The sequence below is a fragment of the Lycium barbarum genome, chromosome 4 (genome assembly GCF_019175385.1).
Source record: "Lycium barbarum isolate Lr01 chromosome 4, ASM1917538v2, whole genome shotgun sequence".
In the NCBI taxonomy this organism is placed as follows: domain Eukaryota; kingdom Viridiplantae; phylum Streptophyta; class Magnoliopsida; order Solanales; family Solanaceae; genus Lycium; species Lycium barbarum.
In genome coordinates, this window is record NC_083340.1 from 188,523 (window position 1) to 259,876 (window position 71,354).

The 71,354-nt window shown below is 35.9% G+C and overlaps 5 protein-coding genes across 9 annotated transcripts; 2 read left to right on the forward strand and 3 right to left on the reverse strand.

Moving 5' to 3' along the window:
* The first annotated feature begins 11,670 nt into the window (after positions 1–11,670).
* LOC132634694 (granule-bound starch synthase 1, chloroplastic/amyloplastic) lies at positions 11,671–16,491 on the forward strand. 4 transcript variants are annotated; one of them, XM_060350700.1, is made up of 15 exons: positions 11,746–11,823; positions 12,989–13,065; positions 13,159–13,524; positions 13,597–13,677; positions 13,760–13,858; positions 13,971–14,060; positions 14,152–14,215; positions 14,302–14,402; positions 14,483–14,592; positions 14,676–14,919; positions 15,015–15,191; positions 15,281–15,472; positions 15,575–15,661; positions 15,756–15,884; positions 15,969–16,491. In XM_060350700.1, exons 3-15 carry the CDS (start codon positions 13,174–13,176, stop codon positions 16,083–16,085), a joined length of 1,842 nt encoding a protein of 613 aa, XP_060206683.1. In that variant the 5' UTR covers positions 11,746–11,823; positions 12,989–13,065; positions 13,159–13,173; the 3' UTR covers positions 16,086–16,491. The 4 variants fall into 4 exon arrangements, with proteins under 4 accessions (XP_060206685.1, XP_060206683.1, XP_060206686.1 ...); XM_060350701.1 differs by having other exon boundaries at positions 11,758–11,882; XM_060350702.1 differs by lacking the exon at positions 12,989–13,065 and having other exon boundaries at positions 11,671–11,823.
* A 1,130-nt stretch (positions 16,492–17,621) lies between these two features.
* On the forward strand, positions 17,622–20,113 carry LOC132634696 (glucan endo-1,3-beta-glucosidase 11). Its single transcript, XM_060350706.1, has 3 exons — positions 17,622–18,717; positions 18,793–19,283; positions 19,700–20,113. The coding sequence occupies exons 1-3, from the start codon at positions 18,060–18,062 to the stop codon at positions 19,778–19,780; spliced, it is 1,230 nt and encodes a 409-aa protein (XP_060206689.1). The 5' UTR covers positions 17,622–18,059; the 3' UTR covers positions 19,781–20,113.
* A 94-nt stretch (positions 20,114–20,207) lies between these two features.
* LOC132634695 (ubiquitin carboxyl-terminal hydrolase 9-like) lies at positions 20,208–29,437 on the reverse strand. 2 transcript variants are annotated; one of them, XM_060350705.1, is made up of 13 exons: positions 29,076–29,437; positions 28,225–28,473; positions 27,232–27,373; positions 26,483–26,542; positions 26,267–26,362; positions 24,485–24,883; positions 24,257–24,397; positions 23,537–23,707; positions 22,773–23,030; positions 22,505–22,641; positions 21,529–22,092; positions 20,970–21,243; positions 20,208–20,754 (listed from the first exon to the last, which is right to left on the reverse strand). In XM_060350705.1, exons 1-13 carry the CDS (start codon positions 29,216–29,218, stop codon positions 20,590–20,592), a joined length of 2,799 nt encoding a protein of 932 aa, XP_060206688.1. In that variant the 5' UTR covers positions 29,219–29,437; the 3' UTR covers positions 20,208–20,589. The 2 variants fall into 2 exon arrangements, with proteins under 2 accessions (XP_060206688.1, XP_060206687.1); XM_060350704.1 differs by having other exon boundaries at positions 22,493–22,641; positions 29,076–29,435.
* A 2,656-nt stretch (positions 29,438–32,093) lies between these two features.
* LOC132634697 (uncharacterized) lies at positions 32,094–40,162 on the reverse strand. Its single transcript, XM_060350708.1, has 9 exons — positions 40,000–40,162; positions 38,874–39,743; positions 38,235–38,566; positions 35,212–36,351; positions 34,981–35,136; positions 34,560–34,896; positions 34,360–34,430; positions 34,145–34,267; positions 32,094–32,909 (listed from the first exon to the last, which is right to left on the reverse strand). Exons 2-9 carry the CDS (start codon positions 39,730–39,732, stop codon positions 32,541–32,543), a joined length of 3,387 nt encoding a protein of 1,128 aa, XP_060206691.1. The 5' UTR covers positions 39,733–39,743; positions 40,000–40,162; the 3' UTR covers positions 32,094–32,540.
* Positions 40,163–44,947: 4,785 nt separating this feature from the next.
* LOC132634698 (alcohol dehydrogenase-like 4) lies at positions 44,948–49,301 on the reverse strand. Its single transcript, XM_060350709.1, has 10 exons — positions 49,007–49,301; positions 48,771–48,907; positions 48,616–48,665; positions 48,204–48,535; positions 47,591–47,673; positions 46,125–46,200; positions 45,843–45,904; positions 45,632–45,727; positions 45,390–45,551; positions 44,948–45,287 (listed from the first exon to the last, which is right to left on the reverse strand). Exons 1-10 carry the CDS (start codon positions 49,065–49,067, stop codon positions 45,177–45,179), a joined length of 1,170 nt encoding a protein of 389 aa, XP_060206692.1. The 5' UTR covers positions 49,068–49,301; the 3' UTR covers positions 44,948–45,176.
* Between the last annotated feature and the right edge of the window lie 22,053 nt (positions 49,302–71,354).

The window sequence follows — 71,354 nt, forward strand, 5'->3', positions numbered from 1 at the left end:
CATAGCAGGCAAGAGAAAATCTCAGCTCAATTAAACAATAACCCAAATAATTTTCAATACTCAATTTATTTACAGCAACTCCCAATACGAACTATAAAAGTTTATCGGCCGCAACTTCGAATATCAAGATCCAACATATTCTTTTCCAACTTCTCCACCCAATGTGCATTCTAATTTTAGCTCAGCAATCCAAGCCAAATTGAATTTCAAGCACCACATCAAATTGAACTTTCAAAAATTCAGAATTGAACTCGGACAATAACCACAACGAGAACACAGTGAACTATTTTTTGAAATTTTGCGATCTTTTCAATTTTTTGTATTTTTGATATGCAAACAAAATGGGAAACAGTAATTTATAAAAATGAGTGTTTCCATATATTGCGTGAAGCTAATCATTTGTCTTGACAAACAATTCGTTTTGTTTTTGTTTGACTCAATGGGTTTGGGCAAGAAAGTATTTAAGGTGGGGCAAATGGGTTCAGATGGGATACAAGAATGAAGAAGATCTGAACTGAATGGCTTGAAAGATGATTGTCTAATGATATTTAAATTAATGTCTAATGTTTTAAGCCGTAATTTTAGTGAAGTTGCTGAGATATTTGAAGTGTAGTGTGTTTTTAGATATTGAGAATCACCAACTATGAATTCCACTGTATTTGAAGCCGCCAAAACTGATTTGAAGAAAGATAACATTACTCCATTGTTGATATTTGAAGCTTCATTTGGGTCGGGTTATGGGTTATTTTGGGGGTTATCTGGGACAAAAATGATCTGGTCCTTTAAATTAATCTCAACCCTTCGTCTGTCTATTTTAAAGTTGGGACTCAGACATTTAACGGACAGGGATATATTTAAGCCCAAAGTATAACGATAAGGGTATTTATGTTCTAATAGTATAACGGAGGATATAGATGAACCTTATTTGAAAGCGGGGGATATATATATGACCCTTTTCCCTTTTTTTTTAATATGTAGAGGGAATATCTTCTTTTATTCGAGCATTCTCTGAATGAGATATATCATGTATGGTGAGAAGAGTGAGCTCAGAACTGAAAAAGCCTTTCCATTTTATTATTTGACCTCCTTAACAATAGCCCATTTGATACAGTTCGCGTAATACCGTGTAACAAGTGCCCATATGATCGACGTAACTCATCTATGTTTGTATCAGCTCAACTGCAATATCACTGCATCAACTGATTGAAAACAAATGGTATTCTTCTTCTTCTGGGTATCAGTCTCACACAAATACCTGTCCTGTTTTTTTCTCTAGGCCTTTCTGTCTACTTTCTTAAAGTGGAAATTCTAATAAATTTTGAAGTGCGATAAAAAAATTGTTATGAGAATCCCTTATGCTTTTGTCAATGAAATTTTCTTTTCTAATTCTGTAACTAATAGAAAAGGTAGAAGGTTTTCAAATATGAGAATAAGCTAAATACGATAGTCGCCACCTGTATCCGTTTCCTTGTGAACTGCGTGGAAAAAGAAAAAAGAAAAAAAAAACTTTTCTTTAGAAAATTCAAAATGAGCTCTATGAAATATCATTACTTCTAATGGACGACATGAGAAATTAAAATTCAGGGGAATAAAAGATACAACATACTCAGTATAATCCCACAAGTGGGTAGGGGATAAAATAAACCAAAAGAGAAAGAAGAAGGTAACAGAGGAAAAGGAAAGATTAACATTTGATTGTCTCGTACAAAGTTAAATAAGACGAAGAGTAGATAAACATTTACATACGACAAAGAGACACATGAATTACGGAAAGAGAAGAGGGACTAGATCAATTCATGAGCAAAGCTAACAGATGCTGCTGCAACCTTGGTGTTATTGGGTTGTTCAGTATTTGGCTGAGCAACAGCCTTGGATATTTGTGTTGGCGAAGAACAATTCATCATGTGCTCTTCTTCTTGTGGTTGTGGGGAGAGGGGAGCACTACAGGGCATGGAGACCTTATGCCCCAAGAATTCAGCACAGACTGCGTCAAATGAACTGAACAATGACGAATTCATGATTCCTCAGAATGTATTGAAGAGCTATATATATGGAATTAATAGTAACCCCTCAAATTAAATAGGTGGTACGTAGAGAAGGGCGTGATAGACCGAGCCTATATGAATATATATAGGAGCAAAGGAAGGAAAGCAGGATGGTGGTAGGCGCTGCGGTTGATCTTGATCAGGCTGACTAGCAACAGCTTAGTAGGACAAATATTGCCTCTGCTGGTTGCCCCCACAATTCACGTGATAGGATTAACGATAGCCATCAACAAGCTTCATATCTATCTATAGCACTAGTTAAGCCGCATTTTACAGCTATTTTATGTTTGGCACTGTGCATCCTTAAAAGATTGCAACACCCAAATCAAAAACTTTAAATCCTTTTTCCTAAAATAAGGTGTGGGGAGTTGGGATTCAAGGGGGAATTAAAGCTACAGGAAAGAATACTCCTTAAATTCTGCATACCAAGGACCTAATGGGGCGCGAAAGTATGAACAAAATAAGCTTTTATAATCACCTCACTTCTTCACATTAATCCTAGATTATATCGAAATTGGCATACCAAATAAGGCACGTGGAGTTTTAATTTGTTCTTCTGGCTGGGACTAATATCATCTAGTGCCACCTCCATAGATTTAAGAGTAAATTTCTCGAATAGTCACTCGACTTAGTTAAATTAATTAGTAAAGTCATTTATTTTATATTTATATCAATAAAGTCATTCAATTTACCCTATTTTCTAAAACGGAAAGAGGTCAAATATACCCCTATAATATCATGAAAGAGTCAAATATACCCTCTGTTGTACTATTGGTATAAAAATACCTCTGACGTTATACAACAGGTTCAAATATACCCCTTCTCCGTTAAGTTGCTCAAAGTGGACATTTTTGATGAGGTGAACGTCACGTGACATGCCACCTCACACCTCAATACATTTTACTTCCCTCACCGTCTTCTTCCACCACCAGTGCATTGGGAATGACTTTATCGAAATTGGCATACTCGAAATTTACTAATCAATTTCACTAAATTTAATGATCATTTAAGAAATTTACTCCACATTTAGCTACTAGGTTTGTGCACGTAAAGGCCACTTGAGCGTGACTTGTGGTAGTGGCAGGGCATGAATACTCTACTCGCTGAAGGGTTACCCACTTGTAAGCCTGTTAACCGGTTGGGACCGGCAACCGATTAGAAAACCGGTTGGTTTTCGGTTAAAAAATTGGAACCGGCCACCGGTTAACCGATTCCAAAGTTGGAAATCGAAAACGGCCGGTTTTAAATGTAAAAAAAAATTAAAAAAAAATTGTTTTTTGTATAGTATATGTATATTATAGTATTTATTAGTATATTGTACGTATATTTATATATGTTATATAAGTTTATAACTAAAGTTTATATATTTACTAACTAATAACATATATGTATATATATATTAAGTTATATGCTTAAGTTATAACTTTCTATTTATAACTTAAGTATATTTATATTAGATATACTTAAAATATACTAAGAATATACTTATAATATAAATATATTTAAAAAAAAAAAAATTGGTAAGTAAAGATTTTTATTTATCAAGAGGGAATTACAAGCTCAGAGTAAAAGAAACGTAGGAGTGGACAACAAGCCCCAGCCTTACGAACCAACTAGCCACCAAAACCAAAAACCAGTAATATTCTAATATTCCTTACTACATAGTAGGGTAATAGTCTAGCTCTTCTAGTCTTCTAGCTAACCTTGTTTGCTGTGATCCTCGACAGTGTACCTCCTGAACAATTTGGCGAGTCAGTGTTGTGACAGCTCTTCGTTTTCCTTGGAAGACTCTATTATTCCTCTCTTGCCATATATAATATATGCTTCCAGCCAGTGTCATCCTGCAAACCTCAGCATTCACATTAAAGCTATAAAATAGAAATTTATGAACTTAGAAAAAACTTAATTTATATGCTTAGCTACTTAATATATATATTAGTTATGTGAGATTCGTGCTAAATTTGAACTCAAACTTAAAATATAAAAGTAGATATTTTAATTAAAGAAATATAATTTGTGTTAGTACAAGTGTACAATAACCATATACCCATTGTAGTCCCATAAGTGGGTAATTACGTTAGTAATAATTAAATTTCATATAAGTATATTTTCAATATATGAAAGCAAAATTTTCATTCCACTCCTTTAATATTTTAACTTCCATTTTGATGAAATTATTTACTTCAAATCAAATGTGGAGCCAGAATTTGACATTTATAAGTTATGTATCCTAATTTTTTGAAGTTATTTAGTTCTAAATAAATAATCTATACATAGTTAATGAACTTTTAAGATAAATACATAATTTAACTTGTGCATCGGATGGAGTTGTTCCTCCCTTAATTAGGGATTAGGGGTTCGAACATAGATATGGAAAAATCTTTGGAGGGAGTGCTTCCCCCGAATGGGCGCGATACAGTGCGAATTATCTGGATTAATTGGGCTTAAATGCGGATATCGAGCACCAAACAGAAAACCAAAGAACATGAAAAATGAGGTAGGAGGTTCGATAGCTTTTGAAAAGTAGACCTTAAAAACAAAAAAAATAAAAATTGACTTAAATAAATAAAATTAGGACCTAAAAGTAATTAATTAAAAAGTTTTTAAAAAATTTGAAAATTCTTGTGAGGAATGCAAAAGTCCCTAAGTTTTCCCTTATATACAGTAGTAATAAAGTTATAAACTTAGAAAAAACTTATCTTATAAATAACTTAAGTATATTTATACTAGATATACCTAAAATATATTAAGAATATACTTATAATATAAATATACTTAAGTTATAAAATAGAAATTTATAAACTTAGACTAAACTTAATTTGTATGCTTAGCTATATATATATATATATATATATATATGTGTGTGTGTGTGTGTTTAATTGCTGTTTTTCTACGCCATATGATAAATTTAACATGACATGTTTCGTTTTTGTCTTGGGACAAGCATGTGCCGTGTATACTTGTTTGTACTAATATTAAAACAGAAAACGATTGCAATGAGATTTGTTAATCCTCGGCTTTGAGGAATAGTTTAAGTTAAAATGCGTATTCAGCTAACGTCGAGAGGAAGTATATGGGACAGCAGGATTAGACTTTCCAAAATATAAAAGTGAAAGGCAGTTGAAAGCTCCGCGTACCTTTCGTGATTCCCAATGCAACCAGTCACGGGCACATCACTTTTGAATGAAGCTACTCTTAAATGGCGTACTGACTATTTATTCTCCCAATAAATATTGCTCCTTCTGCGTGTCTTCCTGCTTGTAGCAACACGAATTAAATGCATTGCATGGTCCACACACTTTGAGTATTTTAATTTTGCCTTCTTTTTTTTCCACAAATTATATAAGCAACGAAACCAGACTTTAAACTGGCGTTTGGATGGAAAAGACAGGCTTGCTCTGTTTCGCTTTTGGTTTAGTTGTCAAAAAATGTGTATTGGAATTTGGTCCCCAGACTGTATATTTTAGAAGTAAATCGAATAGCTTCGTATCTTTTTTTACAAATATAGTATAGTTGTTATTACACCTCTATTTTAGAAATAAATAATATGGTCCCTGCAATCATTTATATGAATTCTCATCTCTTTTGAGTTTCACATCATATCATTATCACACTAAATGAATTTAAATTTAAATTAGAAATTATACAATAATATAATTATTGTTATAATAATAGAAATTCTTTGACGAGTCTAAAACCATCTTTCACATTGCCTTCTTTGATAAGGGAATTGTTACATTTCGAATTTTCACACGTTAAAGTCGCATCATGAGTTAGTCGACGTAAGTTCAAAAAGAAATTATGTTGAGGATAAAAGGAATTATTTTATTAATAAAAATGGTTACAAGAGTCTATAATAATATTAGTAAGTGGCGGGAGATTTGGAGGGTGAATGAATCAAAGAAGCTTGAGTTTCGTCAAAAGTTGGCAAGTTGGGAATACGATAACTTGTACTTTTGAGTGAGATTAGGAGTGCTTCACATGCTAAGCAAGTAATGATATAAGATATTTGAATTGTATAATGGTCTCTTGGTAAGTTTGGAAGTCAAACGAGTTGTAATACGAAAGTTGACAAAGAGCGTCGCAAGTTAAGTTTATAAATTTCACTGAAATTTGGATCAGATGTCTCGGAGCTTTTCTCTTTGTGGCATGACTAGATTTCAAATGACCTTTCATTGAAAAGTTATTCCGCTAGCTTGGATCGATCGTGTTCCATGATAATTGAGCTGACACATACTCATCTATGACTTGTACCAAATTATGGTCCACATCTCCTTTTGGCTATCGATTAAACGACTTTCCGTTCAACTTGTGTCGATTACGTCCCAAAATGGTTAAGCTTACCCTTTTCTCATGAATAGCTTGTATTGAAGTACCTTTCACACTTCGTATCCCTCTTGTTATCGAATGAAGAACGATATTAGTTATGGTACTCTTCACATCAAAGTTGAGTTGATTGTACTTCCTTTAATTGAGTTAATCCTTATCTTCTTGTCTATTGCTCCAAGGCGACGAACCACTCGTTGGCACACTCTTTCCGATAAAAGTTGTGTCGATCATATTTCATAAGAGTTTGGCTATCTTTGGCTTCGTGAATAATTCATAACAAGATGTTTCCTTGTACTTTTACTTCTTTGTCCTAATAATCAAATAATGATAAACGTAACGACAATAATGATAGTCGGAGGATAACGACGATAGGTCACTCCGACTCTTTCGATGATATTTCTTCCGAGGTCAGTTTTTCATTGCACTTATATATATGTATTTATTTTCATTATCGAGCCGCGCTATAGTCGGCCGAGTAGACACTTATATGTGCACCTAGACATGTTTCTTTCTTTACCGAGTCGTATTGTAGGCGGCCGGGTAGGCACGTAGCTGTGCATCTAGATGTATTTTTTTCTTTATAGAGCCGTGTTGTAGGCGACCGAGTAGGCACGTAGCTGTGCATTGCCACTGATCAGTTGGGCAGAGATGATGTTATGATGATGAGCTCACCCCACAGAGGGATTTATTATTGTTATATGATATGATATATGCCTCCACAGCGAGGAATGATTTTACGGGCATTCATTTACATTTTTTCAGCCCATCTATGAAAAGATCCATATCACTCATTTATGGATATACACAGCCCTTACTATCCGACCATGAATATATCTAGCCCATCAATGATTCTGTCTGAGGCTCCATATAACTCGTCTAATATGATCACTGATCCACCAGCAACATCACAAGGTTTCGCCGCATTTAGCGATTTCCAACAACCTTGGAGCCAAGAGGTTTGGCGAACCTCTTTTTTCACATTCCTATGACTAGCACCTCATCCTGGCCTCTTCATTCAGATCTGGATGTGAAGGGTGTCGGACATTATAAAATATATGAAATGGATAAAAAACATTGAAAGATGAAGGATATAGTATAGGCAAAGATAGTCTGTATTTATTGACCGAACAAAAGTAAAATAGTTTGCAAATTGGGTCACGAACTACAAAAAAAAGTTATTTTGATGTGACCAATCAACGCTCGTCTTAAATTTGAATTTGCAACTTTATTTCTTTAAGTCACGAGAGTCACAAAATAAACGAAATGTAAAAAAAAAAAAAAAAACATTTTGCTGGTTTAGTTGCCAAATGCTAAAAATTAAATTAAAAAAATAATTTAAAACCACATTTCGCTGGACACCAAACGAAATGCTAAAAAATAATAAGAAAAAAAATTAAAACATTTCACTGGTAGCCCAACGAAATGTTTTTATTTTATTTTAAACAAAATGATGTAGATGTTAATGTTATTTAACATTTCGTTGGTTGACCAACGAAAAACTCAATTGGGTATAGAAAAAAAAAAGGACATGCCATTTTTTTCTTTAGGCTACAAGAATGTGCCAATTTGGCGGCGGACTCGGTATATATACACCATTTTTGTAACGAGAGATATATCTGCTCTAAATCACAAAATTGATGGGTATATTTGCACCTTTTCTCGATAATTTAATTACTACTCCTTTCTTCTAATTTAAGTATCTTACTTTTTTTTTTTTTGGTTATTTAGTCTGTTCCAAAAAGATTGACTCTTTTTATATTTAGTAAGTTAATAATTGAAACATCCTACATGATAAGTTTATAATCACAAGATACAAAAAAACACTTTAGTACATAATATATGTCTTTAATTTAAAATTACAAGATTAAAAAAATTCACTTTTTTTTTTCAAATTTAGTACTTAATCAAACTAACGGCCCATTTGTCCATAGATACCAAAATAAATTTCACTTTTTTTGGAATTTTGCAGTTAGAGTTGGAGAGTTGTGTTTGACCATAATTTTTAAAATTATAGTTTTTGTTGAAATATAGTTGTAAAAAAGTGGAATTTTTTTTTTTTTTTTTTTTTTATATTTTTGGAATTCTAGAATACAACTTTAAGTTATATTCGAAATTCTTATGATCAAACGCTGAAAAGTGAAAAAAAAATTCAGAATAAAATGAATAATTTTTATGGCCAAACGCCCACTAAGACACTTATAGCCTGTTTGGTCAAGTTTATTTTTCCCCAAAAGTACTTATTTTTTCAATAAGTGCTTATTTTAAAAAAAGTGAGGTGTTTGGTCAAGCTTTTAGGAGAAAATAAATGTTTTTGGGAAGTAGCCGAAACAGTTTTTCAGAAGTTAAAAAAAATAGCTTTTGTCCAAAAACACTTTTTTGAAAAGTACTTTTGAGAAAAATATATATAGAAACACTTTTTAAAAGCTTAACCAAACACTAATTACTGCTCAAAAGTACTTTTTAAATTAATTGATCAAATATAAATTATTTTTAATCAAAAATACTTTTGATAAAAGTATTTTTTAAAATAAGTTATTTTTAGAAATTTGGTCAAACAGGCTATTAAAATGAGAGTAGAAGGAGGCACATGTGGGGAAGTTGCTCCGTCCACGGAATTAGAAGAGGGTATTAAGTTGGGTTGATAAATAAGAAGCGTCCAAGACTTATAACACAAGTGAAAAGAGAGATAACAGCCCAGAGGTCGAGATCCGGCGACGTTCGTCGGATTTCGTCCTAACAAACTGCATCTCCGGCGTACGTCTTCTGTTTAAAAATGAAGGGGTCGTGCACTCTGGTTGCTTCCATGCTTGCCGCTTCTACTGTGGCTATTAGCTCCACATCCTATTCCTCCCCACATGTCACCTTTCCCTCCCCTTCTACCCACGTAAATCTCCTCTCTACTTTTCTTCTTCTTATTAACAATGCTGCTAGTTATTGCCCTATGATAAATTAAGAAACATTATTTTGTATATCAGGGGAGGGAGAAGCTCAGATCTGACAAGTCAAGGAAATTGGCATTGACGTCGTCAGAGGAGGATAAATTCGCACCTAGGTTTGACGGCCTGAGGTTCATCGAGACTCTGGTTACGGCTCATAGGTGAAATTGCAGGCTCGTTTTATAGGATTTGAGGAACCGATGTAGCATTAGCCCCATTTGTTTATCGATTGAAATGGAAATGAACATGGCATTGTTTGTGCAATGTGATTGATTGAGGAGTTTTATTTTTCTTTAAACCCTTATTATTGCAAGTATCTCATTTCTCTCTTATCAATTTTAAATTGTCTCCAGTTTTCTATTACTAATTAGAAATGCTTGGTTAATCATCTTTATTCAGCGGCCTGGATGTATAGCTGTTGCTGTTAAACAGTTTTATTGCTTTGTTTTTTTGGGAGGAGAGTCTTGGAGTAACTGGTAAAGTTGTCTGCATTTGACCAGGAGGTCACGAGTTGAAATTGTGAAAATAGCCTCTTGCAGAAATGCAGGTAAGGCTGCGTACAATAGACTCTTGTGGTCCGGCCCTTTTCAGATCCTGCGCATAGCGAAAGCTTAGTGCACCGGACTGTCTTTTTTTGAGCTTGATTTGGTCGCTTATGGCAACAATACATTAGAATTGCCTCTGTTATGGTTCGGAGCTGAAATTCTAAAGAAATGAGGCAAGATAAAAGAGGGGAAAAATAAGAGCTATGGAAAAGAGATGCCACAAATTGTAACATTGAAATCAGGTAGAAGCGGTAAATCTTTTTCTTTACCATAATGTATAGTTCAACTACTTTGTTGTTGACAAAAGAGGAGATGCAAGATAAGGTAAACAAAAGAGGGCCCCTGAAATCATGCGTGAGGATGATGATCTCTTTCCATCCATCCTACACTCCAGCACTTTTTGAGTTCCAACTATTTCCTTGTTCACTATTTATCAATTGGTCCGAGAACGTTGTCAATCGCTGAACAAATCTATGTCGCCCTTGGTGTGGCGAACATGAATTCCATTGTGCCATGTTCATAACATCAACAAATGCAACAGTCTGTCTAGATTCTGGTAGTTATTTTTTTAACCAAAACATTTCAATCGGGGTGGCTATATTTGAATCTCCTTGATTTTATTTTGAAACTTGGCTATTTGAGTCTTGAGAAAAGCTCGCCGTAGCTTTGGCCGATGACAGAGTAATCAGCTCATAGTCAGACTGAGATACGATTGGCCATGACGCCAGGATTTATCTTTACAAAGCACAAGTATTATTTGTGATTATTGTCTGATCCCCCAGATAAATTATACTCCACAAATAGAGAGAGGCCCCTCCCTCCCTTCTTAAACTACAGAGAATCCCATCGCTACGGGCCATTATCTGCAAAAGCTTATGATGTATGGCATTCACAATTTCTTCCTACTTGGCCCCGTCCTTTGGTTATTTTCTGCCAAGTGGAAGAGCATACAATACCTTAACATTATGGGTAATGTGTTACTGGGTCACGTGCAGCTCGTGTGTGTGTTAATTGTCAGACACCTTAGTTTCATTTTTTAACGATCCCTCCTGTGAGCACTGTACGTATCAATTTTGTAATAAATTCATTGGTGGTGAATACATTACTATGTCAATCATCATAATAATAGTATTAACTATGATTTGCCTTTTATTTTGATCATACATTTTTCTTCCTAGAACGGCTCAAATTAGTGCAAGTTATATTACGCTATACTAATTCAATCATTACAAACACATATTTTACCAAACCAAGCAAACTGATCTATCAACATGTCACTCCCAAGAATTGTGCATTCGTAATTAGATCTTCTTTACCACAATAAAGGAAATATCGATAATTGTGTTAATATGTTGGTTTGCATAACTTGTCTTCAACTGCCTATAAAGCTAATAGGAGGGAGTTGTGAATTTGCGGTAGCATGTTAGCCGCTCAAAATGAACGTGTGGGAAGTGTGCAAGAAAATCGTGGATATAAAAATCTAGTTGATTATAGCAAGTACATAACATGACATACATACAATTGCGATAGGAGATCCAAATTGGTCCATCAAATTGACACAAAATCTAGTGGGAGAAATGGATTTCTAGTGGTAATGGTACGAGCGGTTTAGCTAATCACATGTGGAGGTACTAGGAGACAGAAGACCATATCACATCAACAAGAGGGGGGGGCCCATTGCATAGCCCAAGTTGAATTGTAGCCGTGCATTAAGAGAGGCCCTAACGGCGTCGTTAGCTCAACTTGAGAAAAGATGTTGATAGCTAAAGCCAACCCAGCATATTCGCAGGAGCGTTTGGTGAAAAGTCCCTATAATACAGTGGGTCCACAACCACAGGGATAGCCACCCACTATTCTTATGACACGTGTCAACGTACCTCTGAATCTGCCAGCCACTACAAATAAGGAAGAATCAGCCATTGTTCCTCCTCACTCATTCACATTCCACAAGCCAGTTCCTGTGAAGTGGTAAATTTTACTCTTCTCATCTTCACTTCTCTGCCCACTCTTTTCCTAGCTATCTCCAAGTACGTGATCAGTATGTTTCTTTGTGTGGGATTTCTGATGTTGATTTGTTTTTTTTTTTCCCATAATAAATAATGCATGTTTAGATTCTATTTAAGTATAACAATTAGAGTAATATGAAGCACAATTTCATATAGTCAAAGAAAATCAATAAAATCTTGTAAAAGATCAGATCATAACATAAGCATATGTCCCCATAACGCTGTCATTCGTTTAGTGAAGAACATATATAGTTTTGTTTTAAAACAGTGATAGACCTTCAGTCTTATTTTGTACTTATAATCAGAGGCGGATCCAGGATTTAAATTTTATGAGTTCAATCTATAGAATTTTAGCATTGAACCCATTATATTTTTAAAATTAGGGGTTCATATCTACTATTTATTGCAATTTTAATAATTTTTTACACATAAATTTAGGCTCCGCGTTCAAAGTTTGGGGTTCAGTTGAACCCCAACCTTATAGGCTACATACGCCTCTGCAGTTATAATCTTTGACTCACGGAGCAATTCTTCATTAAAGCTTTTATTTTTATGTTTTGTTTCATTTCTTTACTATTTCACTGGTAAAGGCCTAGGCACAGCTCGATCTTGATTTCCCTTTCTTTCGTTCTTTTTTTCTTTTTTATGTTGAGCAGTGGTAACGTGATCAGAGCTGATTTATTCTAATTTTGCTTTTGTCTGCTCATTTACTAAAGTCCTCGGGAAAAAGCAAATCTTTTATGCATCCACCTTTTTGTGGTTGATTCTTTAGCCCAAAAAGTGCAAGTTCTCTGCTTTGCATTCTGCATCTTTATACGAAGCACAAAGTCCAGGTAATGGTTCACTTTTAGAGTGAACAATGACTGAAAAATGATGACTTTAATGCTCCCCTTGCATGAACCTGTGCATCATGGATTTAAATCAAGCCATCATATGCTGGCCTAGTATTTAATTTGGCTCTCATTCTCATATGCCCCATGATTGCTTTAATTTCGTCTTGCTCTATCTCTTGTAATAGGTTTATATTAGGAACATGTCGAGAAACTTTGATTTATTTATTGCACGAAGAATTGGTAATAAATGTGAAGGCTCTTATGTGCTTTTTTTTTTTTTTTTTTTTGGGTCAGAAATCAAATCCTGGAGGGTAAAACATACAACAAAGTTTTGCAATTCTATATCTGTTTTTAAGTTGGTCAGATACCGGGTATGTTGTCGTTGTTTAAGTTGGTCTGACACTGTAGCTTAGTATCTCATAGATTCTTATTCTAAACGCCATTAAATCCACCCCTTTTTGTAGACTGAAGTACCGCAGATGGCAAGCATCACAGCTTCACACTTTGTGTCAAGATCAAATGTCCGAAGTGGAGCAACTTCAGTAGACGCCAAAGCAAACTTGTCAAAGATAGGGCTGAGGAACCATAGTGTGACGCACAATGGGTTGAGGGCTGTTAACAAGGTTGATATGCTGCAATCAAGAACTAAAACTAAGGTAACAGCCAAGAAATTCAGCAAACAGGGATCCAGAACAGAGACGGAGAGGCCATCAGGTACCATTGTTTGTGGAAAGGGGATGAACTTGATCTTTGTGGGAGCTGAGGTGGGTCCCTGGAGCAAGACTGGTGGACTAGGTGATGTTCTTGGTGGACTACCACCAGCCCTGGCAGTAAGTATAAGCCTTTGGTTTGGTTATTATTACATTTGTCTTAACTTGTCTCAACACATGATTATCATTTAGGCCCGTGGACATCGGGTAATGACAGTATCTCCCCGTTATGACCAATACAAAGATGCTTGGGATACTAGTGTTGCAGTTGAGGTACTCCTGTCTTAACTGCGTATTATACAATATATCTCTTCCATTCCCCGATTCAAGCATGTGACCCCTACTTCGTCTGCAGATCAAAGTTGGAGACAGCATTGAAACTGTTCGTTTCTTTCACTGCTATAAACGTGGGGTTGATCGTGTTTTTGTTGACCATCCAATGTTCTTGGAGAAAGTAAGCATATTTTGAACCCTTAAAGAGGTCCTGAGGAATACGTCAATGTGAATACACAAAACACGTCATTTTGAATTTCATTTGACTCTGCTGGTGCTTTTACCCTTTTAAGGTTTGGGGCAAAACTGCTTCAAAAATCTATGGCCCCAAAGTTGGACAAGATTATGTGGACAATGAACTTAGGTTCAGCTTCTTGTGTCAAGTAAGTTACCTATTGTACTGTTGTCTTGACTTTATGTGGCATTTTACTTTTCTATTTAATCATTTTTTAACCTTGTTTTTTTGTCACTTAGGCAGCACTAGAGGCACCTAGAGTTCTGAATTTGAACTGCAGCAAATACTTCTCAGGACCATATGGTAACACCTCCCAGTTTCAGAAAGCACCTTAGCAGTCACAGTTATATCCTTGTATGTAATCATCTTTAATTTGCCTATTTCTGCAGGAGAGGATGTTCTCTTCATTGCCAATGATTGGCACACAGCTCTCATTCCCTGCTACCTGAAGTCGATGTACCAGTCAAAAGGAATCTATCTGAATGCAAAGGTAAAATCTGTTTGTATTCACTTTACCCTGCGAATCAAGGAGGTTGTATTAATATATGATAAATCTCACATTGCCTCCAGGTCGCTTTCTGCATCCATAACATTGCCTACCAAGGCCGGTTTCCTTTCTCAGACTTCTCTCTTCTCAATCTGCCTGATGAGTACAGGAGTTCTTTTGATTTCATTGATGGGTATGAATTTTATGCTTGGCACTAAACGATCAACTTTAGAAGCTCTTTTGATGCTAGTAAATTGAGTTTTTAAAATTTTGCAGATATGAAAAGCCTATTATGGGTAGGAAAATTAACTGGATGAAGGCTGGAATATTAGAATCACATAGGGTGGTTACTGTGAGCCCATACTATGCCCAAGAACTTGTTTCCGGTGTTGACAAGGGTGTTGAATTGGATAATGTCCTTCGTAAGTCTTGCATAACTGGGATTGTGAATGGCATGGATACACAAGAGTGGAACCCAGCAACTGACAAATACACCGATGTCAAATATGATATAACCACTGTAAGATAGGATCTTTCTGACTTCAGTATTTGCTAAAATATATTCTATATTTTTTCAAAATGAAGGAGTTCTCGCTAATCAAAATATCTATACAGGTCATAGATGCAAAGCCTTTACTGAAGGAGGCTCTTCAAGCAGCAGTTGGCTTGCCTGTTGACAAGAAGATCCCTTTGATTGGCTTCATAGGCAGACTTGAAGAGCAGAAAGGTTCAGACATTCTTGTCGCTGCAATTCACAAGTTCATCGGATTGGATGTTCAAATAATAGTCCTTGTAAGTACCGAATAGTCTCGTGGTGTCTGCCTTGTTGTGTTTACTTGTGGCCAAATTGAAATTGACCTGCAACTTGTACTATGCGTCAGGGAACTGGCAAAAAGAAGTTCGAGCAGGAGATTGAAAAACTCGAAGTGTTGTATCCTGACAAAGCTAAAGGAGTGGCAAAATTCAATGTCCCTTTGGCTCACACAATCACCGCCGGTGCTGATTTTATGTTGGTTCCAAGCAGATTTGAACCTTGTGGTCTCATTCAGTTACATGCTATGCGATATGGAACAGTAAGAACCATAAGACCTTGTTTAGCGTCTAAGTAAAATACCCCAAGCTTTTTATTGCTGAAAATTGGTTATCTGGTTTTAACATAATCATCTATGAGTCAGGTGCCAATCTGTGCGTCGACTGGTGGACTTGTTGACACTGTGAAAGAAGGCTATACTGGATTCCATATGGGAGCCTTCAACGTCGACGTATGTTATTTTACATCAATTTTGCACTTGTAGATGGTCCATATATACCCCATATTGCACAAACATTAATTTATTGCTTTTTGAATTTGGTCAGTGCGATGTTGTTGACCCAGCTGATGTGCTAAAGATAGTAACAACAGTTTCTAGAGCTCTTGCAGTCTATGGCACCCCCGCGTTTGCTGAGATGATCAAAAACTGCATGTCAGAGGAGCTCTCCTGGAAGGTAGGCATCAATTTGATAATTTGTGTAGGCCCTGCAGTTTGTTGTTCTCGTCAATCACTGATACCAACTGATGTGTTCATGCAGGAACCTGCCAAGAAATGGGAGACATTGCTATTGGGCTTAGGAGCTGCTGGCAGTGAACCCGGTGTTGAAGGGGATGAAATCGCCCCACTTGCTAAGGAAAATGTGGCCGCTCCCTAGATGAGCTCTTGGTTTTCCTTCCTTATTTCAATAATAAGGTCATTAAGCTAAACTATGTAGAACCCTACGGGATCGATCATCTACCATTTTATTGGTTTTTGCTGGCAAGCAGCATATCAGACTGTAAAATCCTGGTTAACGTTTTCGTAGGGAATTGAAGGGCTATTTAAGGTGGAGTTGAGGTGGTGTGGATCAAAGACAATAGGAAATAGTTACTACTAAGCAGTACAACTAATAGTAATGTAGCATAAATAAGCAGCAGCTAATATGTGTGAATCCGTTGTACCTCTTCTTGCATAATTACTTGCAGTACATAATGAGAAATTACGGAAGGAATCATGTTTCCTTACCACTCATGCCCCGTTCCTCTTTTCTCCTTTAATTAATGAATGAGGCTTTCATTTAATGCTCCTCCGGAAGTTGATATCTACATTTTCCGCTTCATAGTATGATCCTCCACGTTCTCATTATTCTGCAGAATCTTTATAGCACATATTTGGAGTGTTGGTAGACACATGTATAGCCAATGGAAAGAAGAATATAGTTATAGCCTTTGGGCCACATGGGGACGGACCATTATCACGTTCTTATAAACGAGAATGGAAAAGGGAGAATTCTGCCTAAAATTTGTTGAAAAGAGAATGGAAAGAACTCAAATCAATCAAACAAGGTCACAATCTCAAATTAGTTGGTTGGTCACATGAAAGAAGAGCTTAAACATGTGGAAAATTTCTTCCAAACAGAATAGTGGTTAAAAGATAGGGCGAACTTTGAGCAGATATCTATGACTATTGAATGTTACTAAATCATATTTGCGGCGTAGAAAGGAAAGCCGAAGTGAAATGGGAAAGGAAAAGATATGTCTTGGAAAAGGATTTTTTGAAAACATTGCAAGATGGCATCATGGCAACATAAAAAAAATGAAATTCTTCATTTCACATTAGCAATTGTCAACAAAAACTGTATTAGACGTACTATATTTCGCTAGTTAGCTTAGAAGAATAAAGTAATGCAGCCGCTTTGTCATTTGCTGATTGATCCATTTATTCAGAGGTAAAATGAGCAGTTGATTAGAGGCTATGATTGATATAATTACCTCAATAAGTTGGAGGTAACAAATCATACACCTGTATTAGGTGTTAACACCATATGAAATATATTAATGCTAATGCTAATAATTAAACATTAGAGTAAAAATACATTATATAAATATAATCATAATTAAGCGGTGAAAATGTACACATACCTTACGGTTTGGCCTAAACACGCAAGTTTTTACGGGTAACAAGCATCTCAATGTTAGTCCATTTCGAATCAAAACTTAATAATTGCAATTAGGTATCACCGAAACTTTTTTTGACATTTTACAACCCCCCCATCTTTTTTTGTCTGCTACATATTCATAAAGTAGTATGATTGAGGAGCGGAATGGACTACAGCTCAATCAAGGCATCTGCTTTACATAAATCATATAACGGCACCTGTCTACTACTCTATTATTATTTGTCCACACATCACAATTCACAAGGAGATCAGAGTTGTCTCCACAAGGGCCAAGGCATGTGACTAATGCTTTCAATTATATCAATTTGAATCAGGATGCTCTGTATCTATATTTTATTCGGCTCCAATCAATTTTATATTTGTATATACAAGCTTTCTAATGCCACTAAACTAGTGTATTTAAAGTGTTTTTAGTTTTATTCTTTCGTCAGTGTAAAGCAACAAATTTTAATTACGTTAAACTAAAATGCTTTTAGGACAAAGATCTTTATTTCCCAAACACAAGTTGATTGTTTTTTCCTAGATACTGAATTTTAAAGAAGCATCCGCCGTCAATAATCAATCTTTAACGACGTTACTTATAACACACTCTCCACTCACCACTCTCTCTTTCATACCTTTTTCTCTAAGCTTTCACCATTGCTTTCAGTCTTTCTTTCACCCTTAGCTCCTTCTCCATTTGCTCCTTCCATGATGGAATCCCTCACATTGCTACTTGCATGCATTTTTCTAAGCCCTGTTATTGTGGCTTCTCTTGGCATCAACTACGGTCAAATCGCCGACAATCTTCCCTCACCGGAAAATGTGGTACCTTTAGTCAAATCCATCGGAGCTACCAGAATCAAGCTCTACGATGCTGACCCGAAAGTCCTCAAAGCCTTTGCTAACACTGGGGTTGAGTTCATTGTCAGTCTTGGTAATGAATACCTTGCCAAGATGAAAGATCCTTCCAATGCTCAATCTTGGGTTAAAAAGAATGTCCAAGCTTACTTACCTGCTACTAAAATCACCTGCATAGCAGTTGGTAATGAAATTTTAACCTTTAATGATAGCACCCTCACCGACAATCTTCTTCCTGCTATGCAAAGTGTTCACACTGCTCTTGTGAATCTCAAATTAGACAAGCAAGTTACTGTTACTACTGCACATTCTCTTGCTATTCTTGAAACTTCGTATCCACCTTCAGCTGGAGCTTTCCGTAAGGATCTTGTGGACTGCGTTACACAGATCGTGGATTTCCATTGCAAAACTGGGTCACCTTTTTTGATTAATGCTTATCCTTATTTTGCTTACAAGGGAAATCCAAAGCAGGTCTCTCTTGATTTCGTGCTATTTCAGCCTAATTCAGGTATTCTCTACCAGGGTTTGAACTTGAAATGATTTTTTATTTTTGTATTGAGAAAGTAATAAGAGTTGGTGACAGGTATCGTTGATCCGGAGTCGAATCTCCACTATGACAACATGCTTTTCGCTCAGATCGATGCTGTTCACTCTGCTTTAGCTTCAGTTGGTTACAAAAACGTGTGCGTACAGATCTCAGAGACGGGGTGGCCGTCAAAGGGAGATGAGGACGAGGCGGGAGCTACAGCGGAGAATGCTAGGAAATACAACTGTAATCTCATGAAGCTTATTAGTCAGAAGAAGGGAACACCTATGAAGCCTAACAACGATTTGAACATATTCGTGTTTGCTTTGTTTAATGAGAATCAGAAGCCTGGTCCTGGCTCCGAGCGAAACTATGGCCTCTTCAAACCTGATGGCTCTCAGGCATACCCCTTAGGAGTTCCCGCAGTCACCCTCGGTACTAGTAATACCACCTCTGCTACTTCTGGATCTCCCACGGCTACTACGCCATCTGCCTCATTGCCCCCAGCAAGCTCCTCCTCCGGCTATCTAGCCATTACTTCTGATTCCGTCAGTATTTCTTCTTTTTCCAGCTTTACATTTTACTTTTTATGTTTAATACTTTGGCTTACTTCCTAAGTTTATATTCTCTAAATGCGACTGATAAAGGGCCCAGCCGAATTGATACCATTTGAGTTTTACATTTCAATAAAGGTATATAGCTTGCAACTGAAAGGTGAATTCAAGACTGCTTTTGTTATACCCTTTGAAATTATTCAACCAAGAAATGTGGTGCTAGTAAGAATTTTGGCAATAATAGCAGACTTATGAAATATGGCAAGTTTCGGTACAGTTCGTTGCTACAAGCAAGCATGAAGTTACTGCAAAATCTAACCAAAACTTCCTGTTAAAACTTTTGACCAAGGCTAAATGATACTATTTCTCCATACTGCTGATATTCTTGTGCTATTGCCTTTCTATTTCAGGGGAGAAGTCCTGCTCACTGCAAGTGCTCGCTTCTCTACCTTGTGGCTTTTATTTCACTGGTACTCCATCTTCAATGTTGAGCTTTGGACTATGGATATTTCGACGAAAGGTGTACTCTAGTTTCTCCCCAGCCCGCATGGAGAATCACTCGCTATCAATGACCAAGTGCAAGTGTGCAACTTTGTAATAGCTATCAATCATAGCCTTAGACGCAGTAGTGTTTGTATTCTTTGATTATTTTTGATGATATTGATCAGATAGTAGCCGCCAGTTTGGTCATGGCATTAGATTTATAAGATGATAGCTGGGACTTTGTTGCCATCCTATACGCTGTCAAATTTTATGGAAGTGATTTGTTCTAGTTTAAGGCTGTCATTGATATTTCAGTTTTAATCAGTTGTACCTTCGTCAAATCTTTTACTCTGCTCTCTACAAGAATTCAGTTGTTTCCATCTAGACCTTCAAAGGCAATGGTAATCACAATAAATTAGAAAACGATAATAACAGTTCTAGTAAAACCAGCTGATATATCATATTAGATTGAAGGGTTTGGCCCTTAAATACAAGTGTTTTGCGAAAAAATGAGAAAGATAATACTACCCTACAAGAGTATAATGCTTCCTACGAAAACTCGGATACCAGCAGACACCCAAGACGTACAAAATTTCACTAAAAATATTGAAGGCCTCACCCAGTTTCTGTTTTACTCTCGGTGCCTCTATTTACTGATACAGCACCAACATCTAATCGCCTAGGAGATAAAGCCCCAACGAAGTTAGCTAACTCACAGACTAGCCCTGCCTGTCAGCCAAGAATTACGCAGTATTTGCAGCAAAAAAGGGAGGATCCACCTTAGCATACAGGGATAAGAGCAAACAGTCTATGGTCTTCAAGAGCTTCTATGGCACTGGGATGACCCTCCCACAACTCCATTTTGTTGAGCTTTAACTCTTCGATAGAACAACACATAAGCAGCTGATGTTTTGATATCAGATTCAGCGACAGGTGAAACATGGGAATCATCAAAATGATACCATCTGTCGTCATCAATCAACTGCAAATTATTAAAAGAACCTGTCAGTTGTTTGCAAGTATACAATGAACCTACAGTCGACCAAGACCATCGGAGCCCCTAGGACGTGACTCGGCTCAATATCTATATAAATTAACTGCTCCCGATTTATTGCTAGCTCGAGAGAAATATATTCTTGGTAGCAACTACTCTTCCGAAAACATTCAACTAAAAGGACAAGACAAATTAAAAAGTACCTTGCAGTAAGCAGTGTAATGCCCACCACCTAGTCCACCATAATGGTTGCTTATTGCATATAGCTCATACAAATTGGAGTCAGATGCATCCTTACTTTTCACATACTTGCTTAAATCCAGATTATGTATGGGAAAATTCACAAACGTATCAAGCTTGTTCTTCAGCCATCGGCTATAAGAGAACCGCTTTAAGTGGAAAACAAGTATATCCGGTAATCTCCATAAATCTAACTTCTTGGAGGCTTGTCTATGCTCCTTGCAGCGAGGACAATACCTGCATTACAATTATAACAGACACTTATATCCACATGAAGTAGCGTTTTTCAGACTGTTTTGCCGTGTTTTTAGGAGTGATTTTTTGTAGTCACCGTAAGTTTTAAAATCCATTATGTTAGTTGGACCAAAGGTGCTCCACTTTAGCAAACTTAAGGGACTGAAGATGCTCAGGGTTATATTTAATGGACAAAAATAGACCTACGCCTATAGATAAGGGACAACTTTGACTAAAAACTCTGACGTGGACAACAAACTGCTTAAAAGAAAACATCTCATAACATACCACATATCATCTGGTCCTAAAGGTTCCTCCTTCAGGAAGGCCTCCAAGCACGAAAATAAGGATATAGCTTCTTGCTTGGTTTTCTTCACCGTAAGTCCACTTTTGTGAACCTCCGGAAGATCTTTGAGGTAGCTGGCATCATATAGCTCGTATTCCTTCTCAGTCCAATCCAACGCCACCTTTAGCATTCTAACTGGTTGTATCACTGTATCTTTTGAAACTGGTCTGCAGGTGGTACCCCGATCATCAGTTAGACAAAGATGAAATGCCAGCTCCATGCTGGAATTCCCCGCTGGTTCTATGCACTCTGTTGATTGACCTTCATGACCAAATTGGATAGTACAGCTGTTCATTGGTTCTTCAATTGTTTCCGAGGGAGAACCATTTTCTGCACCATCCTTAAGACCGGATGCTGATGAGATGAATGCTTTTCTTCTTAATGGAGCAAGCACCTTATGGACAGCAAAATCAATATCAGCTCCATCACGTGGGTCTTCCAAGAAAGTAACAAGTGGTGTCGAGAACAACTTCCTCTCCCTGGCCTTCGAACGGTCTATGATACACCTGGAGAAAATGCATGATTGTCAATGACAGGTGAAGAATAAGCTATAGCAAGTGTAGTCAAGACACCACTCCGAATAGCTACTTTTTCTTGATGAGTGATAAGTAGTATTACTAGGTAAAAAATCAACTAAGAAATTCAGAATTAACCTCATTCTTGGTTAGCATTAACCTCAATAATGAATTTATATTTTATTGAATATGAACACACATACACCCCAAATTGAGAGTATTCACAAATTCTCAAATCCACATTTTCACTCAAGTTGCTAGAAGTAATGGGGCAGCTTGCTAGAAAAAAAATAACAGCATTTTTAATTTTAACAGCTTATAAATTAGCTACAAGATTCAAGATTTCTTTTTTTAAAATAAGTACCAAAGGAATTCAAGGATTTAAACTTACTTTTCCTGGTACCTGTGAGTAATCTCCAGTCTTGTCAGTTGTGCCACCCTTTTGGGGAGTCTGTATGCAACAATATGTTCTTCATCCTTAATTGAACTCAAAATCTCTGTAGGATTCTCAAAGTATCGAAATACCCGGTGATCATAGACCTGTTCACGGGACTTTTTATGAAACAAACAGTAGCACAGTTCGAACAAACCAACACCAACACAAAAATAAAAAATGTACATGCGTGCGCATGGGTCCGATGCATAATGTGAACAAATGGCAAAAAAATTACCTCTGCGAGTAGCAGGTATTCATCAATCCTTAAGCAGCATGCACTTTCTAAAGCCTGTGTAAGATCTTTAATATAACCATGTTTCAAGACGGTAACGGTATATGGCATTGGAAGGCCACTGCCATCACTGTAAAACACTGTCACTGTCATTGTCCTTGTGACTGTTGAAGGAAGGGGTAGAGACAAATACATGAAGGGATCAAATGTTATTGAGATTTTGTTGCAGTCTGGACAAACCAGTGTAGACTTATATTGGCCCTGCAATAAATAGCTTCAGTATGAGTGAACTTGGTGACCATATACACTAAAACAAGCTAGTTCCCTCTAACAAGCAAACATCAATTTCAGATATTTTATCCAACAGAGTTCTATCCAAAGATTACTGACAAGTGAAATAACCTTAGTAGAGAAAAAAAGTGGTGTGCTTATTTTGAGGCTTGTCTTTTTATGAGAAAACTGAAATTGTAGAAAGGCTATATGTAAGGCTTAAAGAGGTGGGATCAATGAACAGAGAAAGAGATTAGTTAGCCCCTAGCAGAAAGAAAAAAGAAGTGATTATCAGCCTCCAGTAAGTGTACGGCACTGTAGAACTCAAGCTGACAGAGGGAAGAGTAAAAGAAAAAAATAACAACAATTCCCAGGACTAGAATATAAAACCACTACAGAAAGGTCAAGCAAGAAACAGTCCTAGTCAAATTTAGAAATTTAGTACAGGAAGACATAGCAAATAAATCAGAGACAGAAAATGACAAAAAGATGAGAACCTGGCAAGTATCAACTATAACGGAGTCATTTCTGGCTCTGTGGTATCTCCAGAGCTCATTAGCAACTTCTTCATCTGGACGACCATCTGAGTCCTTTGTCTCAAAATATGGCTTTTGCTTAACGCGATTTAAATCTTCATGTAATCCGTCCAAGAGGAAGGCAAGTAGTTCCTAGAAAGAGAAGCATAACACTTACTTTAATATCTAGCAGCATTTTAAGAAATGTGTTCAGAACATAAGAGGCAAAGGAAACGCGCCAGGATCAATGTTGGGTGTTTAGTATTTACTATTTCTGTTTTCTCGACCCTACCTAAGTACTGAGCTACCAATCCCTTACTACTACCATCGCTTATTGCTTCATTTTCTTTCATGGGTGTAGCGCGTTTTTTTCGGACCTTATCCTGAACTTGAGGCCTGCTGCTCATAGAGGGAAGAACTACCACCAATAGTCTAGATCTAGGCAACGAAAAACAATAGGCTCTACTAGCTGGTTATACATGTTACATTTATCTAAGAGTTCCACTATCCACTTATGGAGGCAATAGAAAACAATATTTTAGGACATAAAACCTAAATTGTATTTAAATAAAGATACATATATGATATGTAACCATTTTAGTATCATCAGATGATACAGAAGCATTCCCAAAGACCAAAATTAGCATTAAACACAACCTATAAAAAAATATGACATTCTCAGCCAAGACGAGCCAAACCAACCTGAGAATCATGCTGATTATATCCACTAAATTGGGGAGCAAATCGACCAAGTTTTCCCTTGAATGCACGAGGTGCAACAGGTGTTCGGCCAGAGGACCATAGTTTCCTCAATAGTTCACCAAATGCAAGTGCAAGCTCACCCTGTAAAACTACAACATCTATTAGAAACTTAAATACAGATCCCCCCTAACAAAAACTTCACAGCATTGACAAAAGAAGCAACTTTACATGCATCCCCAAAGGATTCTGTCTGTTAATCTCATCATTGTAATCTTGCAAGAAGTAATCGGCGAGAGGAGGTGTATGCACCAGACACTGAAGTGCACTATTCATGAAGCATGTGTTGCCCAGATTGGATAATCCTGCCAACCCTCCCCTTTCGCCTTTACTTGCAGACCGCAGACTATCATATCCATCCTCCATGTCACCATAACTGGAGTTCAAAGAACTTCCTTGATATGCATTGGAGCTATATCCAGCAGACAAACCATTGGACAAAGTTGGACCGCCAGCAATTGTGACGGATGACCTAGGAGGCTCAACTGGAACCAATGCCAAGTCGTTTCCGGTTGAATCGAAGCCAAAACCAGAAGGCAGCGATCCTTCAGCTTGCACCTCCAGGAGAATCTGGCAGGAGATCATTACAGTAAAAAATTAACTAGAAAGAACGTAACAAAAACATGTTCGTTTTCTCTGAATTCTATAGTTTTCATGGCATTAATAAAGTGATAAGGTACATCATAAGTTTCCTCCACACTCTATTCTCCATCATAAAAGCTCTAAATCTTAGCAGAAGCATTTCCCCAATGCTTTACCAGAAAGTAGTCATCCCTCCCTCATTTCATGTTTAATTTGGAGGGAATATGGGTTCCAGTTGAGGAAGACAATAGGTAATTTACTGATTGTGGTCGAGTAAGAAGCAATGTAAGGAAGAAACCGGGAAAAAATGGTAAAGGAAACGAGACAGAGAGAGCAACTCTTTGAAAGCTGAAAACAAGGATATTAAGCAAGCTACTGGTCAGCTATTACATTTTTTTGACAGTTCAAACTTGTCTATTTCCTTTTTCATCCAAACCTCTTTAAGTAAAACTATTAGCCATGTAACGAAGAGGATCAACATAATTCATATTGTCCAATTAAAATGTCCCAATTGAAACCATTAACACCAAAACACCAAATAAAAAGTAAAAACATAAATATTAGCAATGTTACTCGTAGAAGCATGTTTTACAATGAAGTTTTATTTTAGTGACTTCCACACTCTCAACGATGGCAGAGCCAAAAATTCTGATAAGGGGATACAGAAAAGGCAATAATTGCACTCTTGGATTTGAACTTTGCGACCTAAAGCAACTTTGAGCCACTTTTGTTGATACACTAGAAGCTTCCATTATATCAAGATTCAGGGGGTTTCAACAAATATACATACACCAAAAAAATTCACATAATTTTCCAACGAATGTAGCTCCGCCCCCTGACCCTCATTTTCCTTTCAAATAATGCTAGTCAAATATATGAACATACATCAAATGCTAAATAAACAAATACTCCCTCCATTTCTATTTGTATGTCGTAACATGACTGGGCACGAAATTCAAAAATGAGATGACTTCTGAAACATTTGATCTTAAATATGTCATAACATTTGTCTAGCACCTTTGAAATTTGTGGTCTTAAGTATGTCATAACAATTTTGTTGCTACAACAACTTGCTAATGAGCTCAAAATGAGAAATCTAAATTAAATATACAAATTTCCAATTAACTTATACAGGTATTAACAATGCGGAGTTTAATAAGGCCAACTGAACCTTGTATTCAGATATTCAGCGATTATTTTTTCTTGTACAACAGAGCAAACATTGTATTACTAATGCGAAATTTTATGTTCCGTAATGTGGAAAACCAAACAACCCCTCTTGCTAATGCATATCACTATAAGCTAGTCTTTCTCAATTTCCATAGGAGAACACTAGTAATGTACAGAGTGCATATTGTATGAGAAACTCACGTCTTGATCCATCTGCAAGTTGGAGTCCTCCAGTGTTTGGTTTGAAGCAACTAACTCTGTATGTTTTGTTTTATCAAAATAATCCCAGATGTGTGCCTGTGTAATCCAGGAAATGAAAGAACGGTAAGGATTTTGTCTCAATTCTTAAAAAAAAGAAATCTGCTTAATGACATGAAATAGAACTAGACAATGTCCTAATTTTAAGAAGAAACAAACCTTTTCTGGCGCTATTCCTTTGAGTCTACACACTATGCTATAGAGTTCATGCAAAGATGCCTGAAACATATCACACCATTTTAAAGTAACTTAATAACTGAAAATATATATTTAAAAAGCAGAGCAAAACGCCAAAAAAATAATCAGAAGATACAGCTAGTACAGTCACATTGACGAATATCCCGGGAAACAATGAAATGGAAGAGCCGTAACCTTATTGATCTGCCTCCACATAGCTAACAATTCCACATATTACTAAGTTAAAGAGGGAGCAAAAGTACATAAGCAGACCACCACTGCTCAACTAGCAACTTTATGTATGCTTCCAATAGCAGATCAGACATCATTCTCTATGCCCCACCCAGCCACCCTTAAATTTTTATCACATTTTCAAATTGATAATATTAAGGACAACAATGACAATAATGATGACAATGAGAATATCTATATCCCACAGCTATATATTTAAACTGGAAACAAGTGACAAGATGACTGAGATTGTTACAGCAAAAGCAATCATCAGATTGTGCATTCACCAATGTTATTCTTACACTGCCCAGAGACGGCCAGCTGAATGGATAAGCGGATGTACACTGTGTATGATTAGAAATACAAAGCAATAGATCATGGAACAAGAGCGCACCCCGAAATTAAGCGCTTTTTTGTTTTGAAGCAGCAAAAAAATTGACTCCATATCTTCTAATAGAAATTAGTGAGAGACCAAATAGAGAGACAAGGCCATAACATACCTTCTTACTTAACCTTATAACCTTGTAGCTTTTATCTCTAGTATCAAATAAATTGAGACATAACGGGAACACCTCCACGCTAAGTTGCTTGGCATCTCCGACTGAAATCATTTTCCGAGGTAATGCTGGTCCTCCTTTGTACCTAAAGGCAGTGAGTGGGTAACCAAAAACAAAAGATTAGGAAAGGAAAGCAAGTGAAAATTCCTGATACTTCACTCACAATAATAGCAGATCACTAGCATGCATCCACAACCTGGGAAAAGAGTAGCATGTGCATCCTAGGGCAAAGTCAATGTTTCGTACAATCAGCTCTATAAGAGCTTTTTGAGCACCTATCATAGATGCAATTACTTGTGAAGTAGAGCTACTGCTCCAATTCGTCTCTCCCTCCGGCTCTAAAAGGATTTTTTGAGACCATAACTAGCACAGACACAGTTATTGGCGAGAAGGAGAGCTACTGCTCTAATTCAGCTCCCCTTCCATTGAAAATGAAAAAAATTACTCCCTCCGTTTCGAATTTAAGTGTTTTAGTTTGACTATGCACGTATTTTAAGAAAAGGAGGGAGATTTTTCAATCTTGTGGTCTTAAATTAAAGATGCGTGTGATGTACCAAAATGCCCTCTGAATCTTATGGTAAAAAACAAGCCATGTAGAATATCGGAATTAAAAAGTTACCAAATAAACAGACTTAAAAGAAAAAGTAAGATACTTCAATTGAAATTGAGGGAGTATTAAGGAACAGAAAAATACTTCTAATCTTGACAGTCGACTATAACCATCCATAGACAACTCTTTCTGACCAGTGAAGTTCCCAAAAGAAAACCATAGGGAATTTTGCATAGCTGTTGTTTAACAGAAAATGCCTTCAAGAAATTGGGAGCATATTCCAGAACAGTATTTTCTGGAACACCATAAGCGGTGTTGCCAAGATAAGTTCCACTGCACTGTCTGATAATGGAAGGCTGAAACAGAAATATGCAAGAAAAACTTACCACTCGGAGAGCTTCTCCCATACTTCTTCTGGGACCAACACATAATCACGCCCTTCTTCCAAAGTTCTGAGAAGTTGTGGATCATCACCTCCATTGTCAACCTCCCTAATTATTATATCACTATTATCGATCGGTCCAGGTCTATTAGCTGAATTTGGCAAAAGTGAAGGCTGAGATTCAGTAGCATGCTCGTTAAATGGATAAGCACCGAGAGGCTTCCCAATGTACCTCTGCCAATCCATGAACCACCTAAAAATACAGACAAAACTAAATGAGCATGCCTTTTCGCGTTTTTCCCTTTTTGACATGTTATAATTTTCTTCTTTTAGCAATTTGAAAACGCTTGTAGCTGCAACATACTACCTATCTAAACAGCATCAGTGAAACCAGAAATAACCAAGCAGTTAGGAAGTGAGCAGAGTTGTCTCCAAATCAATTTGTTATCTGGAACTGGTTGATGTGTCCATAGATAACCATATCATGGAGCGCAAACAAAATTGCAAAATGGTGATCTCAAGAGGAGGGAAGATCTGAATAGCATATAAGTTTGCCTCTACTACCTGGTCAATCTTTTGAAAACATGGAATGAATCATAGTGACTGTAGTGCTTCAGCACTCAAAGAAAAGAGTTCCTTTTCTTTCATATAGGAGAGAAAACAGCAACCTTTCAATTTTAATGTTTCACGAGGAATAGAGTGCCCCATATTACATTTTAGAAAGCCACTCAGGTAAACTAATATAGTTATTGACAAGTACAAACATAGGAGGAGGAGCTTTTACATAACTGGATTCTAAAACAGTAAATAGAAAGAAAGACAAACTGAGAATGCTTGTTCGAGCAAATAGGACACCTGTTAGAAAGGACATAATAGGTATTGCCTAGTTTCAAATTGGATTCAGCTTTGTTGGTAAGCTCCTGAATGATGCTAGCCTCTTCTTCAGGGCCAGGCAATTCAATAGATCCATTCTCCATCGAATCGGGAATCGTCATCATCCACTCTATTTTAGAGCATAAAAAGAAATAGAGTATAACGAAAGGAACCCTAATAGATCCGAAAACCGAAAAAAGAAGCCTAGATTACGGGAGGAAGAAACCCAAATTGATCTGTGCAAAGGAATACGCGAACCCTCTCTCTCTCTCTCTCTCTCTCTTTTGAGTTTTCGTCCACCAAACCTTTTTATATATGCCCCCCCAATCACAACCTGTAAGCTTGGCATTCACTAGTATTTTTTTTCTTTTCTTTTTGAATTCCACTAAACTACCGTATTTACTAGTTTTATATACAAAAAATTGTAAATGCTCCAAATATTTAAATTACCTGAATATTCAACCAACAAACACAATTCCGCCTCTCCTTTTCTTCTTTTTTCTTGTTTCACTAAAATTATGATGAAAAAGCTCACACAAAACTTGATCCAACTCGAAAAATGTTACATTCAGTTTTGCGATTTCGAGATTAAAGCATTATAAATAACTTTTATTAAGTCAAAAGGCTAGAAGACCTAAAAGCTACTCCATCATCAGTCTCAAAATAAGTTTTTAAGTAGTATATAATTTGCCAATCTGCTGTGTGAATCACAACATAGATTTCTTATTATACTTGAAATAAGATATACATATTAGAATCATACAAAAAATATACTTGCTAAATCACAAATTTGTATAATTATGAATATTTCAGAGTGTTTACGAGATTGTGGTCGAAAAAAAAATTATTCAGCTCTTCAAACAATAATTAAAAAAAATAAGAACTTCAAAATAATAGTCTCGTCTCGTAATATCTAAATTTTTATTTTTCGGTGTACTTTATTATCAATTGCAGCTCACTCCAAGACCCTTATTCGAAATGCTAAGATGTACGTTTATTATGCATGTTACTGTTTTGGTTAAAGAATAATATGTTTGTGCATGTAATGTTTTTTCGAAACCAGGCTAACAGTAAAAAATTCATGTACAAGAAAATGACAACCGAAAAAGCAAAAAAAGGAGCTTAAACTTGGGGCAAGCATCAAATAGAGAGGGCTTCAAAAGCACTTTGCGTAAGCTGTTCACTCTGACCCAAATACTGATGAAAAAAGCACTCAAAGCATCTTTCCACAAGCATATCAGAATTGCTGAAATGTGCCCTAAACGGCTTAAAACATAAACTTCTGCTCTAGATATTAGGGCGGGGCATAAATACCGATAACCGAAAAATCGAATCGAATCGAACCGAAACTTCAACAAACCGAACCGAACTAGTTTGGTTCGGTGTTTGGTGTCCACCTTCAAAAAACCGAAACCGAAATAGCCGAACCGAAGTTTGATAAAACCGAACCGAAAAAACGAACACACACTGAAATTTAATACATTACCCAAAAAAATTATATAGTTCAGGCCCATTAAGTTTAAAGCCAAAAAAACCCAATCATTTTTTTGCACGGATTGCCCTTCTTTTGGGGTGGTCTTTAAATTTTGCCCCTCATATTTGTGGTCTTTAAATTTTGCCCTTCGCTTGGATACCTGAGGTTCTGGGTTCGAACCCCCGCTCATGCATAAAATAAAAAAATAATTTTGCAAGGGAGGGCTGGGGGAGTGTATGCCGGATCCGGTATAAAGACCTTAAGGAAAAACTAAAGTTATGCCGAAGGGGGCATAACTTTTCCTTAAGGCATAGTTTAGTTACGCCTTATGGGGCAAAACTTTTCCTTAAGGAACTATGCCTTATGGGGCAGACTTTTAATTAAGGCATAACCAAAAGTATGCCCCATAAGGCAGAACTTTTTCTTAAGGTATAGACTTTGCCTTATAAGGCAAACTTTTAGTTATGCCTTAAGGAAAAATTTCGCCTTATGTGGCATACTATAAAAGTTTGCCCATTAAAAGTATGCCCCCACCGGCATAAACTTGTGAAGGAATTACCAAAGTTATACCGGACCCGGCATACTTATGCCATGTCTGCCCATAAGGCATAAGTATGTCGGGTCCGGCATAAGTTTGGTAATTCCTTAACATGTTTATGCCGGTGGGGGCATACTTTTAATGGGCAAACTTTTATGCCGGACCCGGCATAAACTTGTGAAGGAATTACCAAAGTTATGCCGGACCCGGCATACATAAGCCAAGTCTGCCCATAAGGCATAAGTATGCCGGATCCGACATAACTTTGGTAATTCCTTCACAAGTGTATGCCGATAGGGGCATAGCGAAATTTAAACTCGCCTTGCGAATTTTTTTTAAAATTTTGACTGTGTGGGGGTTCGAACCTGGAACCCATGGGGTTTAGCCGAAGGGCAAAATTTAAAAATTTCAACTATGAGGGGCAAAATTTAAAGACCACCCCAAAAGAAGGCGAATTGTCCAAACCCAATTGTAACAAGCCCTCTTTTGCATTTGTATCCCTAATTTTCTACTTCAGTTGAGAAAATCAAATATGTTAAAGAAGGCAACTAGGATGTGTCTTTAGGATTAATGCATGTCCTTTATGTGTTTTCTTAATTATTCTTACGGTATGTATATAACACCTAGTAATGTTATATCATGGTTATAATTTTCTATTCTTGTATATCCTGTTTGTTTGATTTTAATTTCAATTTATCAATTTTATGTTTTATTGCTTTTGAGAATATGAATTAGTGTCGAGAGAATCGTTTCTAATATCATATCAAAAAAATCGAATTGAAAAAACCGAAACCGAACCAAACTTCAAAAAACCGAAATCGAAAGAACCGAACCGAACTAGTTTGGTTCGGTGTTCACCTTCAAAAAACCGAACGCCCACCCCTACTAGATATTAGTTCTTCTGGGGGATTATTTATTTTGCCCCCCCCCCCCCCCCCCCCCCGGGTTTACAAATGTACCAACCAGCTCAATATCATGAAAACAAAAATCAACAAAAAACAAGGGCATAACATCAATGTCAAAATTCACTCTACAGAAGCTACAAAACAATCAGGAGTACGAACAAAATCTGCAGTGGAGCATCTAAACTATTTACAGCAGCTTACAGCTTCCACAGGACTTTCATCTACGAATTCAGTGCATGAATCTTGTTAACTAAATCATAGGGCATCAACTGGCAGCTGATGATATACCCAGGCTATGCAAGGACACAAACCTATAAACATGCCAGGACTGGCACACGACATGGCCAAAGTCACCAATCATGAAACATCCTATAAACAATGACTTTACTCTAGTGCCATAACCTCGCGTACGCAAGAATCTGCAGAGGCATAGAAAGTTATCCCCACTGAACAAGATCTGTGAGTCAGTTTTCTAATGATAGATGTCAAGTATTAAACACCCCAAGAAACAAAAAAGCACCTAACACAAATTATGACATGGTAGCTCTCTCATCAGAGCTAGCAGAAGCCTCATTTCCAGCAGGAGAAGTTTCACCACCTTGTACCTCATCTTCGCTGAACATGCTGTCCCCAGCAGATTCAGAGGATGAGCCAATCTCCTCATCACTGGAAACCTCAGCTCTATGCCGCCTCCTCACATCCTTTATGCCTCTTCCTTGAAGAGCCAATCGCCTGCGCTTTCTTGCCTTCCTCTTGCCTTTGGGAAACTCTTCCTGCTTTGATTCAAAAGTCTTGTTCCTGACATTTTTTGCAGCTCTATCCATGCAATCTTCATTATCCTCCGATTCAGTAAACTGAGAGTCAACATCAAGCTTGCGTCTCTTCCTAGTTGTACTGGTCTGATAAAGAAAAAGAAAAAATTAAAAGCATATAGCCAAATATGAATCCAAATAGTTAATTGACTATACACATCATTCCTTAACAAGCATTAACATAGTTCCTTTTCTGCTGTAACCAAAGCTTCATGGATGGTTTTCTTCCTTATTTGGGTAGCCAGGCAGGGAGGGCAAGGTTACAAGGAGATCAGCTTGTTAAGACAACAAACTTCAATCTTCACTATTTTGGGAAAGAAATCGAGGTGAAACATAAATCAGCCAGAGCCCTTCAAAACTAGCTATTTTCACAATATTTTTTGAAGTCCTCGCACTTGATCCTTCGCAATGACCTCTCACTAGGACAAGAAACACTGCCTAACATTGAACCTTGTCTCCCTCAAAGTTAAATATGGACACAGTAATAAATTAAAGAAATCTCATCAGCTTAACCATTGATGCGACGAGTTTCTTCAATTGCAATGGTTATCCAGATTACTGCAAGAGTTTATCAAAGATAAAAAGGAGACTTAGCACAGTTCCCTCTTTCCTTGACAGAGTATGCGCTCCGGGAACCAGCCAAATCACCCTTGAGCTCCATACTGGTAGAAACCTTTTTTTAATAAATAATAACAACATACCCAGTGAAATCCCACAAAGTGGGGTCTGGGGAGGGTAGAGTGTACGCAGACCTTACCTCTACCTTGAGAAGGTAGAGAAGCTGTTTCCGGCATTCCTCATAGACGCCGGCATTGCATGAGCCCAACCGGCCCCGAAGGGCACGAGTGGGTCCAAGGCGAGCACGACAGTCGTAATATTAGGAGAAATTATGTATTCATATGTTTGGTTGCAAAACATATAAAGATGCCTAATACAGAGACGGGTCATAATTGGTCTCAAATCTTATTTGTAAATATAATTGTGATATAGGAAATATAAATGTTGCCCTCAATTTCATATTCATATGATCTCATGCAATTTACCCGGTCCCGAGCCCGGGTAGAAGAGGAGGGGGGTTTACACTGTCATCCAGCATAAAATTGAACTATTGTTATACATCTTGAAGAGATGAATGGATACATAAAATTCAGATAGCACCAGCCCCACCTTCGGTTAGCCTTAGTTGACTGAATGTGAAGCTTGAATAAATGCTTAAAAAGCAACAAAAAAAAAAGTACTTTAGACTCATTAGGCACTTTTCAGATGCCAGCACAAGTACCTACACCAAGCCATAAAATGTCACAGGAATTGTTAAAGCATACCTTGGGACCTCGATCAATCAGGCGAGACCATTCACTTCGGTTCCGCAAGCAATCAAGGACAGCTTGAGAGTGACTTGAATATGCATAACGTTCTCCGTTGTGCTTCCTCAAGTTGGGCCAGTGCTACAGAAAAAGCAGGAAGAGAAAAAGACAAATTAAATTTTGGTAACACCAGAAAGAGAACAATGTATCTTATCTCGTTAAAGCATCTGTACCGGAAGAACTGCATTGCAGAGCTCTTCATAAGTCATTCTTTGACCTTTGCTCATAATCTCAGCAAGCAAGCCTACAAGTGCAGAAGTATAAGTAGCAACTATAAGGAGGAATCTCATGGTAACATTCAGAAGATCAAAAATAAAAGGGAAGTTCTTATTATAAAACATCCAACATATATAACTCTTGTTAAGGCAAAAACCTGGTAATGTCTGATGTGAAGAATGTCCAACCACTTTTGCATCATCAGCAGCAGCAGCACTTGATGAATTGTGCATTGGGGACAGGTTCTTCTCATTTGCCTCATTTGGGGAACATAAACTACTACTTGCAGAAGTACTGGAGGCAAGTGTGTTACTCTTCCTCAGAGACTGCACATTCTTTGCTGATCCAGCGTCTCCTTCTCTCCTAATAATAGAATCTTCTTCTCTCCTACAACCAGGAGAAGTTGATCTATCAGATTTCTTAGTTTCCTGAACCACCTCCTGAGAACAGTTTGAACCATCTCTGCCTATGTCCTTTGACTTTCTCCTAAATGTCTATGGCAACATATAAACACGTGTCAGAACAAAGTCAAAATCGGCAGATGATTGCCTACTAAATAAAAAAACAATGTAGCTTACCAAACCATGATCTTTTCCTCCACTAGATGTTCGCTTCATTAGCATACTTGTAGATGTTGGTGAGGTTAACTGAGGTAAGCTACCAGCATGACGCATCCGTGGCACTCGAGGAACTCTGGGAGAACTATTAAGTTCTTGATGAAGCAGTAAAGCAAGCTACATAAAAAATGCACAAGCGTAAGCTAAGAGGGAAATAGTGAACTTCTAAACATTCATTAATTCAAGTTCTACCTCTTCATCACTTAGTGCTGCAGGAGATGATGAAGATGGAGGATGCATCAGGTGTGTATTCACTTTAGAAGATGGTTGGCAGCTTGGCTGGTTTATCTTTTCACCTTTTTGTGTCAAATGTGTACCTGTAGCTTTATTCTGTATATGTGCTGCACTCTCACTTTGCAGTGAAGTAGAAGACTCTGCAGAGCGTGAACTAGCAGGGTTACTACGCGCAGTTGATGCTTTAGCAGAAGTATTGGGAACTGAATCCTTTGCTTCTGATACTGTTTTCTTCACAGGAGCATGAGAGAGCTTGGTCGACTGCAATGTCTTCGATGCCGAACCAACTGATGACTTTGGGACCTCTTTCACCATTTTCCTCGGTCTTTCACGCCTCTCCTCATCCCTACCTGCATCCACTGACGAACTCTCTCTTTTATCACTAAGATTGCTCCCAGACATTCCTCTCGGTCTACCATTAGAATCATGATTATGAGCTTTCGAGGATGTTCGACTCTCAGGAGCAGAAGACTTGGTTGTACCTGAAGATGATTTTCCCATGGATAGAACTACTTTGCGGTGGTTTGAAGCTGATAACGGGGTTGTGACTGCTAAACTGGATCTAGGTGCATCTTCAGCAGGTTTTGAACTTTGTTTGTGTCCTGAACTCTTCCTTGCTCCTACTGCAACTTCAGAAATCTCAGGTTCTTGATTAGATTGACAGAGAGCACTGGGTGATTCATCAGTATTAGTTGTATTATTACTCCCAATCATTGCCCTTCTACTGCCTTCCTCTAAGTTACAGTCACTACATTCCGAATTGACTATAGTGGTAATATTTACTTCAGCTTTCTCAGACAAGCACCCTGAAGATGTCCCTGCAGGTTTTGCCAAGGATTTTGCTATATCCAACTTACCCTCACTTGGAGGTGAACGTTGAATTTCAAGGTCTGCATGATCAGCATGGACTTCGGCTGTCAATTTAACCTCGAGTTCTGAAGAGCAAATAACCTTGTCATTACTTGAACTTTCAACATTTGGGTGCCTTTTAATGCTAGGACCAAGACATGTAACATTTTCTATTATGGGTTCCGCCATTTGTGATTCACTTCCATTACTTAGCACCGCAACCTCTTCCTTGGTAGCATTAGTAACAACCTAATTTCACAATCGACATTATTTTACGGGGGAAAAAAACAGAAAAAAGAAAACCAAGAATAAATAATAAACATTCTTTGTGTGATGTAGAAAATGAAAGCATTCTCTCATCTCTTCTTTCACTGTGTGATAGCTTCCCAAATATGGAGTAAAATTCTGCAGTGGCATGGCATAAGCAGAACGCATATGAACTGGCAAAGTGAAGAGCAATAGGCAAGCATGCAAGGGGGAAAGTGCCTGAGGTTTTTCGAATATCTTTGGCTGCTACTGTATATTATACATGGCAAGAAAGGAATGACAGAGTGTTCAAGAACATGCAGAGAAGCACTGGGACCATAGTCAAGCAGATCAGTCAGGAAGTCCACTGTAGTGAGATTATGAAGCCTAAAATAGCGTGGAAGTTCTAGACTTTGAACTTCTATCCCTAGACTAGTACTAGTATGATATCAGTAGGTAGGGAAATGTATGTTGGGACTTGTTTGTCCAATAGTTAGTTGATTTTCCTTGCACCTAATCCCATTTGGTAATAAAATTCTTCGCCCAAAAAAGATAAACATTAGCATGACATAAAGCTCCCTTTTCTCCACGACTCTATAAAAGGTAAGGTTCCTAAGACATTTTAGATCCAAAAGGCATCTAAACCAGACTCATAACCGGGAAGACCGAGACTCGGTACATTTGCATTTCTTAAGGAAATACATAGCACTCCCTGCATAAAACTCTAGCTGCACTCCATACTTAGGAGTAATATGCAATGCCAGTAGAGCATGTAAGAAATGCATATTCTATTTGTTAAACGAGATCCATCAACTGACAATAGCTTTGACAGAAACTCGGCCCATAAGGAGAGCTAGCTGTGCTTAACATAATAGAGAATAAAGAAACACATTCCACCTTATCCCCTCCCGTTCAGCCTCAGATGAAAGCCAATAAATATATACCATCTTCTCTTTCTTTAAGCAAATCCCAAACGGTTGGCCTACTAGAACCGTTGATCCAGCCCACTTCAGATCCATGTGCTTCACCATAATGGTTAGATTTAAATTACTTTCAGCCATTTAGCAAATGCTATAAGCTCCAGTTCAAATATGTTCGAACATGTGCATAAATGTTCACGCATGTTTACAGGATCAAAATATGGTTAACCTTACAGCAGCAATAACATGAATTATGTAACTTTAAGGTTCAACTTCGATCTCATCTCAAATTGGGCAAGGAGATAAGCTATGGTAATCAGGATTTCCAAATTGCATGGCTACCCTCATGGAACATCCTCACTAAGTCTGAATTTTTTCCCAAGCAGAAGGGACTAATGCAAAAATAACAGTAGCTACAATAGATAGAGCACCAGAGAAGGTTCACAGTTTACTACAACAACATACCCAGTGCAATCCCACAAGTGATGTCTGGGAAGGGTAGGATGTACGCAGACCTCACCTCTACTTTTACGGGAAAGAGAGGCTGTTTCCGATAGACCCTCGGCTAAAAAGAAGGTTCACAGTTTACTAGCTTTGAATATGTCAGGAACTTCAGTGTTGTTGGCTAAAACACCTTGCTTCTATTCCTAATACGCCATTCTTGTTACCTCTCTAACAAAGGGGAGGGGAAGAGACATTTCATGCATTTTCTGTTTGTTTTGAAATTCAGAAATAAGCTGGAATAGCAGATTTTCTACCTGCCTACAAAGTTTTGTTCTTCCGGCCCTTACAGTTTTACAAAATTTAAAGTACAAACAGGATCATAGCACATAAAATTACTCTATGACTTGACAAATGCAGTACTGGGCATAATTGGACATAAACTTGGCGATGTGTGAAAAATGAAATAAAGAGAAGTCACCACATCATCACAGAAATTTTTTAGCATGAGAACCAATCACATACCGCGTCTGTCATAGGTAAACTAGCAGAATCACTCCGCTCTAAATTTGTTGCTGCTCCATTATTCTCCATAGGAGGGTCCTCAACCCTAACAGGAACGTGGTTTCTAATTTTGTCTTCCCGGGGATGTGCTTCACTTGTTGAGCAGCGTTTAGATACATCATAAGATGCAATTTTTGAAAAGCGCTCATTTGAAGTTGGAATGTCAGAATAGCTTGTAGTGTCATGGTCCAGTACACGAGGTCCTTCCACAATGTCAACAGCAGCCAAAACTTCCCGTGAATTTTCAGATTTTGTTCTCCGAATATCTGTCTTGACAGCCATGGGGCCTCTGTCTTTAAGAAAATGCAATTGTTTTGAGTTAATTCCTCATAACTTGAGAAGGAATATTAAGTACCAACAACATACCCAGTGTAATCCCACAAGAAAAGGAACATTAAGACCATTATCAACAATCATGGCAGTACTAGTATCAATTCAAATAGTAGATAAAGCAGCAGTAACACAAACCAAAATTTGGAAGTGAAGAAACCATCAGACATGCAAAAAAAGTTATATACATATAGATGGGTGTATATAAACTAAATAATAAAGTATCAAAAAGAAAAAACTTTTTTAACAAAAGGGTAGTAGCTTAATAACCTGGTCTAGAAGCATGTGCATCTTTCTTAAGATAACCCTCCTTTTCAACGATCTTAGACTTCTTCTTACCACTTTGGTCCTTGGACATCCCAAACTCTTCTTTCTTACGTTTGTTGCCTTGTATCAAGCTAGGACCCAATAAACCTGTGCCCTTCTTCACATCATTGGTTGAGCGAGTAGTAGCAACTGAATCCATAGCACCGTTGGACTTGATAACAGGCTTCTCAGAAACAGGGTTAACTACTGGTGCAAACAAGCGGTTTTCCCTTGACAAGGAGAATAAAGCACCAGCACCATTACTAGTAGTCATCTCATGGCCTTTGTCACGGGTATTATCATGGGCCTCCCTTGTTTCATCATCCCAACAAGGAAATTCCTTATATTGAAAATTAAACTTTTTGGGAGCATAGCCACTGCATTTCCATAATTCACGACCAAATACAGATGATAACCCAGAAAACAAAGCTGGATCACCACCGGGAACACCTTGCACGTGAACCCTTTCCTCCATAGGCAAATCAGTCCAAAGCCTAAAGGGCCTTCGGGTAGTGACAGTATTAGGATATGGAGGATTCATCGTGAGAGTCTTGGTGGGCAACTCAACAAGGAGCTGAGCAACCTCAGTTTCTTCGCTATCGTTCCTCCTGGCTTTATTCTTACACTTATCACATGCAAATAGCTTCTCACTCTTGACATAGCGCACGCAACGTGTATGTACCCACACACCGCAGTCGTCGCAATTCACCATCTCCTCTCCATCATCAAAATTCACACCACACACACAATCCACTGTCCATGAACCATCAACCCAGTCATCTTGTGGATTAGCAGCGGGAAGCCGGTGAGACCGGCTCTTCATGGCTAATAAAACTGCAACAAACACAAGGAAAAAAACTAAAAACCCCCTTTTAGGCAATACATGCCTATAGCACCTCAACTCAATTATGAATAACTAATTGCCAATTGAAAGGTCCAATTAATTATCAACCCATTCCCAGTCAGATGGATACAAAAACCAAGCCTATAATTGAAATATACAACCCACCTCAATTATGAAACCCTTTCCCAGTGAGACATAAAAATTAGTAATTAAGAGCGACCGTAAATAAGAACAAGTTATACGTACCGTGAACAATTGATTGAAGCTTTGAGAGGGGATTCAAATTCGAGCGTCAGCTGCATAGGGGTTTCGGAGCTGCCTTTTTGGTTTCTCGGAATTATGGGATTCTATCAATTTCTGCTTCAATAAACCATGTTGGCGTCCGCCACACTTGGCTCGGCTCCCCAATACGACTTAATTCGCCCTTAACCCAAATACTCAATTATCAATTATCTATTCTTTGGAGTTTTAGAGCCCGTTTGGATTGGCTTATAAGTTGCTTATTAGCTGTTTTTAGCTTTTTTGAGTGTTTGGCTGATCAGTTTAAAACAATTTTATGCATAAAATAAGTCCAAAAAAATAATTGAGCCTATTTGACTTAACTTATTTAAAGCAGCTTATAAGCTGTTTTCAGCTTATAAACTGCTTATTTTAAGCTCATCCAAACAGGCTCTTAATCATAACGGAGTACTATTGTTGTATAAAATATCTACATTAAATTAAATTTTAAATACAGAATTTAGTTTACCAATTCTTTGGAGCCTTAATAATACTAATACTTTTGTTGTTGAAAAATTCAAGGAATATATTCGGGAAGATAATGAATTTTGTTCATAAAATTTCAACTTTTATTTAACTTGAATTCACGTCTAAAATAATTTTAACTTGAAAATACTTTTTCCGCTTCTAACTCCAAATATTAATGTTTCACTTAAGCTTTCTTAACACCAGAAGAATAACTATTGTGAGATATAAAAGCTTTCTTAACACCAGAAGAATAACTATTGTGAGATATAAGACTAATTTCACGCAATACTAAAAACTTATCTAGTGTTCTGTCTTTACTGAGAGTTGAACCATGGTGTTTAATCCACTAAGAGGGTGTTTGGATTGGTTTTTTTATAAGCTAAAACGCAAAAGGCATAAGTTGGTAATACTCAACTTTTGGCTTTTGACTTATTTTTGTATTGTTCATGCCTAAACGTAAGTGTTTTTAAGCACTTTTTATCATTGTCAAACACCACAAATACTAAAAAAATGTTTAAAAGCCAATAAGCACTTAAAATAAGTCAATCCAAACACCCTCTAAGCCACACCCTTAGGTGCATTCAACAAACACAACCTACAAATCGCATCCACCAAATGAGTGTTATAAACATTATAACTCACATTGCCAAGTGCGACATGCAGCTGGCTTTTTGTGGAAAGCAATTTGTAATGTTTTTTTGGCTAAATGTGATACATAACTTGTCTCATCAATGAGTTTTATAAATGGGAAAAGGGTCAAAAAGACCCCTATATTTTGAAAAAGGAACTAAAAATATCCTACGACACGAATTTGGGTAAAAAAAACCCCTCCCGTCATTAAAGTTTTCAAATATACCCTTCTCTTAACGGAAATTCCTAAATCCCCAAAATAATCCGATTTCATATTTTAACCCCGCTCCATCATTAAACCCGACCCAACTAATAAGTGGATATTGTTCATTTTGACCAATAACAACAAAATATTTCCTCAAAACTGGACAAGTTATAGAAGTACATGAACACAGGAAATGAAACTGCCTGCACAAAATTTGCTATTCTAGACATTTCACATCTTCAAGTACAAATATTCATTAAAGAAACTGTGTATCTTTCCTTTAAGAAGAATGGGAAAAGAAAAAAGAATGAGAGATGAGACTTAAGTAATGTAACATAAAGAATGGTAAAGCAAAGATGTAGTTAAATGTATATAGGAGAGGTTCTGAACAGCAGCCCAACAGATCGGTATGTCATTCTTCATATCGAAGTGAACCCTTTGAAGACAGCAGTTCACGTTGCGATGAAACTAAATGAGTGTTTCTGCAGTTCACTCGCTTTTCTTAATTCCTCCAAACTTGACTTAATTTCTTCTTCTCCCTTTATTTAGTTGGGTCGCGGGTTTAGAAAATAAAATTGAATTATTTTGTGGATTTGAAAATTTCGTTAAGACAGGTGTATATTTGAAAACTTTAATGACAGAAGGGGTATTTTTTATCCAAATTCGTAACGGATGATATTTTTAATCCTTTTCCCAAAGTAGAGGGATATTTTTTACCCTTTTCCCTTTATAAATTACATTTAATGAATGTGATTTATTGCTAACGCCTCCTCCCTTCTATTCGTTGGTTATTTCCTTTATATTTGTGAATCATATGGAGCATAAGCAACTCACTTGGTGAAGCTAAACTTCTACCCATCCATGATTTGGAAATATTTTGCATGTTTGGTGTAATTATTCATTTCTATGATAAGATCCAACGTGTGATCCGACCCGCAGTCTTTTTCAATTGGCTTTTAGAGTCAGCAATTCAGGCTCAATTCAAATGATTTTTTTTGTTTTTATTTTTGTTTTTTGCCATTAACTCTTTAATTAGTCAAACTACGCAAATATATGTCACATCATCAATACATAAAAGACATAGCTATGCAAATGTATGTCATGCCATCAATACATAAAAGACATAGCTATGCAAATGTATGTCACGCCATTAATACATAAAAAACATACTCTATCTCTGTATAATATTCAATAATAACGACATACATCATTTGTATACAAAGTACACGATATTTGAAAGCGCGCACAAGTGGACTCTTCCAAACATTTTTGCAGAAACCTACACTCTAAATCTTATATATATATATATATATATATCATACACTAAATTTGTTTAAAAAAAAAACATGAAACATTAAAGATGAAGAAGGCATCTGAAGGATTTTCCATCCACAAGCAATTGAAAATATTCAGTAATCTTCTCAAAAGGGCAGTTCCTGAGTAATAAACTCATCCAATAAGAAAAAAAGGAACATCAATACATCATATATAAAAGAGAATATATGTATATAATAAATGAACGATGCCAAATAAAGGGCGAAAAACTCAATTATCAAACCCTTCCCCAGTGAGACATGAAAATTAATTAAGACTGTAAATAAGGGAAAACACAATAAGTTATAGAGTTAAGAAGATACGTACCGTGAAGATGGAAACGCTTCTCACGCAATTGATTAAAGCTTTGAGATATTGGAAGGAATTAATTAGAGGGATTCAAATTGAAGTGTGAGCAAGAAAGCTAAATAGGGGTTTGGGAGCTGGCCTTTTGGTTTACTGCTTGGGGGTGATTTCTCGGAATTATTGGATTCTATGAATTCCTGCTTCAATAAATTATATTGGCGTCTGTCACGACTCCGTTCAGTTGGCTCGGCTTCACATTATGAGTTACGGCGTCCACCATGGGTTAACCCAAATAAGATACTTGAGGACTCACAGTGTTAGTTCTCAATTCTTTGGAGCAAGTCAATTTCAATTTTAAATAGAGAATTTGTTGTTGAAAGTTAGTTCAGGGAATATATTTGGGGAGATAATGATTTGTGTTCACAAAATTGCAACTTTTATTTCATTTGAATTCATCTCTAAAATAATTTTTAACTTTCAAATACTTTTTCCGCTTCAACTCCAAATATTCATGTCTAAATTATGTTTGTTGCTTACCACTAGGAGACTAAATATTGCGAGACAAAAAAATGCAAGTTATAAATCCATTTAGCAAACACAACTATTAAATTGCATTCATCAAACGTGTGTTATAAACATTATAATTCACATTTGCCATGTGAGATGTGTAATTTTATGAAAAGCAATTTACAATGCCTTTTTGGCTAAATGTGATACACAATTTATCTCATCAAATGAGTTTTATAAATTACATTTGATGAATGCGATTTATCGCTAATACTTTTTTCCGCTATTCGTCAATTATTTACTTCACACTCGTTCCTATTAGCCGCTTGTAAGTCGCATTCTACTAATTTGATACTCTCATTTATGGAATTTCGGCAAAAATAACATGTAGGTGAAAGTTTTTCGCCGAAAATGCACATATTTTGGGGGAAAAAACTTAACTCACTGCTTCTCGTCACTTAACCCGATGACCTAAAATATACCTCGGGTTTGCTTGTTAAGAGAATGAATCTTGAGCTGAATTTAACATCTAAAAAGCTAGCTAAGAAGTGTCCCAAATCATATAAGAAGGCCTAATAATCATTTGGGAAAATTTCAATAATGTACAATCTAGCATATAAAATTACATTCGTGAAGCCATATTTTTAAATTACACCCCCCATAACCACTTTTTCACGGTATAAAACATTATACAACATTATACGCTTGGAGTAGATAATGTATCAACCTTGTATAAAGGTGTATAATAATGTATTAGACTAGTATACAACATTATACAAACTTATACAAGAGGTGTGTATACATAAGAGGGGTTTATACATAATGTATAAGAGGTGTTTATACACATTTCTACACCGTATAAAAGTGTATAATAGTGTATAAAATGTATTTATAAACGCTTTACCAAAATTATTTTGGTATGGGTTTCTCATGGGTGTTTCTACCATGGATGAACAAGCAAAATTCTGATGAAGCATTTGGAGAGAAGCAGAAGAATATAACACTCCAATGTATTCGTCTTTCCCATTATCCGTTGGTATGAGCAAGAGTAGTGGGAAGGAAAAAACAGAAGAGTGAAAAAGTGGTTATAGTGGGTAATAAAATAAAAATGGGCTAGATCGGATAATTACTTTGCCATAATTATCATACAATGTTATTTTTCCTAATCATTTCCCTCGATCACTATAAAATAGTTGTATCTATGAAGTAATCTTAATATATTTTAATTTAATAATGGGGTTACTCTATTTGGTAATTGTGAAGCATATGAAACATAAGCATCTCACCAGGTGTAAGTTTAACTTTACATGGTTTGGAATTTTTTTGCACGTTTAGTGTCATTATTATTCATTTCTTTGATAAGCTCCAACATGTAACCCGACCCGGATTATTTTTCAATTGGCTTTTAGAGTATCAACTCATGCTCAATTCAAATGATTTTTTCTACCTTTAACTCTTTTAGCAGTCAAACTATGCAAATATGTGTCACGTCATCAATATATAAAAACATAACTATGCAAATAATATTCAGCAATAACGACATACAAAAGTTTACAAAGTAGATGATATTTGAAAGCGCGCACAAGTGGACTTTTCCAAACATTTTTGCGGATATCTACGCTCTGACCTCTTTCTATATATCATACACTATATGGGGAGATTTTTTTTTTTTTTTTTTTTTTTAAAAACACACACACACACACGCACAAAACATTCAAAGATGAAGAAGGCATCTCAAGGATTTTCCATCCATAAGCAATTGAAAACCTTCGTTGATCTTTTCGAAAGGCAGTTCGTGAGTAATAAACTCGTCCAATTTCACCACCTGATTTTAGTTCATACACATTAGTAAGTAATTTTACAATAAGAAAAAAAGGAACATCAGTACATCATATATAAAAGAGAATATATGTATATAATAAATTACCCCAGCCATGCACTGTTTCGCAAAAAATGGGAGTTGGGATTTTCCTTTGAAGTCACCAAAGACAGAAGCAACAATCCTTCGGCCATCGAACAGTTCCATAGGATGCAGTGGTATCAATCTTGGTGTTGGATGGATTCCTAGAATTATTGTCATGCCCCATCCCTACAATTTTTTTTTTTTAATCATCAGTCAGTCTATAATTTTTAAAAAAGAATGTGCAAAAAATAAAACTAAAATCTTACATCATGTGTGGACAAAAAAGCCTCTCGAAGAACTTCCAAATTTCCAGCACACTCAAAGCTATAATGCACGCCCCCTCCAGTCATTTCCCTTATTTTCTGCACCCAATTCAACACACCATGTGATTATAAATAAAATAGTACATAAAACTCAGATTGGTATTCAATTAAAAGGTAAACATATCTTATTTGTCTCCTTATTATAAGAACTGACCTCGTGGACGGGCACATCGATTTCTTTGGGGTTTATGAAGTCGGTAATTCCAATTGCTTGACCTTAATTAGGAGCATAAAAAGTACAATTAGGGGCCAAATCATTTGTCTAATTGTCAACTTAATTAATTCAGAGCAGAGTCTGCAGCTGCCTAATTAAGCTTTGACCAAGAATTAGAGCACATGCATGTATACGTTTCTATTCGTTTTAATAGCAGCCACCAAAATTAATTAGTGATGTGATTACTCTTTTTTAATGCTTTCTTTTTTAGGAAAAGATTACCTTTGATACTTTTTTCAGGGTTAATATCCACTCCTATGATTTTCGATGCACCCCTGGTTCGTGCCCCTTCCACAACCTGCAGCCATATTAAAAACTTGAATGATTTGTTCTGCTAATCTTATTTTTCAACCGATCAATTGTAGAATCACCTTCTTAAATTCATAAGTTTTCCCCTATACTGCTTCATCAATGAAACGTGAAAAAATGCGACTTTTACAGCTATGATTAAAGAAATAATCTAAATGTACTTTTGACTTTAGAACAATGGATAAGTAAAATGAATCACGAATTTCCTCAATTTATAAAAACTACTATATATGACGAAGATCTCTACGTTTATTCCATAATAAATTGCCTCCCCCGCTGGTGCAAGTCAACGTGGGCAACTCTTCACTGAATCCCTCGATTCCGCTTAAAGAATTATTCTATTAAGTGGGCGTTTGGCCATAAAAATTATTCACTTTTTTTCGGAAATTTTTTTCACTTTTTTTACTTTTAGCGTTTGGCCATAAGAATTTTTTTTTCCGGAGTTATATTCCGGAATACTAAAAACAAGAAAAACTTATTTTTTAAAAAATTTCAACTTTTTTCACTTTTTTACACTACATTTCACCAAAAATTACAATTTCAAAAATTATGGCCAAACACAACTCCAACTCCAAAAATTTAATAGTACAAGAGGTCCCATTGGGGCATATTACAGTACTAATTATAATGACCCGCTTGCTTTCCTATCTTGGACCCCTATACATATCTCTACCAAAAAAAGGTAATTTGCGGGGGTTTTAGTCTCTTCAAGCAATTAGTGGAGGCTAAAATCCCGAGAATTGTAACTCTCAACCTCCGCAAATACCTTTTTTTTTTTGTAATGGTACCTTCTACTGCAGGGTGAATGTAAATATCAAAATTGCAGATTATATTACTGTGGAAAACGGCATCAATCACAATATTGTTTTTAACAAGTCGAAACTATACAATCCTTAGTCCTTATTATATGAGGCATAAAAACGACATAAGGGCGAGAACCAGGAAGAAAAAAAGAAGAAAGGAGAAAGCTACTAGCAACGAGATTCATCAGTTAATCATGTGTCACGTAGAAGGGAAGGTGTCCAAGCTACACTTTTAGGCCATTTAATAGATGGAGAAAAATAACTGCTGATTTAATTAATTAGATGGGCTAGGAATGGGGCAGTGGTGTCAACAGCAGAAGTAACCCATGTCCTGAAGATATCTAACATCAACATGATGCATCATATGATTTTGTTGATAATCACAATTATAATTTTAAAAGAAGTAGGGAGCTAGAATACAAGCTAGAGAACAGGCTTCAGGCCCACTTATTAGCAATAATTTTGGTAATTAGGAGTTAATGAATGGTTGGAGAAAGAGTTATCAGCCGATTAACTAGTGTATAATGTAGAGAAACATAGCCTAATGCCAGCAATAGTGATTAATTAGGAACTTACGGCCAAACCAACAGCTCCTAATCCAAAGACTGCGACCGTTTCCCCTGTTTGGACGTCAGCTGTGTTCCACGCAGCTCCTAGACCTGCATCATCAATCATCGCATTTAATTTCTATACCCAACTTGCCTAATTATGAAACAAGTTGAGAATTAGTAGCCACAAAAGTAGGGCCAAAAATCTTAAGGGGTCCTCTGGTTGCCGGCTAACAAGGAGTTATTCATGTACTAAAATTAGCTTAACTAATATTTATCAGTTTGATAACTTTTTAGTTGCTTTGTATAAAATTAGCTTAACTAATACTTATCAGTTTGATAACTTTTTAGTTGCTTTGTATAAAATTAGCTTAACTAATACTTATCAGTTAGGTTATATTTACAAGCTCATATAAATAAAATATATATAAATTTCGAGTCTAGTTATGCATTATTTTATACGAGATAGAAGATAGAACTAATACAGATATTAATAATCAATGAATAATTAATCCGTACATAACTTATTCCAGCATTATTAATACATGTATAACTTTCACCAGCGCTAAAATAAATTGGAGTTAAGTATATGATTTTTTTTCTATTGAAAAGCAAATAGAGGTTGGCGGGGGGTTAATTACCAGTGGAAACGCCGCAGCTTAGCAAGGTCATCTTGTCAAGTGGGGCATGAGGGTCAATCTTGACTAAACAAGCAGAATCAACAACAGTATACTCGCTAAATGTGGAAGTATTGAGAAAATGATAAATGGGGCTGCCATCCATATTCCTGAACCTGCACTTTCCATCGTTGGCCATCACACTTTTGAACGGATTCACGCGGAACTTGCCACACAAGTTGGTTTTCTTTGATGAATTGCAGTAAACACAGTCACCACATTCTCCATTGAATATCGGTACTACGTTATCTCCTGCTTTCATGTCTGTCACCCCTTCTCCCACGCTCTCCACCACTCTGAACATGTTAATTCATTATCATCATTTCATTTCATTTTAATTACTGCTTCAAAAAGAATTTTATGATGTGCAACTTACCCGGAGGCTTCATGTCCTAGAATTCGAGGGTAAACTCGTTGAGCTTCGTTCTATGGACCAATAAATTAAATGAAATCATCTCAATTCATAGTTTGGAACAAATAATCAACATATATAGACATGAAAAAGTTTGAGATCCGTGTATATATGTATACCTCGCCTTTCCAAGCACTGAGATCTGTATGGCAGATGGAAGTAAAGAGGATCTTGATTCGGACCTCCATTTTCTGAGGTGGATCCACTTGCACTTGTTCTACCACCAAGGGTTGCCCTGGACCATAAGCTACAGCAGCTGCGCAACAACAAGATCATAACGTCACGCTTCTGTTAATTATAATTTTTAGTGAAGAAGAATAGAATCAGATGTTCAGAACAAATTTATTAAACTGACCTTTGCAAGTGATGACCTTTGAAAGGGTACCATTTACATGGGAAATGCCGTTGGCAGCCATGTTGCTGTTACAATTCTGTCTGTTTTGCGGGGTTTCCTAGTCAAGTTTCTACAATGATTATGGAAGTGAGAAAGAAAGTCACAGGTGCAGGGCCTTCTTATAGTGCAAGTGAGAAGACTTCTGGTCAAACGAGGCAGGCAAATTAATTAATAACAGTCCATATCCATAAAAGGAAACTGATTGAATTCGATCTCATCCCAACTAGTATCTGTAGTGACACTTGTTCCTGCAAATAAAGCTGAGATTGGATTTCCTTATTAAGGGAGTATTAAGTAGATTTTTTGATAAGGAGCTTTCTCTTTTAGTGGCTTTACCTGGTGCGAATTCAAATGACGGATGCGGATAATGAACCTCGAATACCGAATAGTTAAATAAAAACAGTAATTAACTCAAAATTGAAGCAAATATTTAAAATTTTAATATAGATTCACCAAATCTCGACCCCTTCGTTCTAAAAGAGGTGCAATATTGTTATTTGGGAAGTCCAGTCCTTTTTACTAACAAGCATCTTTTAATTTTTAAAACATTTGTAGGTATCTAGCAGCTCAGTTGGTTGGTTACCTGAACTCTCACCTTGTTGTTGAGGGTTCGAATCCCCACATTGTAATTCCCTTCCCAATTTCCCCTTCCCCTACCCCCTATATAATTAAAAAAAAAGTTTTTTTTTAAAAAAAAATTTAAAACATTTCCAATTCATATTACTATTATTTAGATTCTAAATATGTAAAATTTATTCACAAGTAGAATAAGGAAATGAATGCACAAATTCACGCAGAAAATCAAATACATTGACTCTCGTACTTTCGAATTTAGACCCGCGATTCTTTTTGCAATGTATAAGGGGTCGTTTGGTAAGCGGGATAAGGTGGGATATCCCGGGATTAGCTTTGGGATAAATTTTATATCTTGTTTGGTTGAAGGTATAAATTTATAGCTTCAACCAAGCACGGTATAAAGTTTATCCAAAAGTTAGTCTAGAATAACCCATCTTATCCCATCAAGGTTGGTATTATTTTATCCCACCTCCCAGGTGGGATATATTAGTCCTGGAATAATAATCCCAAAACTATAATATCGGAATAACTTTGTTCGCGTACCAAACAACCAAAAGTACTATATGACCGGGGCCGGCTAGACCCTAAAGCAAGTCAAGCACTTGCTTTAGGCCCCATTAAATTTGACGGCCCCCAAAATGACTACTCTCTCTATATATATATAGTACTACTATACAATTTATATAATCATATGGAGTATTTCTTATGATTGATGAATTTATTTCTTTATTTTCATGTTAATGTTTAATGATTTTTTTCTCTGACTAAATAGCATAACATAGTCATTTTTTTTGCCAATCGTGTTTTACTTTTTAGCAGAATTTTGTTTCACTATTCACTAATTACTCACTTAACTCTATCTAATTATCCAACTAATCATTTATATTTTCTCACATAAATTGAAAGTTTTCTGAATACTCCCTTTTCAGTTGTGATGCAATCAAGCATGCAAGTGTCGCAACAAAAAAAGTTTGCAACGTTTAATTCATTCAATTATTTTGTAATATATAAAACCAACTTCTCATTTTTTAAATTAACTCCTCATATTCACTTGCCTAATTTCAATCAACGATGCTCATCAAATATTATATATAAGGCCTCTTATAAAGATTTGGCTTTAGATCTCCAATGTTATTGAGTCACCCCTGTATATGACCCTAGTAGTAATACTAGTTATAAGTACTAACTGTTTTAAATATTAGTAATGGATATCCATTCAATATACTTGAAAACCATGAATACTTGGTCACCAAGGAAACTTTGGCAACCATGAATACTTGGTCACCAAGGAAACTTTGGCAACCAAGAATACATGGCCTCCAAGCTATTATCACGTGCTTGACCACCATTTTCCTCCTATAAATAGGAGGTCCATTTATATCAATTGAAAGTGACAATAAAATCTTTCTCTCTCTCTCAACTTCTTTGGCTATATCTCTTGTGTCGTGTGTTGGAAATCTTATGAAAAATACTTCAACACGAACACGTGTAGGGACTTTTCTTCATCACGAACACTTGTAGGAACTTCTTTTACACTTAAGGAAAATGCTTGATCACGAACAATTGTAGAGAATTCTTCGTAGCTTGAGGCATGCCAATGGCACTGTCCTTAAGGATATTTCACCCGGTATGGGTGTATACCCAGGATTCAACAAGCTCTTCTAGTACAAAACTAGGAGCCAGAATCTAACAAAGATTTATCTTAAAGAAAACCCAGCACACATCTCATAAAAATACGGGGACAAGAACTTGATTTGATCTCTCTACTTCTCAAAAGAAACACAGTAGAAATATATAGAAGGAATTCATCTCGGTCCTATTTCACACACCAAATGAAAGGACTTTAGCAATATATATATGTAAAAGATCCATAACCTGAGAATGATTGACAGTGTCAATTTTCAAACGGTTATAATGCACTAAAGGGTATATGGTTAATGACAATAAAGAACCAAATTTAATTGCCAACATTTAATGGTCTGTACCCATATAATGGTCAAAAACGTTAGTGATATACCAAAATAATGGTTAGTTAAGGCTATTAAAGATCAAATGTATGTTACAAAGAAATGATTCAGACATTAGAGATATTTATGGCCTATTATATTTTGAGATATTAAAAAGAAAATAATATTTTTCTAACATCGTGTACTTTTAATATTATTTCATAACACGTTATTAACACGAGTCTCTAACCAATTGAGAAACTGGATATTATTGTAAAGCCGTCGAACCTCGTTCCAGAGGTACTTTCGTGAATTTTTGGTCCATTTCTTTAAGGTGTGTGTATATATTTTACCAGCCATGAAGCTGCAGGCTGTCGGACTTCTTTTATCTCTAAACCTACAGGTACATCGCCTGCATACATACGCCATCTTTATTTGCTTTTGATTAACTTTCAAGTTTCTTTTACGCTTTGGAAATCATGTCCGTAATATAATATTATATTCCACTATTTCAGCGTAATTAAACTTGTTAATCACCAGAAGTGGAAGTATTTTTATGGGCTTATTGTTGGGACTAAATATGTATACCTCAATTTACTCCTGAAGTAGTAATATCTTAAAAGAGGTTATAAGCTATCACGATTTGATAAGCTTAAGGCACGTTCAGATAATTGTGTTTTATTCCCGAAGAATGAAAACTTTTGATAAATGTTGCAAATACGGATCCATTCTTTGAAGTGAATGTGATAGTATGTAGTAAAGCCTATAAATATAAACGCGCATTTGATTTTGAAAATATCATGATTCATCTCCAGAAGAGGTAGAATAATTGAGAAAGAAATATTTTGAATATTATATGCTTTACTCCTGAAGTACTAAACTCATAAATTTGCTACACGCGTAACGAACTTTGGATCCTACTCTTGAAGTAGTAGAATTTAGAACTCTACTCCTGAAGTAGTAGAACTTTAAATTTACTCCTGAAATGGTGAGACCTTGAAATTTACTCCTGAAGTAGTAAGACTTTGAAATTTACTCTCGAAGTAGTAAACCTTTAAATTTTACTCTCGAAGTAGTAAAAATTTAAACTTTACTCCTGAAGCAGAAAGAATTAGTAAATATCTGAGAAATATTCTAAGCAATGTCTTCTTGTGCCTGAGCAAAATAACGAGCTATGGATGAATGTCGTATTGCAAGCACATTTGAATAATCAGGTTTCATTTCCCGAAGTGAATGAAAAAATACCACAACCTGTCTCCTGGAGAGATAAAATACAAGGAATATACATGTTATTTTTGTGGTATGAAATTAAGACATAACAACATGTACCTGTCGTACGCAAAAACATCTTAAATAATTTTATCAAAGTATATTTTTAAGGCAAAAGAAAGCAAAATAGAATGTTTCTACTATAACTACATTGATACATTATAGTTAGTTGTTATTGATTTCCTTGAAGGAAATAACAATTAATGTATCTCTTTATGAAGGATGTGATTATTATGTGGTTGATGCTTAGATACAAAATATTCAGTTAATGATGAATCTCCCTGAAGGAGATGTTTGAAATATTGAAGTTTAGAATTCAATGTTTATTTCGTGACACTAGCAGTGTCGAAATTTACTTTCATGGGACCAGAAGTATTAAAGAAATATTTGGTAATAGAAATTAATGATCAAAGGCTCCAGAAGAGCTAATTATTTATTTACAAGTATCATGACACTAGCAGTGTCCAAATAATATTTGAATATGGTAGATAAATTGAAGTCTCTCTCGAAGAGGCTATATGTGATAGCACCATTTATTCGAGATCGTAATTGTTACGTTCGGAAAACAAACTGTGGTAGACCTGAAGTTTACTAACAATAAAAGTGGTTATCATATCGAAACTACAAATGATCAGAATATTAAATATCTTCAAGTTACTACGGGTAAGAAATACACATGTAAAATGTTACCCGAGCATGATGAGATCACATACCACGATAAACCAGAAGTTTATTGATATACAATCTCATGCAATAGTAAACCAGAAGTTTATTAAAATAAATAACACTCGTCATGGTAAACTTGAAGTTTACATGTACAGATAATTTTATAAGTTAACAAGACCCTTTTGATCGTCCTGATTTGAATCTGATGTGCTAATTGAGTATTAAAAACATATTGAAGAACTAGAAAATTCTTCAAGAATTTGTTTGTGTTGCTTGTTCTCATGATAAGTTGATTACACTATCTAATGTTGGGACTGAATCCCCTAAATTCTGAAAAATATAAAAGGTGAGTGTGGGCCCATTCACTTGCAATGTGATGTCCTAAATAGATGCATTTATTAGACGGTCACATGTGCGTTTATTGTCAACCTGTAGTTTGACATTTACGAAGTTGCTTGTTCAAATAATTGAGTTGGAAGCACAATTTTGCAGAACATGTAATCAAGACAATTCATCTTGATAATGCTAGTTTATATCTAAGTTGGTTTGGCATTAGATGCCTCCATAATACAGCTAAACCATTGCTTATGAGAACAAAGCTTTAGATGTTGGTCTGAGATATGATATATTGCATACAACAACACTTGTATGCTTCAGATCAATAAATTTTGATAAATTCTCCCCTCATATTTGGTTCAGGGTCAGAAACTAGATATTTCCATCTTATAGCGTTTGATGTAAGGTATATGATTAATGGATATACCATGATGCACACAGATAGATTTTCCCAAAGAAAATGGGGATATATGTCACTAACATAAGGGGGAGAGAATAAGCAGCTAAGAAATATGTTGTGAATTATCATCAGTATGATCCTCAGATAATTCAAGCCAAATGCTCGAAGCATTTGCTGACCCAACTATTTGATATTTTATCAGCAAAATGCTCCTAAAGTCGCTGAAGGATAGAGTCTACAGCATGCATGAGTATGGTAGACCAATCGGTTCCAAATATAATAATCTTTGAAAAAAAGGAGGAGCAAATGATCATAATAAGGAGGCAATGTGCTCTTGAAGAGCTACGACATAACACTTCATAAACCTTATGAGAGGTTCAGGTACCTGAAAATAATGAAGTGATGAGATTTCAGTAAGTTATGTCAAATTGTGAACCGATACAAATGATATCTTATCGACGATATCTTTGATATGGTATGGGGCGCAATATTATATAAGATTGTGAGGATATGAGTTCTACGTCTCTTAAAGCATGCTGACGTAGAAATAATTACCAAGTAATATGATGCATCTTGGTAAGCGATTGGACTTGTAGTCCATACATTAGAAGATGTCACAATTTATAACGATGGAAGTTGTCACAGCACTTGACAAAATTTATACGAAAATTTCTGAAGGATCCAAAATGCTTGAAGCATATACAAATTCTTGGAAAACTGGTTTATAATCCTTAAATGGATTAAATGAATCAAGGTTGATGTACTGAAATCGCCTTAATGTATATTCATTGACGAATGGGACAAATATACTATGTTTATCCTTGTCTCTTTATGATGGTTAGAATCTTTCATATGAATATTATTGGAGCTCTTGAAGAGTTTACAAAAGCAGTACATCATCTACTGAAAGAAGTTGAAATAAAAAAATTGAATTGGTCCTGAAGTACCATATCTTTATGCAATTGATGCACTTATATATCTTGCTATAACTACGAGCATGATATAATTTACTCCTATATGGAGATATTGAAATAAGATCAATTGCATACTGCTAATAAAAGTATGACATGAATGCGTTTATCCTAACAAATATTGGTAAGTGTTTTGGATATACAGGGCATTTATCTGATCGACATAAGAGTTCGATCCAAATATGTTATCTCTTTCCATGAAGGATTACTGTCAAACCATGTTATTATACATGACAGCCAAACCGTAGAATGATAACATCAGATAGATTATGAAGCAAGTCAAGAATGTACTTGACGTGGTTTTAACAATATTAAATGGTGATGAGGCAACTCTATCTAAGGAATGAAGATGCAGATTATCAGCCAGGTCGTTTGACAGATCTGATCACAAACACAGTACCAACCTCAATATATGATAAGTTAGTATATACAAGATCGGAGCACATCATCTTCAAGAATTATGTGATGCTTTAATCAGGAAGAGCAAATACGCGTTGTACTCTTTTTTCCTTGACCAAGGTTTTGTCCCATTTGAATTTTCCTGGCAAGGTTTTTAATGAGACAGTTCTCAAAGCGTATTACTAGATATGTATACTCTTTTTTCCTTAATTAGGGATTTTTCCTAATAAGGTTTTAACGAGGCACATCATCTATTAATGAACATCCAAGGGGGAGTGTTGTAAATATTAGTAATGGATATCCATTTAATATACTTGAAAATCATAAATACTTGGTCACCAAGGAAACTTGGCAACCAAGAATACATGGCCTCCAAGCTATTATCATGTGCTTGGCCACCATTTTCCTCCTATAAATAAGAGGTCCATTTATATCAATTGAAAGTGATGATAAAATATCTCTCTCTCCCAACTTCTTTGGCTATATCTCTTGTGTCGTGCACTTTTAATATTATTTCATAACACTAACTATTTTTTATTGAATATATATATAGAAATCTTTATTTAATCTTCTGGAAGTTTTCTGCAGACTATTGCGTCAAATAAAAACCAATCAACAGATAGAACAGCAAAACATCATTAGACTATAGAGCTCGACAATTAATAAGATGATGACAAATGCATTAAGCAAATATACTACTCCCGTTCTTGTTTCTGGAACGGTAAAATTATTTGAAACTTTTGTTTGAAGATAATCCCAAATTGCCTATTTCAAATTCATTGTGTGATGCACCTAATTCAATAGGTCATGGGATTTATATGTCACTGCCACCTCCAACTTGTATATATATATATATATATATATATATATATATAGAAGCACAATTACAAGAAAGACAAAAAAATATTGCGCCATGTCAATTTTCTTCCCAATTTTGTATCAACTTGCGTAGAAAAACTTCACCGATGCAAATAATAGGTTGTCTGAAGTTCGGATAAAATAGAAAAGTCGTTATAGATTAGCAGTTAGCATAAAAAACAATCTAAACTTAAGACACTTTTTAAGGAAGCAAATGATCCCCTATAGACAAACTAATTTGGAATTGAGACATGAAATAATTTACTGGTATTAACTTATATAGCAAACTAACTGACCAACAAGAACTAGTTGTGATCTACTGTCTGTTAACAAGTCTAAGTAAGTTTTATTTTGTTATCATTCTAACTTTATCGAATCTTTCCTAAGGAACACGGGACTAATTAGTGAACACTCCAAATTATAGAAAAAAACAATAACGATGATATACAGTTTGCTAAAAGCCGAAGTCATTTAAACAGAAAACCATTGAAAATTCCCACAACACTAAAAAATTCAGTTGAAGAAAAGACACTAATTAAAGAAACCATTATCATTTAAATATTTGATCAGCTGGCGATACATTCAAAATGGAATATTTAATTGAGTCGCTATCTTTTACATCCACAGCCTCCTTTTGTTTATTAATGGGTAAATGACTAAATGCACATAATCTCCTCCATGTGTAAGTTTAGACTATTAGCTGCGGTTGACTTGATCCTGGCTGATGTTTCATGTGCTCAGCGTATTTAATTTAATCTATAATTAAAAATTCCACCGACGAACTTATCATCCGACGATCGTCCGTGACTCATTTTTATCACTATTTCGAGTTTAACCTGCTTCTATTTTTTTAACTGGCATTATTTGAGTAATTTTATGCACTCACACAAAAAAAAGTATTTACATGATTTAATAATTATAATTACCATCATTTATCTAGTAATTTTTTAAAAAAAATTACATTAGAAATATTAATTGGTGACCCGATAAAATGATAACTAATTTGTTATTATATGTCAAATAATATTGATAGTCAAATACGGAATTATGATTTTGAGTTTATGAGTTTTAGATTCAAAAAGAATTTTAAGTTTACGGGTTCTAAATTTAAAGAAGACTTTGAGTTTATGGTTCTAGATTTAAAGAGAAAAATGTTTACACGTTCTTTCCTGCTGTACGGGGCTAGCTTGCGTTCACCTCGACTAATTTCACGGGATACACGCTACCTCCTACCAGCATAAATATCGAATAACTCTATTTACAAAAACTTGGATAGATAGAAAAAAATCATTAGTGTTTTTTTTTTTTTTTTTACTTTCACCGGCAATTGAACTTGAGACCACTTAGTCTTAACACTGGGCCACACCTATTGGGGCAAAAAGGATATTTTTACATATTAAGTAAATTTATTGATTCAAATATTACAAAATCTGTGTTAAAGATATTAAATTTTGCTAAACCCGTCGAGACGCTAGCTCCGCCCCGCAGATACTATAATTTTTTTAATAATGATATATGACGAGTACATGTGAGTTTAACTTAAATATGTATTTGATCAAGGGCCACAAAAAAGAACCGCGGCCTGATATTTTTATGTTAAAGCTATTGACGATTAACCATTAGCTTTTGGTCTAGTAGGCCAACGAATCAGTAATTAACGGCTAAAGAAACGTTCACATTTACTTACCATAAAGCAACGAAAATTGTAAAATGTGGCGCATGTGGTAGCTAAATTATACTATTAAAAAAGAAGTTGGACCCTAGATTTTAATGTTCTACCAGGCAAGGTTCAAATTGAAAGGCTAATGCGTGTGGAATACCGTATACTTGTTTGTTTGGCAGGATACTTAAAACGGAAAAGGGTCAAATATACTCCTAAACTTTGGAAAATAGTTCATTCATACCCTTCGTTATACTATTGGACCAATTATGCCCTTGTCGTTATACTTTGAGTTCAAATATATCCTTCTTTTATACTTTGAGTCCAAATATACCCTTTCTCCGTTAAAATTGTTCAAGGTGGACATGAGATATGATGTGGTACTAACAACTCGGTGAGGTGGACACCACATGGCATGCCACCTCACCACCCCAACCCATTTACCCCTCTCTTCCCCTTCTTCTTCCACCACTACCATTTCCTCCCCTCCACAACCTTTGCAACCATTAGCACCACCAACCAATAACTGTAGAAATTCATATAAATTGGAACCTAGGTTAAAATTGCAGATAATAAACGAGTTAAGCAAATAACTATACCAAAATTAAGACATCACGAAATGTGTTCATCAAATACGAAGAAATGCATATGAAAAAAGAGAGTAATAATAGGAAAAAAAAAAACTTTATACAACAGTGTTGCTAAACCCAAAGTTTAAGAAATTAATTTATAGTATATATTATATCAGTGTTAACACAAATAGCAACAACATTCCATAAAAATAGGGCAAATAATTGTATAAACTGAAATGCATGTTAGAATTGCAGATAGTTCTAATTTAATGTACTGTTTCAAAAATGAAAAAAAAAATTAACATATAAATTGGAACTCAGCGAAAAAATTACATACAAAAAGGCAAATAATTCCAGAATTTTTTTACAGTAAAATGTTATTAGTAATTTAACGTATATTTCAAAAATGAAAAACAAATGAGATATAAATTGGAACTAAGGTTAAAATTGTAGATGATCAACGAGTTAATTAAATTCTTTAACAAAAAATGAAATTCGAACATGAAAAAGAAAAGGGAAAAAAATCGAAAAAACCTTTTTGCAAGTGAGTGGAGATGCTAAAAAATAAACACAATCAGTATATCGCTTCTTCAATTCTTCATCCATTAATTTTTATTATCAAATTAATTTTTGATTTTGTAGTTTAAGAATGTGGTTTGGCTTTGTGATGTGGTGGTGCTAATGGTTGCAAAGGTTGTGGAGGGGAAGAGATGGTAGTGGTGGAAGAAGAAGGGGAAGAGAGGGGTAAATGGGTTGGGGTGGTGAGGTGGCATGCCATGTGGTGTCCACCTCACCGAGTTGTTAGTGCCACGTCATATCTCATGTCCACCTTGGACAATTTTAACGGATGAAGGGTATATTTGGACTCAAGTATTAATTAATTTTTGGACTCAAGTATAAAAGAAGGGTATATTTGGACTCAAAGTATAATGACAAGGACATAATTGGCTCAATAGTATAACGAAGGGTATGAATAAACTATTTCACAAAGTTCAGGGACATATTTGACCCTTTTCCCTACTTAAAACTCATTCACAGGCATTTGTGATTTCATTGGAAAAAGTTAATGGGGAAAAATGTGAAGTGGAAGGACGTTGATTACCGAGAAATTCACAAATCCTTGACTTCAAGGATATAACATACAGAGAGTGACAAATAGCAATGACTCAAATCACATGCACGAACTCAATTTTCTAATTTAGCTACCTGATAAACTAATACTTAGTGATAAGTCAGAAATTTATTATAAAAAAAATACTAAAGCATCATAAGTGGGATTCGAAGTTGCCACCTAAAGCCTGTTTGAACCATCTCTTTTTTTATTACACTGAAATATTTTGTGATTTCAAAGGAATTCAATAAATTATGTATAATTTAATACTTTTATGTCTACTCTATCAAAATAGTATATTTTTTTACGATATAGATTCAATTGAACCCCTCTTGTGCTACTAGCTCCGCTCTTGCCTGTACTATTATGGAGTCACGCTTAATCAATTTTTTTCCCCGATTTCCACTTAAAAAATTCTCCCAAGTTGAAGAAGAAAAAGGAGAATAAAAACACACCAATAGTTATCAGGGATTGGAATTGTAGCATAAGGTTGCAATATTCTTGAACCCTGATTTCCTTTTTAACTTTTTCTTCCTTCACTATCTATCACCTCATTAGAGAAATTAAGAAGAGAAAAATAAATAAAGGGAGATAGTAATTATTAAAGTGTCCTTATTAGTCAAAGCCACATGTTTCAGATAACTAGACGACAGCACGGGCCCAACACTTTAGATTATAGTGCATTTATGTATATGTAGTTGTTTTTAAATAGTGATAATATATATATATAAAGTATATATTAATATTTTTAATAGGGGGTGCACTTTTTTTTTTGGACATTATTAATTTGCACTATTTTTATGCATATATATATATATATATATATATATATACTATGTTCAAAACACGATTAATATAACATTGTAGTTTGTACTCCGTATCTAAAACTTTATTATATTAGTGTTTACTACGAAGACAAAGTTTGCACTTTTTTTTTACATTATTTTTTAAATTTTTTTAATGATATTACTTGATTTTGTTAATATGGGTCCACTTTTTTTTTTTTACCGTGAGTTTGGAGATGGTGGGTTCCACTTTTTTTTTTATATTGCTTGATGTCGTTCAGTATGGGTCCACTCTTTATGGGATGCACTTTTTTTTTTGGACATTATTAGTTTATACTATTTTTATGCATATAATATATATACATATACTATGTTCAAAACACGATTAATATAACAGTGTAGTTTGTGTTCCGTATCTAAAACATTATTATATTAGTGTTTGCTACGAATAGAAAGTCTGCACTTTTTTTTTAAACATTATATTTTTTTAACGGAAAAGGCTCAAATATGCCATCGAACTATCAGAAATGGCTCATTTATGCCACTCGTTGAAAGTTTGGCTCAAATATGCCACTGCTGTTACCTTTTTGGCTCATCCATGCCATTATTCACTAACGGTGGTTTTAAAATACCAGATATGCCACGTGGCAAAAATTTATTGGTCCACGTCACTTAAATGAAAACCAGCCAAAATAAATCCTAACTATACAACGAGTGGCATATTTGAGCCAAACTTTCAACGAGTGGCATAAATGAGCCATTTCTGATAGTTCGATGGCATATTTGAGCCTTTTATGCTCCAAAGCTGAAGTTAATTATCCAGAATCCAGATTACTCACTATTAAGCTTGAATATACTTATCCGGAGACGTTAAGTATTTGAAATTATTCAACAAGCACATTTCTAATCAAGGAATAAACTTTTCATTTGCAAAGACAAGTATATAGAGGAAAAAGTGTCCTATTTGATTTTCAACCCTCCAACTTTGCTTTAAAAATCAAAATCCCCCCTCAATTATGAATAATAGACGTTCTCCCCCCTTTATCCTAAACAATGTCTATTTTACCCTTGGCATTTTCAATCCTCCATCTATGTAATACCTTTTTATATTATAGAAAATTTATTTTTTAACCTATTTATACATTTTTATCTAAATTCATACTTTAAGTAGAATAATCCATTTATGAATTTATCACAAAATCAAATATTACTTTTATGATTGATATTTTAATACTAGATGCATTAAGTATATATATACACATGCGCCCACACACACATACAAATACATATTACTGTTTATTTTTACATATATTTGTATGTGTGTGTGCGCGTGGGCGTCTTTCTCTCTCTCTCTCTCTCTCTCTCTCTCTCTCTATATATATATATATATAATATAAATAGCTAATTTTTTAGGAATTTGTTATAGAATATACCCCTATTTTTATTAATTATTAATTATTTTATATTACCTTCGTTGAAATATATTTACGGAAAAGGCTCAAATATGCCATCGAACTATCAGAAATGGCTCATTTATGCCACTCGTTGAAAGTTTGGCTCAAATATGCCACTCGTTGTATAGTTAGGATTTATTTTGGCTGGTTTTCATTTAAGTGACGTGGACCAATAAATTTTTGCCACGTGGCATATCTGGTATTTTAAAACCACCGTTAGTGAATAATGGCATGGATGAGCCAAAAAGGTAACGGCAGTGGCATATTTGAGCCAAACTTTCAACGAGTGGCATAAATGAGCCATTTCTGATAGTTCGATGGCATATTTGAGCCTTTTTCATTTTTTTAATATGGGGTTCACTTTTTTTTTTATATTGCTTGATTTTGATAATATGGGGTCCACTTTTTTTTTCCCCATGAGTTTGGAGATGGTGAGTTTCATTTTTTTTTATTGCTCGGTGTTATTTAGTATGGGGCCCACCCCTCCTTTTTTTTAAGGGACAACGGACGACGAAGCATGAGTCTAAACCCATGCTTTATATAGTTTTTTTTTATATTGCTTGGTGTTGTTTAGTATGGAGCCCACCCTTTTGGACATTATATACTATGTTCAAAACACGATTAATATAACATTATAATTTGTGCTCCGTATCTAAAACTTTATTATATTAATGTTTGTTATGAATACAAAGTCTGCACTTTTTTTTGACATTATTTTTTTTTTAATATGGGATTCACTTTTTTTTATTTTTTATATTGCTTGATTTTGTCAATATGGGATACTATGTTCAAAACACGATTAATATAACATTGTAATTTGTGCTCCGTATCTAAACTTTATTATATTAGTGTTTGTTACGAATACAAATTATGCACTCTTTTTTTTGACATTGTTTGTTTTTTTAATATGGGATTCACCTTTTTTTTTTTATATTGCTCGATTTTGTTAATACGGAGTCCACTTTTTTTTTCCCGTGAGTTTGGAGATGGTGGGTTCCACTTTATTTACTTTTTTTTTTTTAAATATTGGTTGGTGTTTTTTTTTTTTTTAATATTGGTTGGTGTTTAATATGGGGACCACACTTTTTTTTAATGCTTAATTGGTTGGTGTTTTTTTGAATTTTTTAATATTAGTTGGTGTTTAATATTGGGACCATACTTTTTTTTTTAAATGGTTAACGGACGACGAAGCATGGGAACATTTTACTTGTCATGTTATCTTTCACACGATTTTTTAAGAAATCGTTAATTAGAATTATAATTTCACTAATTTACCTTATTAATTATTTGATCTCCATTTAACATTATTTTTCTTTTTATGACATTAATCTCTTTTCACATTTATTAAAGTAAGGAAAAAAAATGAAAAAGTAATTAAATTTTATCTTATTTTAATATATAAGTATTTTAAGTATATTGCTGTACAATAATTGCATTTGCTCCCACTAATGGGTTGATACGCATGTGGAAATAAATCCATTATTATTGATTTAATTGTTTGATTTTCTAAGCACTTTTGTATTTTAAGTATGTTGTTGTACAATAATTTCATTTGCTCCTTCTAATGGGTTGATACGCATGTGGCAATGAATCCATCATTATTGATTTAATTGTTTGATTTTCTAAGAACTTTTTTTTAACATTGTTTTTTTTTTAATATGGGATTTATGTTTTTTTTTTTTTTTTTTTAAATATTGCTTGATTTTGTTAATATGGGATTCACTTTTTTTTTTCCCTTGAGTTTGGATGTGGTAGGTTTCACTTTTTTTTTTTCTTTTTTTTATTACTGGTTGGTGTTTAATATGGGGCCCACATTTTTTTTAATATTAGCTGTTGTTTAATATATATGGGCCCACAATTTTCTTTTTCAAAAATTGGAAAACGGATTTAATATATAAGTATTTTAAGTATATTGCTGTACAATAATTTCATTTGCTCCTACTAATGTGTTGATACGCATGTGGCAATAAATCCATCATTATTGATTTAATTGTTTGATTTTCTAAGCACTTTTGTATTTTAAGTATGTTGTTGTACAATAATTTCATTTGCTTCCTCTAATGGGTTGATACGTATGTGGCAATGAATCCATCAGGATATATGAGCCCATATTTTTTTTTTCAAAATTTGGAAAACGGATTTAATATATGAGTATTTTAAGTATGTTGCTATACAATAATTTCATTTGCTCCCACTAATGGATTGATACGCATGTGCCAATAAATCCATCATTATTGATTTAGTTGTTTGATTTTCTAAGCACTTTTATATTTTAAATATGTTGATGTACAATAATTTCATTTGCTCCCTCTAATGAGTTGATACGCATGTGACAATAAATCCATCATTATTAATTTAATTGTTTGATTTTCTAAACATTGTTTGTTTTTTCAATATGGGATTCGTTTTTTTTTTTTAATATTGCTTTTCCGCTAGTGAGGTAAACATGGCGAGAGGAAGGGGCAAAGGCAAAGGAAATAAAGGAAACAACGCGCAATCAGTACATGGTAACAACACACAACCAACAATTCGAGGTAGAGGGCGACCGAGGAAGATCCCTCTAGCTGATTTTGTGGAAGCTGTGGAGAAAACTGGATCGGTAACGCCGGCGGCTTCTCCACCATCAGGAACTGAGCCCCGTAGTGGCACTGAGGAGGGATCAGGTTCTAAAGCTGAGGCGAGTCGACAATTGCAGATGGGTGCGATGCCAGTGCCTAGGGTTACACCGATTACACCGACCACAACCGTGGTGGCACCGTCTAAACCAAGGTTAACCAATCGAGCTGAGGGGGATGGCGTAGGTGCGGCTATGAAAGAAAACGGGAAAGCTCCAGCTGAGCCATGGGTAAATCTATTTCAGAAGAACAGAGCTGCGGAGAATGGGCTACCGCTTCAATATATCCCGCCTGAGGTTATTGACGGGCAGGTTGTCGTTCAACTGGAAAAGGAAGAGGTAGATCGAGAGACCGCAAAGTGGAAATGTGCTCTCATTGTGTACTCTATCGGTGAGTGCCCTGGGTATAATAATATGTGTCGATTTATCGCTCAATCATGGAACTCAGTAGCTGAGCCCGAAGTGTATCTACATGAGGAAGGTTACTATATTGTCAAATTTCATTCCATGGAAGACATGAGAGAGATATTGTACGCAGGACCCTACATGATTAACTACAGGCCATTGATACTTAAACCATGGACGCCGGATTTTGATTTCAATGAGGAATTCCCTACTGAAATTCCTGTATGGATCAAACTACCTCATCTGCCTATGAATTGTTGGGGGTACTAACTCGCTAAGTCGAATTGCAAGTTCTATAGGCACCCCAGTCTTTGCGGATGCATGTACTGCTAGACACGCAAGGGTGTCCTTTGCTCGTGTTCTCATTGAAGTTAATATCACCAGACAACTGCCGGATACAATTGTAGTAAGGGACTCTAGTGGAAAAACCTTTACTCAGAAAGTGATCTATGAATGGAAGCCACTATATTGTGAAAAATGCCAGATTATTGGGCACAAATGTGCCCCTGAACCACTTGCCAAGCCAAGGAAGAGAGGATATCACAAACATGTAACAACTTGGATCTCAAAAGGGCCTAGTCAGCAGCAGAAAGAGCCGCAAACCCAAACAGCCCCTCCGCAGCTAGAGCAAAATGTAGACATCGATGTAGTTCAGCCTGTTGAGAAGGACGTAACCAAGAAGACTGGTATTGCTATTGGGGCTGTGCAGTGTCAGCTTAGCCCCAAGCCTCAAACCAGTGTGCAAAGTAGCAAAGAAAGTGGAGATTTGGATAGTTGTAGCCCAACCCCGGTATTGGCACTTGATATGACCAACTTCCCAATTTTGAGTGCAGTTGCTAAACCAAGGATGGGTAGCAGTGCCATGAGCTTAAGTGGTGAGCAAACAGCTATACCTCCCGACAAGAGAGGAAAAAATTTACTATGACTTGGCTGATTTGGAATGTCCGAGGGATGAATAAGCGATATAAGCAGAAGGAGGTAAAAAGTTGTTAGTTAATAATAAGGTAAAATTAGCAGGCTTGATCGAGACTAGGGTGAAGCAACACAATGCACAGGCTATCTCTAAGTGCATTGCTCCAGGATGGAGACATGCTAATAACTACTCTGCTGCTAGTAATGGGAGGATATGGGTAATGTGGGACCCGAACTACTACACAATTACAATACTTAGAGTAGAAGACCAACTAATTCACTGCTTGGTACAAAATGCTACTGACGTCAACTGCTACCTAACTATTATTTATGGATTTAACAGCATTGAGCAGCGGAGAACATTGTGGGGATACCTTAAAGATATAGCTCAGGGACTTAACAGCCATTGGGCTATTTGTGGGGATTTTAATGCCTTGCTATATGCCCAGGATAGACTCAGTGGAAATCCTGTCCAGTTTGCTGAAATAAAAGACTTTGTCGAATGCCTACAGGACACACATTTGAATGAATTACCTTGGAGAGGGGACTATTTCACCTGGACAAATAAGAAGCATGGAATGGATAGAGTATGCAGTAGATTAGATAGGGCCTTTGGTAATCATGAGTGGATGCTGACCTGGGGACACGTTCCACTAATATATGACTTACCTAGTATTTCTGACCATACCCCTATGATGCTGACATTGGCTAGCAGACAGCGAAATACTAGAGTACCATTCAGATTCTTCAACGTATAGGCTGAGCATAAGAATTTTCAAACTATAGTCCAAGAACAGTGGAGCCGAGGCATAGGGACAGGGCAGATGAAGCATGTCTGGATGAACTTAAAAGCATTAAAAGCAAAGTTGAGGCAACTCAACAGTGAAGAATACAAGTATATTGGACAGAAGATGGAGAGTGCAAGGAAAACCTTAGCAGGTATTCAAGGGCAGATGAGGATAAAATGGAATGAAGAATTACAGAAACAGGAAAAAAACACACTGCAATTACTGAAAAAATGGTCCATCATAGAGGAGAGTGCACTTAAACAAAAGTCGAGAGCTCAATGGATCAAACTTGGAGACTCGAACACTAAGTATTTTTCAACAGTGTTAAAAGAAAGAAGCCACAAAAAACATATCTCTTCCCTCACTTCACTGACAGGACATGTACTAAATGAACCTAAAGATATACAAGAGGAGATCATTGGCTTTTATAAGGGACTCATGGGATCATCTACTAAACAGCTGCCTGCTGTTAATCGGCTTGTTATGCAGAAAGGACCAGGTTTATCACAACAGCAAAAACTACTACTGAGTGAACCAGTTAATGAAGCAGAAGTGATAGCAAGCTTGAGAGCAATAGGTGATGATAAAGCCCCAGGAATAGAAGGCTACAATGCAGTGTTCTTCAAGAAAGCATGGGATACAATCCATAAAGATGTCATTGATGTTGTACTAGACTTCTTCAGGCGAGGTACCATGTATCACCCTATAAACTGCACATCTATCACACTTATACCAAAGAATGAACACCCAATCACCATCAAAGAGTATAGACCTATTGCCTGCTGCACAATTTATATAAACTGATTTCCAAGGTCCTAGCAAATAGAATGCAAAAAGTGATGCCTAGTGTGATATGTAAGGCACAAGCTGGTTTCATTCCTGGTAGAAAATTGGGGGATAATATCATCCTTGCTCACGAATTGGTACAGGGTTATAACAAGAAACATATTTCGCCAAGATGCATGATTAAAATAGACCTCCAAAAGGCCTATGACTCCTTAGAATGGGCGTATATAAGACAAGTCATGGTTGAGCTGGGGTTTCCTACCAGATTTATAAACTGGGTAATGGAGTGCATGTCCACAGTGAGCTATAGCATACTGCTCAATGGAGAACCTACCCCACCTTTTCAAGCCGCTAGAGGGCTCAGGCAAGGTGACCCAATGTCACCTTTCCTATTTGCTATAGGGATGGAGTACCTTAGCAGGCTGTTCAATGGACTGCAGGAGAATAAGTGATTTAAATTCCACCCTAAGTGTGCTAAGTTGGGTATAAGTCACTTGTCCTTTGCGGATGACTTATTACTATTTGCTAGGGGAGACATATCATCAGTGACATTGCTTCACGACTGCTTTAACACATTTTCACAAGCCTCTGGACTTCAAGCTAACCTGGGCAAGAGTGCAGTATACTTTGGGGGTGTCGAACAAAGGGTACAAGAAAGTATCCTCACAAAACTGGCTACTCAGTGGGTATTCTCCCCTTTAAATACCTAGGGGTCCCTTTGTCTACACGGAAAATATCCCTTATACAATGGCAACCCCTTGTCAACAAGATCACTGCAAGGATTTCATCATGGACTGCTAGGAAATTGTCATATGCAGGTAGGATGCAACTTATTAAATCTGTGCTGTTTGGGATCCAAGCTTTTTGGGCCCAGCTATTCATCATTCCTACTAAAGTGTTGAGGCTAATAGAAGCCCACTGCCGAAGCTATCTGTGGTCGGGTACTGAAAATATCACAAAAAAAGCTTTAGTAGCATGGGAGAGGGTGTGTAATACGAAAGGAGTAGGAGGCTTAAATATCACTAACTTGTCAATATGGAACAGGGCTGCTATCGGCAAGCAGTGGTGGGACATTGCACATAAACAGGACAAGTTATGGATAAGGTGGATTTACGCTTACTACATAAAGAACCAATCTTTGCTGCTCATGGAAGTGCCTAAACAGGCTTGTTGGATGATTAGGAAAATATTTGAGTCTAGGGAAATGGTATCACAGATACAATTCAAGAAAAGCACAAGCTTGATAAGGCAGATTTATTATCATGGCCTTGATAATATACCTAGGGAGCCGTGGAAATGTATCATGTTTCACAATGCAGCTCGACACAAGGCACTGTTCATCACGTGGCTACATTTACTAGGCAAACTGTTGACAGCTGACAGACTCAACAAATGGGGTATAGAGGTAGAGCCTAAATGCAGCCTCTGCCAAAGATATGATGAAACACGAGAACATCTATTTGTCCAATGCTCTTACACTAGAGCAGTGTGGAACAGGGTACTACAATGGCTACAAATGCAGAGCTACCAACCAGCCACATGGGAGCAACATCAGCTATGGCTAATCAAACACGCAAGTGGTAAATCACAGAGGGCCCAGGTCTTCAAACTGCTAAGTACAGAGATTGTCCATGCTAATTGGATAGAGAGAAATATGAGAATATTTAAAAAGCTGAGTAGAAATTGGGAAGCAGTGACTAAGGAGATAGTCTATGTATCTTGTGTTAGAGCTCCACCTAGTTTGCAGCATATTTTACAATCTCTTATTTTCTAGGCTAGCAACTGTGATACTTATGTATTAGACGTAAGTAAGATGTGCAAACTTACTTCTGAATTGTAATGCCTACTTTGGTGATTAATAAAGTTTAATTACCAAAAAAAAATATTGCTTTTTTTCCTGTGAGTTTGGATGTGGTGGGTTCCACTTTTTTTTTTATTACTGGTTGGTGTTTAATATGGGACTCATAATTTTTTTTTAAATATTAGTAATTGTTTAAAATATGTGGGCCTATTTTTTAAATATTAGTAGTTGTTTAAAATATGTGGGCCCACATTTTTTTTAAAATATTAGTAGTTATTTCAAATATGTGGGCCCAAAATTATTTTTTTTGGGCCCATAGACGGACGACGAAATGACGACCAAAGTGAGCCTAACCAGCTCTTATTAATAGTAGTAAACTTTAGCTTTTCTTATGCAAGATTTAGAGAATAATTATTTGAGAGTTGCTAAATGACCACACCAATTTGACCCAAATTTGGCCACACTTATGTAAAAATCACCATAATCTCTATTGTATAATTTTAAATTAAGATAAACTTTGAGAAAAAAAGATAGAAATGACATTAAGTACGCATAAATTATTTAATTTGTCCTAAATAATCATATGAATTTACCTCATTTGGATCATTATGGCCAAAATAGTGTGGCCAAAAGACCTTTTCGTGCATGAGGAAAGCCATCTCTTTAATATTGATTTCAACAAACTTCTAATTTGGGCTCCTGGAGTTCATTATACTTCAAATTTATTTACTTACCAAAAAGTATTCCACACGCGAAGTTCCTTATACTTCAAATTTGCTTACTTACCATAAAGTATTCCACACGCATTAGACTTTCAATTTGGACCTAATTGCCTGGTAAAACATTATAAGCTAGGGTCCAACTTCTCTTTAATATTGATTTCAACAAACTTCTAATTTGGGCTCCTGGAGTTCATTATACTTCAAATTTATTTACTTACCAAAAAGTATTCCACACGCGAAGTTCCTTATACTTCAAATTTGCTTACTTACCATAAAGTATTCCACACGCATTAGACTTTCAATTTGGACCTAATTGCCTGGTAAAACATTATAAGCTAGGGTCCAACTTCTCTTTAATATTGATTTCAACGAACTTCTAATTTGGGCTCCTGGAGTTTGTTATACTTCAAATTCACATTTACTTACCATAAGCAACGAAGATTGTAAAATGTGGCGCATGTGGTAGCTAAAATTGTAAATTTATTCTATTAAAAAAGAACTTGGACCCTAGCTTATAATGTTTTACCAGGCAATTAGGTCCAAATTGAAAGGCTAATGCGTGTGGATGCACAAACTCAATTTTCTAATTCAGCCACCTCATAAACTAATACTTAGTGATGGAATCAAAAATTTATTATAAAAAATACCAAAGCATCATAGTGGGATTCGAATTTGCCACCTAAAATCCGTTTGGACCATCTTTTTTCACTACACTGAAATATTTTGTGATTTCAAAGGAATTCAATAAATTATGTATAATTTAAAACTTTTATGTTTACCCTATCAAAATAGTATATTTTTTTACGATAGAGATTCAATTGAACCCCTCTTCTTCTACTAGCTCTGATCTTGCCTGTACTATTATGGAGTCACACTTAATCAAGTTTTTTTTTTCTTTTTCTGATTTCCACTTAAAAAATTCTTCCAAGTTGAAGAAGAAAAAGGAGAATAAAAACACTCCCATAGTTATTATCAGGGATTGGAATTGTAGCATAAGGCTGCAATTTCCTTGAACCCTGTTTTCTTTTTGAACTTTTTCCTCCTTCGCTATCTATCACCTCGTTAGAGAAATTAAGAAGAGAAAAACAAATACAGGGAGATAGTAATTATTAGTGTCATTATTACTACCTCAAGACTTAGTCCAACTACTACATATGATATTGACTTGGGTGATGACATGTTCCATGGGATGATGAGAATGATATGCTGGACATATGTTTTGATAAGGTGGCCAAGGATGGGGATCTCTCACCTAAGCAACAAAGAAGTGGAAACAAC

What these genes read in the sequence shown, in the direction of transcription:
- LOC132634694 (XM_060350702.1), top strand. Translation starts at nt 13,174, where the DNA reads ATGGCAAGCATCACAGCTTCACACTTTGTGTCAAGATCAAATGTCCGA. An exon ending in ATACTTCTCAGGACCATATG is followed by an intron (nt 14,216 to 14,301) that starts GTAACACCTCCC and finishes CTATTTCTGCAG; the next exon opens with GAGAGGATGTTCTCTTCATT. An exon ending in TCTTTTGATTTCATTGATGG is followed by an intron (nt 14,593 to 14,675) that starts GTATGAATTTTA and finishes AAAATTTTGCAG; the next exon opens with ATATGAAAAGCCTATTATGG.
- LOC132634696 (XM_060350706.1), top strand. Translation starts at nt 18,060, where the DNA reads ATGATGGAATCCCTCACATTGCTACTTGCATGCATTTTTCTAAGCCCT. An exon ending in GCTATTTCAGCCTAATTCAG is followed by an intron (nt 18,718 to 18,792) that starts GTATTCTCTACC and finishes AGTTGGTGACAG; the next exon opens with GTATCGTTGATCCGGAGTCG. An exon ending in TAGCCATTACTTCTGATTCC is followed by an intron (nt 19,284 to 19,699) that starts GTCAGTATTTCT and finishes TTTCTATTTCAG; the next exon opens with GGGAGAAGTCCTGCTCACTG.
- LOC132634695 (XM_060350704.1), bottom strand. Translation starts at nt 29,218, where the DNA reads ATGATGACGATTCCCGATTCGATGGAGAATGGATCTATTGAATTGCCT. An exon ending in AGAATCCTTTGGGGATGCAT is followed by an intron (nt 24,398 to 24,484) that starts GTAAAGTTGCTT and finishes GTAGTTTTACAG; the next exon opens with GGTGAGCTTGCACTTGCATT. An exon ending in ACTCACAGGTACCAGGAAAA is followed by an intron (nt 22,093 to 22,492) that starts GTAAGTTTAAAT and finishes CATTTTCTCCAG; the next exon opens with GTGTATCATAGACCGTTCGA.
- LOC132634697 (XM_060350708.1), bottom strand. Translation starts at nt 39,732, where the DNA reads ATGAAGAGCCGGTCTCACCGGCTTCCCGCTGCTAATCCACAAGATGAC. An exon ending in GTTTACCTATGACAGACGCG is followed by an intron (nt 36,352 to 38,234) that starts GTATGTGATTGG and finishes TTGTGAAATTAG; the next exon opens with GTTGTTACTAATGCTACCAA. An exon ending in CAGCACTAAGTGATGAAGAG is followed by an intron (nt 35,137 to 35,211) that starts GTAGAACTTGAA and finishes TTTTTTATGTAG; the next exon opens with CTTGCTTTACTGCTTCATCA.
- LOC132634698 (XM_060350709.1), bottom strand. Translation starts at nt 49,067, where the DNA reads ATGGCTGCCAACGGCATTTCCCATGTAAATGGTACCCTTTCAAAGGTC. An exon ending in TAGGAGCTGTTGGTTTGGCC is followed by an intron (nt 46,201 to 47,590) that starts GTAAGTTCCTAA and finishes ATATGGCTGCAG; the next exon opens with GTTGTGGAAGGGGCACGAAC. An exon ending in CTTTTTTGTCCACACATGAT is followed by an intron (nt 45,552 to 45,631) that starts GTAAGATTTTAG and finishes AAAAAATTGTAG; the next exon opens with GGATGGGGCATGACAATAAT.